Source organism: Neoarius graeffei, chromosome 3 (assembly GCF_027579695.1).
Source record: "Neoarius graeffei isolate fNeoGra1 chromosome 3, fNeoGra1.pri, whole genome shotgun sequence".
In the NCBI taxonomy this organism is placed as follows: domain Eukaryota; kingdom Metazoa; phylum Chordata; class Actinopteri; order Siluriformes; family Ariidae; genus Neoarius; species Neoarius graeffei.
This window is the reverse complement of record NC_083571.1, coordinates 25530970-25603058: the sequence shown is the minus strand read 5'-3', so window position 1 is coordinate 25603058 and position 72089 is coordinate 25530970. Positions and strand designations below refer to the sequence as shown.

Genomic DNA, 72089 nt, shown 5'->3' with positions numbered 1-72089 from the left:
ATTAGCTCATGTTTTAAGTCGTTCAAATTCTGTAAAGCTACTTTGCGACAATGATTATTGTTAAAAGCGCTATACAAATAAACTTGACTTGACATGTTATAGGAAAATAATAAATTCGGGTGATAACAGTAACTGTAAGATACTAACCAAATGCTCCTCTTTCATCAGACTCCAGCTCTGATTGGAAGCTTGTGTCAGAATGACAGCAGAAGACTCCGCCTCTGCCGTCACCATGAGTAACTCTAGTCCCTCCTCCAAATCTAACCCTGCCAACAACCACCCGATCCTCCATGGATCCATTCCAGATGGTGTTGCTGGAGCCCCTAACGAAGCAGCCCTCTTGGCTCTGATGGAGCGCACAGGTTACAAGATGGTTCAAGAGAATGGACAACGCAAATATGGTCCACCCCCTGGCTGGCAAGGCCCCTCCCCTCCACGTGGCTGTGAGATCTTTGTGGGCAAGATCCCACGTGATGTTTATGAAGATGAGTTGGTGCCAGTGTTTGAGTCAGTGGGCAGGATTTATGAGATGCGCCTGATGATGGACTTTGATGGCAAAAACCGTGGCTATGCCTTTGTCATGTACACGCAGAAGCACGAGGCCAAACGTGCCGTGAGAGAGCTAAACAACTATGAAGTGCGCCCTGGACGATTGCTGGGGGTCTGCTCAAGTGTAGACAACTGCCGCCTGTTTATTGGTGGAATTCCCAAGACCAAGAAGCGAGAGGAGATTCTGGAGGAAGTCTCCAAAGTGACAGAAGGGGTGCTGGATGTGATTGTTTATGCGAGTGCTGCGGACAAAATGAAGAATCGTGGCTTTGCCTTTGTCGAGTATGAGTCCCATCGTGCAGCTGCCATGGCCAGGAGGAAACTCATGCCTGGGCGTATCCAGGTAAGACACCATGTGTGCAAACCTGCTCTTGAAGACTTCTGATAATATACGTGTCTCCAGTCAGTTAGTGACTCCAGTTTTTTACAATAGACTCTAGTGATTAAGGTTTTAAATGATGCCAGTCAAATGGGTCTGGTGTCTCTGGGGTCTGAGGGTGGTATACACTGAAAGACAGATCATTACCCAAAGGATGTCTCTTTAAAAGTACCAGAGTGCTTTTTATGACTTTAACCTTTTTTGTATGACTATTTTGTATGTGCAGCTTTGGGGTCACCAAATTGCTGTCGACTGGGCGGAACCAGAAATTGATGTCGACGAGGACATCATGGAAACGGTGAAGATCCTGTACGTGCGCAACTTGATGATTGAGACCAGTGAAGAGAGCCTCCGCAAGATCTTCAGCCAGTTCAACCCGGGCTGTGTTGAACGAGTGAAGAAGATCCGTGACTACGCCTTTGTGCACTTTACCAGCCGGGACGATGCGGTGGTGGCTATGGACAACCTGAACGGTACAGAAATCGAGGGGTCATGCATTGAGGTGACGTTGGCCAAGCCTGTAGACAAGGAGCAGTACACTCGCTACCAGAAAGCATCCAAGGGAACCATGACCAGTAGTGACAGTACTCAGCAAAATTATGTGTATCAATGTGATCCCTACACCCTTGCCTACTATGGCTATCCTTACAACACTCTCATTGGACCCAACCGCGACTACTTCATTAAAGGTTAGAGGCATTTCATTGTTCTCTTAATTCTTTCTTAAAGTGTAGAGAACTGATTCATCAGGATCATCATGAACATTTTTTTTTTTACTCGCACCTATTGTGGCACTAATGCCGTACCATTTTACAACGATCACTCAGTAACTTTAGTCACTTTGCCTATTGCTCAATGACTCAAGTATCATAAGGTTTCAAAGGTTTATGCTGTTACTGAGCTTCCTGTGTCTGGCAGTTTGACCCCACCAGTACTCAACCAGCCTATATTTGCAGAAAATGTCATGAGTAATTATAGCACGTTACCAAATGACCTTTCCTTGTACAGGTTCCTTGTCAGGTTTTGAACTAATTTGTGAAGTGCATGACTGCACTTTAGTAATAAATCTCGTTACAGTGTCTTGCAAAAGTATTCATCTCCCTTTGTGTTTGTCCTGTTTTGTCACATTACAAGCTGGAATTAAAATGGATTTTTGGGGGGTTAGCACCATTTGATTTACACAACATGCCAACAACTTTAACAGAGAAAATTGTTATTTTATTGTGACACAAACAATAATTAAGATGAAAAAAATCCCAGAAATCTGGAGTGTGCATAGGCATCCCCCCAAAATAAATAAATAAATAAATAAAATAAAAAATTTCAATACATTGTAGAGCCACCTTTTGCTGCAATTCCAGCTGCAAGTCTCTTAGGGTATGTCTCTATTAGCTTAGCACATCTAGCCACTGGGATTTTTGCCCATTCCTCAAGGCAAAGCTGCTCCAACTCCTTCAAGTTAGATGGGTTGTGTTGGTGTACAGCAGTCTTCAGTTATGCTACAGATTCTCAACTATATTGAGATCTGGACTTTGACTAGACCATTCCAAGATATTTAAATGTTTCCCTTTAAACTACTCCATTGTAGCTTTAGCAGTATGTTTAGGGTCATTGTCCTGCTGGAACGTGAACCTTCATCCCAGTCTCAAACCTTTCGCCAACTCAAACAGGTTTTCCTCCAGAATTGCCCTGTATTTAGTGCCATCCATCTTTCCTTCAGTCCTGACCAGCTTTCCTGTCCCTGCAGATGAAAAACATCCCCACAGCATGATGCTGCCACCACCATGCTTCACTGTAGGAATGGTGTTCTCAGGTTTGTGCCACATTTCCCATGATTGCCAAAAAGATCAATTTTAGTCTCATTTGACCAGAGAATCTTCTTCCATGTGTTCGGGGAGTCTGCCACATGCTGTTGGGCAAACTCCAAACGTGTTTTCTTAAGCAATGACTTTTTTCTGGCCACTCTTCCATAAAGCCCCACTCTGTGGAGTGTACAGCTTAAAGTGGTCCTATGGACAGATATTCCCATCTCCGCTGTGGATCTTTGCAGCTCCTTCAGTGTTCTCTTTGTTGTCTTTGTTGCATCTCTGATTAATGCCCTCCTTGTCCGGTCTGTGAGTTTTGGTGGGCGGCCTTCTCTTGTCAGGTTTGTAGTGGTGCCATATTCTTTCCATTTTGCTATAATGGATTTAATGGTGCTCTGTGGGATATTTAAAGTTTGGGATATTTTTTACAACCCAACCCTGATCTATACTTCTCCACAACTTTGTCTCTGACCTGTTTGGAGGCTCCTTGGTTTTCATGTTGCTTGCTTAGTAGTGTTGCAGAGTCAGGGTCCTTCCAGAACAGGTTGATTTATACAGACATCATGTGACAGATCATGTGACACTTTGATTGCACACAGGTGGATCTTAATCAACTAATTATGTGACTTATGAAGTAAATTGGTTGGACCCGCTCTTATTTAGGGGTTTCATACGAAAGGGGGTGAATATTTACGCACACTCCAGATTTCTGTTTTTTCATCTTCATTATTGTTTCACAATAAAACAGCAATTTGCGCCTTTAAAGGTGGTCGGCATGTTGTGTAAATCAAATGGTGCTAACCCTCCAAAAATCCATTTTAATTCCAGCTTGTACTGCAACAAAAGAGGACAAACACCAAGGGGGATGAATACTTTTGCGAGACACTGTATGTGACTATTCACCATTATTCAAAGTGGCGTAACATGTTAGCATGTTTCAGGGGCATGTTCCTTTAAGAAAATCTCAAGTCTGGTTGAGTATAATTGGTTTTAGACATCCTTTGTTACACAGAGCTAATGAACAGCCATGAGCCTGAGACAGTATGATCATGAATCTGGTTCTCGGGGGGAAATCTGTACTATTAAAGCATTTCCGGATACTAATCACAAATTATTGACTCCCATGTTATTGTTGTTTTTTGTTTTTGTTTTGTAAGATCTTTTATCTGTTGGGCTGAGCAAATACCTTGATTTCACACCAAAGTGCATTTCCTCAATCTTTGATGCCATTCTCCATGTGAATGAAAATCAAATCTCACTCATATCATGTAACAATTTAACACATATTCAGCTACACCTCCTATTCACCTTTTATCATTCCTCTTCAGTGAGTGCTTTATTCTGGTCTGGAACACGGTACCCTCCCACTTACTCTGACACAGGATTGTACCAAAAATAAAATAAAAAATACAGCGAGGTACAGCTTATAAAATCAAACAGAGTTTTGTAGAATTAATTAAAATACAAAGATTGACAAAAGTAGAATGTATCACATTAAACGAAAACATAACGGGGCCCAAGACGAGTTATAAGAATAGAATTTAAATGCACCTTATAGGGCCCGTGATGTCGCTGTCTTTTGTTTTGTGTCAGAAACAAACAGCGCCCTCTATGTGTAAGTGTCTGAAGTACGTCCCCTGTCATTTGTATTTCAAGCAGGTACTGTACGAGGCCGTGGGCGTGCTGGAGCCACTAACAGAGGCCCAGGGCCCCGTGGCTCGTACCTCGGTGGCTATTCCGCCGGCCGAGGCATTTACAGCCGCTACCATGAAGGAAAGACCAAGGTGCCGGAAAAACCATATGAGCTCATGCCCAGTTTGGAGCTGGCAGCCGTTAATCCCGTGGGCATTAAGCCTGGCACAAGTCAGTGTGACACTTTAAAGCATGAACACACATATTCAGTTTATCCCGCTCCTCTTCTCTGCTCTCTCAATTCCAAAGTGCAGGGGCGGACATTAAACACGGTGGATTCATAACGTCAGGCAAATTTTATATGCTTTTGGAAATTGATGATCTGGAAAACAAAGCAAAACAAAAGACAAAATACAATCTTGAGATATATCAAGGAGAGAACCTGTCTGGCTCTGCTGCCCCCTAGTGGAATGGAGTGGAGTAGAGAAACACTAATATTGCTGCTTACACATTTCACATTTTCCTGATCTTTCAAATAATTTTCCATTTTGCTCAAGCTATTCTCAGTAGAAATATATTTGATGCTAATCACCTTTTTTTCACTCTTATGAAATCACCCATCTTTTTGAGAATTTTGATCCCTCAGAGCTTTTCTAACACCTTCTGTGACGTCGGTTAAACCTGCTGATCCTAAATCAAAATTAACCCCAGGAATGAAAAGACTTTTTGTTTGTTGAAACAATGGGGAACCGTGTGTGTGTGTGTGTGTGTGTGTGTTAATCTTAAGCCAAGTCACTTGCTATAACTAAGAACAGGTTATGTAGGTCTGAACCATTTTCCTTTCATTATCCTGCTCGCTCTCTCTCTCTCTCTCTCTCTATTTCACTCCACTGCTTTTGTGCTTCTTTGTATTTTAGTGCTTTGTACATAGTTGCTTTTGTATTATCGTCAACCTGCAACAATGGTGCGCTGCATTCCATTCCGTACCGCATACCCCTGTAAACCTCATCATCATGTTTGCGCAAGGAACATTTCTTCATTATGGTGTGACAATAAACAGGGGTGGACTAATCATAATTATGATACGGATCATTTCAGTTCGAAAATCTGATTGGCTGAATCACGTTGTAAAATCCTTGATATATGTAACCATGAAATCACAGCACAATAATTGTCATAACGTGCCAAGTTTTTGAACGAATACAGTTGTTACACTTTGTACCTTTCGGAAATCTTTGTTCGTTATACTGCGTACAAACTAAGGCTTGTTGTTAACAGACTATATTACAAGGCAAAGTCTCACAGTCTACTGTGAAAATTGCTAACAATAAATCAAATAATTCATCGAACAATGGATATTATCATTCTCTTTTTGTTTTTGTATAGTTTGTATGTTACAGTGGTTTCTATAACAGTTTTAGTGGGTTTATGTCATGCATAAAAGCTCCAACGTCCAATTACGCTAAAGCACGGTTCGCTAACATAATATAACATGTCACATGCTAGTTAGCTAGTTAAGTGCATTAACTAGCTAGACTTAAGTGTAATCACCCAGTTCATGATCATTATCCTTGTTCAAAGAAAGTGCATCATGTTGCAGCCTGGACAAAACTGTTTCAGCGATGAGATTTGATGTTACTATTTGAGTTTGGCTAGCGTTTTTATTTTCTCTCCATACGTTTGATGTTGTAGTGACTGTGTACAGTAAGCATGCACGTTTTGTCCTGTGTTTTATTTTGCTCGGCTTCATCGGTGTTTCCACATACCTGATTCTGAAAAGTTCATCTGCGATCACACACTAATTAATCTGCCTCACAAAAGCATTTCTACTGTCAGTACGATAACGACAGCGCCCCCTAATGGTCATGGTGGGGATTTGTTTGTTTGTTTAGACCTACTTTTGCTTTCCCTCACAATATTTTTGTGTTAACTCTAACACTTATTGCGATGCGAGGTATTGTGATGGAATGCAAAAGTAGCTCCAAAAAATTATCCCCACCGTAACCCTTAGGGGGCACCATAGGTTGTGGTAAGTTGTGAATTTAAAAAAACAAAAAACAAAAACACAATTTGATTGTTTTGGGCTACTGATTTGTCCACCCCTGATATCTTATTTAGAGAGCTTATTGAAGAGTTTTATATAAAGTTCTATATATAAAACCATGTCTTGTGTGTGTGTGTGTGTGTGTGTGGGTGTAGTGGCTCTGCCAGCTCTCAGTGCGCAGTACCCCACTGTGTTCTCTGCTGCACCCGCTGCTACTAAACTGGTAGAGGAAGGAAAAATACACCAAGTGGAGCATTTGATCAATCCCCTCACCATCCAACATGAGCATTCTGCTGCTCCTTCAACTGCTGCCGTCATTCCTGCTGTCTCAACACCTCCACCCTTTCAGGTACAACATGAAAACACAGGGCATACAGGGATAATGCTCAACAGCTTTAATGAACATTAAAATACTGGTTTTAGGTTTTGTCTATGAATGACAGAGATGGCATGGTGGCTATTTTTAGTAAGGTCTGGCCACCAGTGCCGTATTAAGCCAATGCGGTGCCCCTGGGCACTATACCTCAAGTGCCCCCCCACCCCACCACCACCCTGCGCGCACGCGTTCAGTAACCTCCTGCACACACTCACAAACCTTGCCCTTTGCTGTCAAAAATAGTAGCATATACATAAACAATAGTACACATAAACAAGGTCATTCTTCCTCATTGAAAATGTATTAAGTAGGCTACATCAGCCCATCAAATTCACTGAAAACAACCAACGATATGCATGGAGGCATATTGAAATGTCATTCAAAAATGAGCAGCATATATTTGTATGTCTCAATAAAAACCTTCAAAGCATCCATACTCTATTCTATCCATATTAAAATGTCTCAATTCAAAATGTGTATCAATTCAAACAGCATCAGCAATTTAAACAGCATCCATCTATATACAATACAGCATATTCAAATGTGCCAATTCAAAATGTGTATCATTTAAAATAGCATCGATCTAGGCAACATAATCAAATGTCTCAATTCGAAATATAAATTCAAATAACATCCAGTACGGGTCTCCCTCGCTCCCATCTTCCTCAAGGGGATCCTCGTCGTCGCCGACCCCTCGGCTAACACTGGCTGTGGTTGTAGCATCTCCCCAGCTAGTGCTAGCAGGGCCATCTCCCTCACTAGCATCGCTGATTTCACTAGCTTCGGCTTCAGCGCTGGTAGTGACAGCAGTTGTCAATGTTTTTATAAAAAAACGATCTAACACTGGAACATTTTTAATTGCAGCTACACGCCTGGAGTCTTTCTCTTTTTTTAATTTTCTCTTCGCACAACCACTCAATTTATGTCTGTCCATTTTTCATTTCTACCGCGGTTTTTAAAAAATTGATACATTTCACCGTAGGTGGACTGGCTCAACTGACAGTTTGAGGAAAGGGGGGTTAATGGTCACATAGGCCACTCTTGCTCAGAATTATGATTATTGTTGTTGTTCTTATGAAATTAGTGTTCGTAATGAATTATATATGACTATTTAACAATGTCAAGTGTATAACCATTTTAAGTGTACAAACATTCACAAAAAATATTTTTAAAGTTTCTGTCATGTGGTGCCCCCCCACTGGCTGTGAGTGGTTAGTGCCCCTGGGCACTGTGCCGCAGGCCCATATTGCTGGCCACCAATAATTATTAACTAGAGGCCGGGGAGTGTAAGAATGAAGCTCTGTACTGAACATATTAAATCATGGGCTCAAGTTACAGAGTTAATGGCCACAACTTTGGTGTCTTGTAATCAGTGGTCACGAAATACTCAAACACCTCAACAGGTCCATACCTGTCACATCATGTCTTTAACTTGAAGAGACACCAATCATAGGGTGGATTTCTTGGCAAGTGAAAATATTTCCTTGACTTCCAGACATACTCTTGATATCGCTAACAATCAAGATAAAACTAACATTTTGGTTGTTTTCCTCGGTCAAACCAAATCAGTCTTGATCAGCAGGATACCCACTTCTGAACATGATATTGGGCAATAATTATATCGCTTTTATTGGCCTGTTTTTGCATTATCAAGATAAAGGCTTATTTAAGCATCAACATGGACTCTGTTGACCTGTGTAATTAAGATCCTGTGGAAAAATTTTCCATGCTGATATGTTCCTAGGTTAATATGTGCTCAAATTACATTACAGGCATTTAGCAGATGCTCTTATCCAGAGCAACGTACAACATACCCAGAGCAGCCTGATTACCTTGCTCAAGGGCACTTCAGCCATTCCTGCTGGTCCGAGAAATCGAACCAGCAACCTTTTGGTGCCAAAGCTGCTTCTCTAATCATTAGGCCATGGCTTCCTTCACCTGCTGGGGTCTGAGGGTATTTTCTGGCACTCTAATGATTTTGGCATGCTCTGATTTTGTTGTCAATTTCAACAAATCTAAGCAGTATCTTCAAAGTCATGTGACTTTTTTGTATTCAACACAAGTTCAGCTACAATAATATCTATGTAGTATGTATGTCATGATTGTACTAAAAAAATAACAGATAAATGAAGATGTTGTAAAAAGCAGTTTTAGAACTGTGTTAGAATGTGTGAAAAAAGCATGACCTTACCCATTCTGTCGAACCGTTTTGATCACTTGAGGTGATTCTGTTCAGGCTTAGGAATGGATCAAGCACAAAAACTTAAATCTGCTCCATTGATTTGGACAATTAACTGGCCATCAAAAAAGTTATGTCCTATTGTTTTGGGATAAAGGGTTGGCAGTGGGAGGGCTATTCAGTGAGAAGGGTAAAAATTTCCATTCCATTCAATAAGAAGAGTGAAAACCCCTCCCACTGCCAACTCTTAATCTCATCAGGTCAAGTCACAATGGGTAAGGTCATGTTTTTTCACACATTCCAACACAGTTCTAAAACTGCTTTTTACAGCAGCTTCATTTATCTGGCATTTGACTTTATTTTGGTATTTGACTCTATTCAGTATATACTATTCTTGTACTATTTTACTTGTACAACTTTGTTACTCTGTTACACAGTTACTCTGTAATTTTGCTCCCACTCCAACTCCAAATTTTACTCTCTAAACTCAAAATAGAGCAAAATTAACTATTTTTGAGGAAAATACTTTTAACTCTGGAAAAACTGCTCAGTCATTTTTCCTGTGTATACACTACAGCGCACGCATATCAACCGATCCGCTAATAATAATCAGATGGGATATTTATACTTACTTGAGTTGATCTTTGTCTGTATCGAGTCGAAGGGAAAAAAAAGGAAAAAAAACACCACTCATCATCAGTGTTGCAGTTCTCAAGATTGAATTGAATTGCTGTCCTGAATCATGAATTGAATCATGAATTGAATCGCTGTCCTGAATCATCCGAAGCGCATAAAACCACGTGCCATCTCGCAACAAGTTTTACCTCCAAATAACCTAAATTATGTCTGACAGATTTTATCCTGTTTACGGTGGGCATTCCCACGGCAAAAAAGACACCAATTGAAACCGAAAGAGTGAAAGTGATTATCATGCCGTTACCATGTGAACAGTCTTTTTATGAATGTGTAAAATGAGCTCTCAGTGCTCCAACTCTGGCGTGACTGAGGAAGGTGACAAGTTTTATGTTTCATCTAATTTAGGTAATTTAAAAACTATAATATTATTTGGCAGTGGGCACATAGGAAAGTGTAAAGTATAAAGTTCCTGTCAATATGTTTGTCATTCTTTTATGATTAAAAAAAAATACTTGCGAAGATATTTATCTAAATACATGGCCTACTCATTCTAAACCCGTTAAGCTTTGCTGGTGAAGCTCTTGACCCCAAAGGGTTAATGAAATAACTTAAAAATGAAATAACCTTTGCGTAGAAGTGTTCACTGGTGAACAGCATTGATTGGAAGATATTTTTGTGCTCAAATCAAAATTAATTCACACACTTGTGGGTTTTTTTCTTTTCTTACTCTTTCTGTCAGGGTCGTCCCATCACTCCTGTATACGCTGTGGCTCATAATGTCCCGCGGATCCCTGCTGCTGCGGCTGCTGGTCTGTACGGTGCGAGCTACGTGCCCATCGCTGCTCACGCCAACACAGCCGCCCTGGCAGCACTGCAGAAGAACGCAGCCGCTGCAGCTGCTGCATACGGAGGGTATGCTGGCTACGTGCCCCAAACCTTCCCCGCTGCCACCTTCCAAGTGCCTATCCATGACGTGTACCAGACCTACTGAGATGCCCTTTGACCCAAAACACAGCATGAAGGCCGTTGACTGATCTGAGAATAAAGGACTTAGATTAAATCTACTGACCAAAAAAAAAAAAACCCAAAAAAATGTTAAGCGCATACAGTACAGTACATAACAAAAGACCAAACTCAAACTCTAACCTACACTCCAGTGTAAAACTCGTGCAGAACTCGTTTCACACCTAACCTGAATGTGTGTACCACTTTCTATTTCTGTTCATTCCTAAATCATGACGCATCATAAAGCTTTAATTATGTTCGACGCATTTTTTTTGACAACCCTCACAATGCTGTGTGCTCTACTGCACAAACAAATTAACTAATAAATGCCCAGCACATTATCCTAAAATGGCTGTATTATAGAACCATTATAGAAACATTACTAACGTGTAAAATGTCATGACGGAGTGTTTCAAGTAAAGCGAATACACCTCATTATTCCTAATTAGAAAAAAGACGTAAGACGTGATGATGATGTTTGGAATGGAACTGAAAATTAATTCATTCTAGATTAGTCTGTAAAAAAAATGTAAAGACACAGTACCAATGTTTGAAAACACTGGAAGCTTGGATTATTTTACTAGTTGAGGCCGATTCTGGTTTAGGCCGTGCGCAGCAAAGCACCAAACCTCTGGGTTGTCCGGGTTCCTTCTCCCATCTTAGAAAAACATTGCGGTAGGTGGATTGGCGAAAATAAATTGCTCCTAGGTATGAATGGGTGGTGTGTGTGTGTGTGTGTGTGTGTGTGTGTGCAGGGTGCATTCCTACCTTGCATGGATAGACTCCGGATCTGCCGCAGCCCTGACGAGGATAAAGCGGTTACTGAAGATGAATGAATGAACATTATTAGAGTGTTATGATGCATTGTTATAATTTTTGTTAATGAACTTTGTAGAAGTTTTACCAAAAACAGCTACCCAGGACAATGGTGTATAGTGTCTTTAAAGAAGAACTGAAGGCATTTTTTTATTAGCAAAATTCTATTTATCTCATTTTATTAAATATAGGAATGCGTTTCTGACAGCTATTTTGTCGCTGCTATAGCAAGTTATGAGTGTTTGAAATACGCTCTATAATATATCAGTCCAGATGTCAAAGCAATGGCCATAAACAAGATTTGCTGAGACCTGTGCGAGACATCGTAGGACGGAAGTAAAACGTACAGCGGAAATCAAACCCTGTGTCCGAAATCGCTCACTTGTTCACTACTCCCTACTCCCTACATAGGGAATTACTACATATATAGAGGACTATACAGTGAGCTCATTGGTAAAATGAAAAAATGCTTTCGGACACTAGTCCGTCGCGCTGGTATTTACGTCATTACTGTCGCACAATTAAAACGTGCCAGAGATCAGCCGGCTGGTGGGTTTCAAAATAATAAACACATGCATGTGTTTTTGTGATAAATCCATATTATACTGAGCACATTTCCCACATTAATCAATACAAACTAGCTGCATCTTTCACTTCTTTTAAATCAAGGCTGAATGCTTTCTTCTTTGCCGCTGCCTTTTATTAAATCACTTTTGAGACTTTTAATTTGATTTCTTTCAGCGTGACCGCAATGCATGATGGGATATACTGCTTTGGTTAGTGACCATCGTTGTCCACTACTTTTCATGATGCATTGTGGGATACTTTGAGTGCACTATATAGGGTGTAAATAATCCTCACTAAGGTTTCGGACAGCACTACAAAATGGCGTCCTCACTATATAGTGAGTAGGGAGGGATTTCGGACACAGGGAAAGTGACCAACATCTGCCAACGTTGTCAAAAGACGCGCGCGCCCTCTTTCGAATGCTGACGTAATCAAATTGGAAGTTTTGTTTTATTTTGATAGCAATCAGGAAAGTTTGAAAAAAGTAGGCAATAATCGTCATATAAACTCGTTTTTGTGCAAGATTTTGTTTGGAAAACAGTTTTCAAAATGGCGGCACCGACACCTGGCTGACACTTCACGTTTCGAAGTCTCGCACAAGTCTCGTGAAGATCGCGCGGATAAGCGACGCCTGCCGTGGACCAAACGAACTAAATTCAACATGGCTACAAACCAAATAGGCCGATAAGTATAATATTTAATTGCAGTTAGTTGCCAATACGAGTCACGATATAAGGTTACTAAAACCGCAAACGTAATTGAATAACACGTTAATTAAGAAATAAAGCAAGTTTAAAAATGACTTCAGTTCCCTTTTAAAGGCTAGCTGCATGCTTGAGATCTGCCAGACCTGCTGTAACCACTAGACATAGATTATGAAACGCACTGACCTTGACTCACTTAACACTGACCTTGTCTAGAACTACTGATCACATTCTGTACACATTCAGTCAAGCACAAGATCCGACTTCAGCGCAACCCGATGCATGATTGAGTCTTCGTGGACTGATAACGATAACGAACTGACAAGGACTGGAAACACCACCATTTGTGGCCTGCTGAGATGTGCGCGCACGTGTGTGTGTGTGTGTGTGTGTGTGTGTGTGTGTGTGTGTGTGCGCGCACGCGTGCAAGTTCTTGTCATCTCTCTGAAGAGGAAACCTTGTTCTTTAGCATATCTACTGATGCAGTCTCATCTCAAGCTCCATGTCAAGAGTTGCCTTTGAGTCAAAGATGCAAGATGACCTTTTTTGGTTCAAAAAATATCCGAAGCCCATCTTTTTTTTTTTTATTTTCTTTTTTTTTTGACTGAGTACCTTATGTGCTGATGCATCACTTACTCCAAGGTTTGGTTGCTATGTCGAAATAGGTTTTTTTTTTTTTTGCACTAATTAATCTCGACTGATTCTACGTGCCTTAAGCACAAAGTGCCAGGATGTAGCTTGTTCTACCTTCCAAACTGCACGATAAAAGGAAACCTTGTACACGAACGTACAAGACAGGCATTCATATTTGCTATTTCTGTAAGATTCCTTCCTGCAAACAAGTCAAAGATCTCAAAATGAAAAAATAAAATGGCACTAAAGTCAGCAGAACTCAACCTTGAATTAAACCTATTGTCTTTATTTATATCCAGTACCTAAATACTACTTTTAGCGCTTTACACTCCAGACATCCAGAACTTTCTGAAACCTTCATCCTGTCTGTGTTGCTGTGAAGAATACTGAAGGAGCATGCTTCCTGTTTGAGCTTTTTCTACCAACCTGAAATACGGCATATTTACTCGAAAGCCTTTAATATGCCTGTTTCCTGGAAAGCAATTTTTTTTAAATATGAAAGGAAGAAAATGTGCAAAACTGCTGAGCAGAGACCTAAGTGACCACTGAAGGATAATTTTATGGACATGTTTGGATGTTTTAACACACAAACTGGATTCCAAGTGTTGTGTTTTTTTTTTTTTGAAGATGTTTCATATCCTAACCACTAGGTTGCCTGAGTAATAATACCTGACTAATGCTTTTAGAGCTTTCCATTTTATATTATGTTGTATTTTAGTATAAATACACAGGTGGTTATAGGAAATCGTGCGTGCTGATTGGTCGAGAGATTCGGGTTATTTCTTGATAATCACCTCGAGCGACTCGGCAAAATGGAGGCCGATCGCGACGTCACCGTAAGCGAGGAAGAATTACAAATGATGAAAGAAAACGCTGCTCCTAAACGCATTAAAGATGCTACGAAGTTTGGTCTAAAACTATTCAAAGATAAAGCGGAATTGGGATTTATTTTATTGATTTCAAAACAAAGTATTTTACGTGACTCCGCGTAGATAAGTGACACAAGTCTGCGCCGCGCCTTTATTACATTTACATACCGCTTTTGAAGTTTGAAATAAATTTCTTTTAGTACGAATTTTTTAAATAATCACCTGTGTATTTATACTAAAACAATTATCTGCCTCACGCAAATAATTGTTAAATATATTATATTATATTATATTATATTATATTATATTATATTATATTATATTATATTATATTATATTATATTATATTATATTATATTAATTTTCCTTTCTCATCATTTTATTGTTTGTGGTGGCACATGTGATGCCCATTTAGTTCACTGTTGTTTGTTTAAAGGTTTTTCAATGCTTTAATGCACGCACTTGACATTTTAATGTGTGTATTTTGAGTATCTTGAGGAAAAAAAAAACCCTGGAAATTGGAGACAAAGCCAAAACAGTAATAATTATTTAAAAAATGTAACACGGGAACGAAGACAATGGCTAGCCACCGTGTTTAAGCACACACACACATACTCCGTAGCCTGTGTATATCACGTTTATACTGTAACAAACTGCAATACCTCCTTAAACTAAAGTATTTTTCAAATGTGTGTTGGTCATTGTGAAAATCTGAAACAGCATTTATTTGTCGGACCAACCCACCATTTTGGATTTGCAGGCTGTTTTTTTCTTTTTGGCATTTCTGAATGTTAAATTGAGACTGAAGAACGTTTTCATGATGTGCCTTTTGTACTATATAAAACTTTAATCAGATTAAGAGTTCCAGGATTCACACTTTCACTTGACAGAGCTTGAAGATTTAGATTAACAAATATATTAAAAATGTATTACAATTTGTAAAATAATAATAATGATAATACTATTAACGATTACTGATTACTACAAGACTGCTGGTGGTTTTTGAAAAAAAAATTTTATAAGCTGTGGCCATGAAGTAAGCTTCGACATTTAACTCATGGGGGCTCAGAACCGATATTAGACCACTGGGGCAACAGGAAAGTGAGCATGGAGGTGACTGGAGTCACTGGGGTCATGGCACGTACTGTAAACACCTTAAGTGACTTTTGACGGATTGTTGTTTTTTTTCAGTACTTAACCAGATGCCACGTATTAAACATGACGTTCCACAGCATATTAACTCGTGCGCTCAGCTTAACCCATAGCCTTAATATATTACTGTATCTCATGGCCTTGTCTTATTTTTATTTTTTATTTTTTTTTAAAAAGCAATAGTCACTCAACAGGTTTGTGGCGTGATTGTAGATTTCCCCTTTATCTGGCACATTCACTCAAATCAGTGCTCAGTTTAATAGAATGATTTGTATTCGCTGTTTATGTATTCAAATGAGCTTTCTAGGACATTTTGTACGTAAAAGTGAACAAACATGTACAAGGGCTATTTTTCTTTTTGTACATTTTTGTATTCGTCTATATTATAGTACAATGCCTTTTCATACGGTTTCATTCAAAATCCTCTACACTGGAATGAACGTGAAAAAAAAAAGGTTCTACACATATCAGTATCATTCCGTCTATAAAGATCTGTCCCAAATACTAGACGTCCATCCATCCATCCATCCGTCGAAATCCTTTGTACTGTATATAGTGATAGTGCTTTACTTTTACTCTTCGTGATGAAGGAACGGACCAGTTTCTTCCAAAGGGAATAGATCCTCTTCCAGATTGCAGGATACAAGCGGAAAAGTCTGACAGTACCAAGGGTTGTTCACTATGAGCTTATTGTGAGTTCTGGGATGAGCCTAAGCAGCCTTGATGATTACAGCAGCAGCAGCAGTGTTGAATAGTCTTTGTGTTCTTACAGTGCAGTTTTATTGGGGTTTAGTGTCGAACCCATAATGCAGTTCGTTTTCTGAGCAGCATTCTGAAATGATTCTGAAAACGCTAGCATTTTCGATACCCTAAGATGGTCATGTTGAGAATTTATCCAGCAGTCAGCAGAAAATGAAGGTGTGAGTGTATGTGGAGTGTATGTGTATGGTTCTATCAGGGTTTTTTGTTTCTCCCAATAGTGCCTTTTGGACAAAAAAAAAAAAAAAAAAACCAAAAAAAAAACCTATCTGTGCTTGATGACTGGATGGTGAGGTCTCAGTGCCTTGATGTAGTAGGAGATCATTTTTAAGCCTTAAAGTGTGTGTAGACATCAAGCGGCCACTTTGTCTATTTATAACAACCATGTTTTGTCATTAACACACATCATGTAGTCAACAGTGGTTTCATCTCCTTTTTCGTTCTCTCTCTCTCTCTCTTTTCCGTACTAAAGGTGAAGGATTTCCATGTTTTTGGGGTTTTTTTTATGTCAAGTTTTAGCTTTAGCTTATTATTTTGACAGATTGTGTTTTATTGAGTATAACCTGTGTGTTAAGACTGAGTCACACTGGCGACGCAAAAAAAAAAAACTCATGTACACACACACACTAACCCTAGCCTCTGAACTTGATGAAGTTGCCCGTGTGTGTGTGTGTGTGTGTGTGTGTGTGTGTGTGTGGCACGAGCACCCTTTTGTATGTTTGCATGTTCCCCTTCCCACATGCTTCTTTTTGCCTTTATTTGAATCTTTTATGATGACCGAAACCATCAGGATATATTTAATATATACAATGCATTGTTTTGTGTATGAAGTAAGAAGAATTCCTATAATATATTTGAACTCAATGTTTTTCTCTTCCTTTATATACGCCTTTTGTTTTTTGTTTTTTCTGTTAACTGTTTTGCCAAAGTGTTCTATAGCATGAAAGCTAGTCTGAAAAAAAAAGAAAAAAAGATGGTTTATGTTTGTTTTTTTTCCTTGCTAATATAATAGATACAAGCCGGCCAGTTTTAATGAGTGTGGACGCAAAGGTGTCGTGCGTTCAAGTTGCTTTTGTTATCGCGATCATTTCATTAACACTAAGTAGTTTTTTAAGAAACTTGTTTTATGGTTTTTTTGTTGCTAAACAAAACGAACAAGATAGCAAAAGGTTGAAGAGTTGTGTTCAAGATCCCTTTATGGAGCTGTTTTCTATCATGCTATATTTGTAATAGGCTTGGCATTATTGTAGGCTATTTATAGTGGTTCAGTAGTTGAATAAAGCATTTTCAAAAAGAGAACCGAGTTCTGTTATATTATTATTTGTCCATGTATTGTCTCTTGCTTTTCCCTTTGGCTGGTCTTCTTGGGTATGTCTCTATCTTTGCACATCTGGATCCTGATACAGTATTTTTGTCCATTCAGTTCAGTCAGATAGGCTGGAGAATGTTCGTGAGCTCTTTGGAAGTATACAGTGTCTTGCAAAAGTATTCATCCCCCTTGGTGTTTGTCCTGTTTTGTTGCATTCCAAGCTGGAATTAAAATGGATTTTTGGAGGGTTAGCACCATTTGATTTACACAACATGCCGACCACTTTAAAGGTGCACATTGTTTTATTGCAGCACAAACAATAATTAAGATGAAGAAACAAATTTGGAGTGTGCATAGGTATTCACCCCCTTTCATATAAAACCCCTAAATAAGAGCTGGCCCAACCAATTCACTTCATAAGTCACATAATTAGTTGATTAAGATCCACCTGTGTGCAATCAAAGTGTCACATGATCTGTCACATGATGTCTGTATAAATCAGCCTGTTCTGGAAGGACCCTGACTCTGCTACACTACTAAGCAAGCAACATGAAAACCAAGGAGCCTCCAAACAGGTCAGAGACAAAGTTATGGAGAAGTATAGATCAGGGTTGGGTTATAAACAATATCCCAAACTTTGAATATCCCACGGAGCACCATTAAATCCATTATAGCAAAATATGGCACCACTACAAACCTGACAAGAGAAGGCTGCCCACCAAAACTCATAAGGAGGGCATTAATCAGAGATGCAACAAAGACACCAAAGAGAAAAAGATCCAGAGCGGAGATGGGAGTATCTGTCCATAGGACCACTTTAAGCTGTACTCTCCACAGAGTGGGGCTTTATGGAAGAGTGGCCAGAAAAAAAACGAATTGCTTAAGAAAACACATTTGGAGTTTGCCCAACAGCATGTGGCAGACTCCCCAAACACATGGAAGAAGATTCTCTGGTCAAATGAGACTAAAATTGATCTTTTTGGCCATCATGGGAAATGCCATGTGTGACGCAAACCCAACACCCTGAGAACACCATTCCTACAGTGAAGCATGGTGGTGGCAGCATCATGCTGTGGGGATGTTTTTCATCTGCAGGGACAGGAAAGCTGGTCAGGACTGAAGGAAAGATGGATGGCACTAAATACAGGGCAATTCTGGAGGAAAACCTGTTTGAGTCAGCCAGAGGTTTGAGACTGGGACGAAGGTTCAAGTTCCAGCAGGACAATGACCCTAAACATACTGCTAAAGCTACACTGGAGTGGTTTAAAGGGAAACATTTAAATGCCTTGGAATGACCTAATCAAAGCCCAGACCTCAATCCAATTTGAGAATCTGTGGCATAACTTGAAGATTGCTGTACACCAATGCAACCCATCTAACTTGAAGGAGTTGGAGCAGTTTTGCCTTGAGGAATGGGCAAAAATCCCAGTGGCTAGATGTGCTAAGCTAATAGAGACATACCCCAAGAGTCTCGCAGCTGGAATTGCAGCAAAAGGTGGCTCTACAATGTATTGACTTTTTGGGGGGGGGGGGTTAATACCTATGCACATTCCAGATCTCTGTTTTCTTCATCTTAATTATTGTTTGTGTCACAATAAAAAACAATTTTCACCTTTAAAGTGTTGTGTAAATCAAATGGTGCTAACCCCCCAAAAATCCATTTTAATTCCAGCTTGTAATGTGACAAAACAGGACAAACACCAAGGGGGAGGAATACTTGTGCAAGACACTGTATTTAGGGTTTTTGATGCTTATGGAACCTCTGCTGCACTTTCAGGTTTTCTTCTAATATTATCCTGTATTTGGTTCCATCCCTCTCACCTTCAACGCTGACCATTTTGCCATTACCTGCTGATGAAAAGCATCCTCGTAATACAATGTTACCACCACCATGCTTCACTGATGGTATGATCAATTTCAGGTTTTTGGGAGACATACAATCCAAAAGACAAACAAGTAGAATTTTGGTGTCATCAGAGCTGAGAACCTTGTTCCACATCTTAGCTGAGTCTCCAACACACTTCTTAGCAAAAAGGATTTAATATGGTTCATGACTTGCAGCCTCCATAAAGCCCAGGTTTGGAGAGTGTCCGGCCTTTACTGTATTTGTGCCCTGAACATCTCCCATCTGAGCTATGGATATCTCCAGACTCTTGATTGCTTCTATGACTAATCCTCTCCTTATCCATGTACTGATTTTGGTGGACAGTCTGCTCTAGGCATATGTGCCATATGGTGCTCTGGAGGAAGTATAAATTTTGGGCCATTGGGAATAATTTGCATCTCAAATGTTTGACACAAGCAATGGAACAGCTATTAAGATGCCTGTAAAATGGCTAGAGGAATTTGATGAGGTAATAAACACAAGTGTATTCATGTCCCTGCTGAAAAATCCAGTTTGAACGGCCATGCTACCTCCCAGTTGACAAAACACAGGCAGAACTGGTCAAACTGGTATGATATCTTTGCCAGATGCTAAATCCAAGTTACTGAAAACAGTTATTGAACTAGCACTACTAAAGGTACATTGTATTCAAACATTTACTGATCAGTTTACTTCAGTAATAAGGAAGCTGGAAACTAAGTTACCAGGGGGTGGGGGTGGGGTAAAGATAAACTACCAGTTTGACCAACTCAGTGTGTGTTCAGGAAGCTGCTCAGGCGAAGCAAGATTTTAAATAACTGGCTGTATTTTTTCAGAATATACACCAATCAGCTATAACATTATGGTTCAATCCCACACCTTTCTGTTTTAGCCAGCATTAACTTTTTCAGCAGTTCGCACTACAGTAGCTCTTCTGTGGGATTGGACCATATGGGCTAGCCTTCGTGCCCCATGCGAGTCAATGAGGTTTCGACACCCATGACCCTGTCACTGGTTCATCGGTTGTCCTTCCTTGGACCACTTTTGGTACGTACTAACCACTGCATACCAGGAACACCCCACAAGACATGCCATTTTGGAGATGCTCAGACCCAGTATTGCTGGGTTTCATGTGACATCACATTGCCTCATTAGTTATTCAGAACTTTAGCTGGTGGTCTACCAAAGCTCAGTTGACAAAACGTTTGTACGGAGAAGGTGCATTGCTCGCATGAAAAATGCCTTACGCTTGCATTGTTTAGGTTGTTCAAATCGATCAAATGGTGAAACTGATAAAAGTTCCTTCAGGGTTCCCCATGAACTAATAAAAAGGGGTGAACGGACACAGGATTTCACAAAAAGACGTTGAGAAAGGTGGCTTTTGAACTTCTCACTGAAATCAAAGGGAGCCGAGTCGAAGCATGCTCGAGTTTGCAGTGATCACTTGGTGAAAGGTTTGTATCGCCCTCTCAGCTATGTCCTTAGTGTTTTCCAAGTACTTTTCTTGCTATGTGTCATTATTTTACGGAACTTTTTTTTAGTCACGAAGCGCTAAAGTCCCCAGCTGTTTCTTTGTTTGCTCCTCACAGAGTCCATATTCATGAAGGTCGCGACAAAATTCTTCCCCAGCCATACAGTTACAGTACAATGCGCCGTGATCACTTCTCCGTCTTGTTTAACTAAGATCCAGGTCTTTAAAAGGGTTTCTGATGATCTTTGTGAATGATTTAGCTGAGAGACAAGAGCCAACACAAGTGAGAATCAAGTGAACTGTTGTTTGTTTACACTTCAACTTGCAGCGCTTCGTTGTAAAGACATGACTGAAAAGCTTTAAAAAAAAAAACATACTTACACGGGCAAACACAATACAGGATTCATTCGGCAGCAACTTGATCCCGAGGTCCTTTACCCAGCCACATATAAAAAAGTTATAAGCCTCCATACTCTTCCACGCTTTCATCTGTTTTGCAGTGTAGAAGGACGTCTGCAACACCAGATAGTTCGAGATGTCGGGGAACTCGACTGAAGGGTAGTTTTTGAGATCATATGACAAATCCTTCTTTCCCAGACTGTAGGGGTCGATTCCATTGCACATAGCAATCTTCTGAATATATCTAAAGCCAGCAGTGGCTTCTAGATTACGAGTATACTCTGCTAAGTTATCACTAGTTGTTTGAACTATGGTGGCCGTTTAGACCACCAGCTATTTCACTTCCGCTAAAACGGCTAAGAAAAGTCACACGACTGAAACCCAGCAATTCTAGCCATCACAATTTGGCCCTTGTCAAAGTCATTCAGATCCTTACGCTTTCCCATTTTTCCTGCTTCCAACACATCAACTTCAAGAACTGACTGTTCTCTTGCTGCCTAATATATCCCACCCCTTGACCTTGACAGGTGCCATTGTAATGAGATAATCAATGTTATTCACTTCACCTGTCAGTGGTTTTAATGTTATGGCTGATCGGTGTATATATTACAGTACCAGTCAAAAGTTTGTACATCCCTACTCATTCATGTACAGGGTTTTTTTTCTGTATTTTGACTGTTTTCTACATCGTAGAATAATATTGAAGACATCAAAACTATGAAATAATATATGGAATGAATATGTAATAATGCAGTAAAGAAAAAAACAGCAAATTATGTTTCATATTTTAGATTCTTCTACTGTAAGTATCCACCTTGATGATGCTTTGCACGCTATTAGCATTATCTTAACCAGCTTCATGAGGTAGTCACCTGGAATGCTTTTCAGTTAACAGGTGTGCCTCGTCAAAAGGTAATTAATGAACGAGCTTCTTGCCTTCTTAAAGCTTTTGAGATCAAACAGTAAATAATAAAAATACAGTAAATAGTAAATAGCCCTATTCAATACCACAACTGTAGTAATCCATTTTACGTCAAGAACTGAACAACTAAGTAAAGAGAAACGACATCCATCGTTACTTTACAACATAAAGTGACTTTTGATTCATAAAAATTAAGAAAAACTATTGAATTAGGAGGCGTGTCCAAACTTTTGATTGGTCTTGTATATATTTTTAAGCACTTGTAACATTTAAATCATGTGTGGAATGTGGAATGACGCGATAGATGCAGGGTGTAGATGGAATGTTTTGTTTTTTGGTTTTTTTTATTGACGCTACTTCCCCTGAGACATGAAATGCCAGCCAATCACATTTTATTTGCTGCTTTTTTCCCCCAAGCTGTTGCCCATGCTCACGTAACACCCTTGTTGGAAATCCGCCAATGCAAACAATTTGCTATTGCCACTGTGATTGGCAAGGGGAGAAAAAGGATGCCCCTCCCACACAGACAGTATGGCCAATTTTGTTCTCTTGGCTGTGGCATCTTCTTGATTTGAACTAACAAACACAAAGGCAGACACTGAATTATGGGTAATTATATGTAACTTACTAAAAGTCATTGTACATAATAATAATAATACTACTACTAATAATAATAATCCCTGTCTTCACTATAATTTGTGTTAATTGCTATTCCTTTATTTACAATTGCTAAGCTCCCTGATGTTATTTATCTGTGTAGCCACCAGATTCTTTTTTCATTTCTTTGATACCACTGAAAAAAGTTGTTCATGGATCTCATATAGTTGTGAGGCAAGTGGATAAACTTTGATAGAACTAACTTCTCATTTCAGAAAATAAAAGAAAGGCACATTTACTCTCAACTTTTCTTAACGTGATCATTTAAAAAGAGAATAACAATAGATTCAAATAAATGTGTATCTGTATTCAAATTTTAAACTCAAAGTGGGCGTGGCCTAAAGTAGATTTTATATACAGGGTGTTTAAAAAATTTTTGATATTATCTGAGATGTAAATACCCCAGAAACTACACAGTCTAGGCAAATGAAACCGAATAGGCTTAATGTCGAGCAATATAAGATTTATTCCTCAAAATTTCATCTCATCTCATCATCTGTAGCCGCTTTATCCTGTTCTACAGGATCGCAGGCAAGCTGGAGCCTATCCCAGCTGACTACGGGCGAAAGGCGGGGTACACCCTGGACAAGTCGCCAGGTCATCACAGGGCTGATACATAGACACAGACAACCATTCACATTCACACCTACGGTCAATTTAGAGTCACCAGTTAACCTAACCTGCATGTCTTTGGACTGTGGGGGAAACCGGAGCACCCGGAGGAAACCCACGCGGACACGGGGAGAACATGCAAACTCCGCACAGAAAGGCCCTCGCCGGCCACAGGGCTCGAACCCGGACCTTCTTGCTGTGAGGCGACAGCACGAACCACTACACCACCGTGCCGCCCCTCCTCAAAATTTGAATGTGAAATTCAAAGGTACAGTGGATATAAAAAATGTACACACCCTGTTAAAATGATAGGTTTTTCCTGATGTAAAAAAATGAGACCACGATAAATAATTTCAAAACTTTTCCCACCTTTAATGTGACCTATAATCTGCACAATTCAATTGAAAAACAAACAAATCTGTTAGGGGGAAAACAAAAAATAAAAACCGTACAATAAGCTGGTTGCATAAATGTGCACACCCTTAAACTAATACTTTGTTGAAGCACCTTTTGATTTAATTACAGCATTCATTTTTTTTTTAGGTTCACACCTGCCATCAGTTAAAATGGCTCTGATTCACCCCAAATGAAGTTCAGACATTTACTCAGTCGCATCCTCCAGCAAAAGCCAGGGTTCACAGAGAGCTTACAAAGCATCAGAGGGCTCTCATTGTTGAAAGGTATCAGTCAGGAGAAGGGGACAAAAACATTTCCACGGCATTAGATATACCATGGAGCACAGTGAAGACTGTCATCAAGAAGTGGAGAAAATATGGGACAAAAGGGATATTACTGAGAACTGGACGTCCCTCCAACATTGATGAAAAGACAAGACGAAAGGCCGACAGCAACACTGAAGGAGCTGCAGGAATTTCTGACAAGTACTGGTTGTGTACTGCATGTGATAACGATCTCCCGTATTCTCCATATGTCTGGACTATGATGTAGGGTCAAAGAAAAACATCCAGGCCTGGTTAAATTTTGCAAAAAAAAAAAAATCAACTATCCCAAAAGTATGTGGGAAAATGTGTTATGGTCTGATGAAACCAAGGTTGAACTTTTTGGCCACAATTCCAAAAGGTATGTTTGGTGCAAAAACAACACTGCGCATCACCAAAAGAACCCCATACCCACGGTGAAGCACGGTGGTGGCAGGATCATGTTTTGAGGTTGTTTTTCTTCAGCTGGAACAGGGGCTTTAGTCAAGGTGGAGGGAATTATGAACAGTTCTAAATACCAGTCAATTTTGGCCCAAAACCTTCAGGTGTCTGCTAGAAAGCTGAAGATGAAGAGGAATTTCATCTTTCAGCATGACAATGACCCCAAAAAAGTTTTGGAATAGCCCAGCCAGAGCCCAGACCTAAATCCAGTTGAAAATCTGTGGGGTGACCTGAAAAGGGCTGTGCACAAGAGACGCCCTCGCAATCTGACAGATTTGGAGCACTTTTGCAAGGAAGAGTGAGCAAATATTGCCAAGTCTAGATGTGGCAGGCTGAGAGACTCCGACCCAAAAAGACTGAATGCTGTAATTAAATCAAAAGGTGCTTCAACAAAGTATTAGTTTAAGGGTGTGCACACTTTTGCAACCAGCTTATTGTATTTTTTTTATTTTTTATGTTTCCCCCCTAATAGATTTGTTTGTTTTTCAATTGAATTGTACAGGTTATAGGTCACATTAAAGGCGGGAAAAGTTTTGAAATTATTTATCGTGGTCTCATTTTTTTTTTACATCAGAAAAACCTATCATTTTAACGGGGTATGTACACTTTTTATATCCATTGTATGTGGATTCCATGAACGATTTCATAAATTTTCAATATGCGCGCCACCTGAGACACGGCACTCTAACCCACAAAACGCCTTTTCTTTTTCAGTGAATGACACTTCTATACCTCAAAAGATAAAAACAAAAAACATTAAACATAAAGTTTTGACCTGTTTCCACACATGCTGTTAAAATTTGAGGTCAATTGAACGAGACTTGGCAAAGTTATCAGATTGCGAAATGATATCAATTTTTTTTTAAAACACCCTGTATATGTATATATAATCATTTCATTGGATTGTGCACAAAAATCTGCTAAAATACAAAATCTAAAGCCATTTGCTTAAAGAGATTTAGGCTCATTTTAGTAACAGGAATAATAATAGTTATTTTATCCGCATTCACTGGATATGAGCAATCGCGCGTATTGGCTTCTCTACTACGAGGCTATCAGCTCATATACTATGTGTAGAGAAAAACAAAATGGCGGAGCGTGTTGCTGAACCAACTGAGGATGAAATAAAAACACTACTCGAAACCCCCCCCCCCAAAAAAGCAACAAAATATGGAATAAAAGTATCTAATGGTAAGAATGTATCTGGCTTTTTTTATTTTTCAAGAATTATTGTAGCATTTTTCACAAATTACTGCTGTCATTTTGCCAGTTTGCTGCTGTCATTTTGCCAGTTTGCCAGTTTCTAAATGGAAATTATTTTGTCGGACGTTTTGTATAAAGTTTTTATTTATCAAATTTGCAAAAAATAAAAATGGTCTGTTTCTCAAAATCCAGTGAATGTGGATAGAATAAAACAGTTATTCCACTCAATCTCGTCATACATGGCTTATTGAGGTTTTTCACCTGACGTCACAGGGTCACGTGACGCCCCGGTGTCCGCCATTTTGAAGGTCAAGCTAGCTAATGTTAACAACATCATAGCTGGTATGTTACTGTAGCAATGTTTACGTTCAGTCATTTGGATGACTGTTAAAACCTTTCAGTCTCAAGTTTTTCCTTTACTGTATTTACTAGTTTACTGTAATTATGATCCGGCAACTACAGTATTTACACCGGATCCAGTGTAAATAGCTGCCGGAGCGTGCTCCAGCTTGCTCCCCCTCAAATTAAGCAGCGCGCTCCGGCTTGCTCCCGGAGTGCTCCGGCCGAGGTTCCGGAGCGCGCTCCGGCTTGCTCCCGGAGTGCTCCGGCCGAGGTTCCGGAGCGCGCTCCGGCTTGCTCCCGGAGTGCTCCGGCCAAGGTTCCGGAGCGCGCTCCGGCAGCTATTTACACTGGATCCGGTGTAAATAGCTGCCGGATCATAATTACAGTAAACTAGTAAATACAGTAAAGGAAAAACTTGAGACTGAAAGGTTTTAACAGTCATCCAAATGACTGAACGTAAACATTGCTACAGTAACATACCAGCTATGATGTTGTTGACATTAGCTAGTGCTAACAGCTAGCTGCTAGTACACTGCTACAACACAGACACCGACCCTAATAATACAGTTCTTGGTCATTGCCTGGTAACAGCAAATTTATAACGGGCCATGTCTCAACAGACTAAGAAGTTATTTCAATGACATTTCATAACATTTTGTTTATCCTGAGGACCGAAAGTAAATGAAAATGTGAACAAACCTTAGCTGTAATAAGATGGCGACCACCGGCTCCAGGGACGACCCGCTGATGTAGGCATGTTACCCAGCCTGACACAAAATATTTGTACGCATCCAAACTCTTATACGCTTTCAGATCAATACCTGTGTATGGCGATGGGTTTTTAACGACATAGGTATACAGATCATGTGTGCCGAAGTCAGGTAAAGACGAGGGCTTCGTGTACTTCCGTACGTCAGTGAACAATCCTGGTGGAAGCAGGTAAACGTCGTTCTCTAAGCCTGCTAACCTCAATTTTTGCAAATACCTCTCCCTCTGCTCGCCCTGTAAATGCCCTACGCCGCTGGATAGTGAAGGTGTTTTCTGCATCTCGCTCCTTTTTCTTTTATGTTTTTCGTTTGTCGCCTTCCTCGCATTCAAACTGATTCGAGCCGTGATGTCCAAAATGGCAGCCTCACATGACTTGGTCGGTCCTATGTGCCTCATCAGGTCTCAGCTCATGTACGACTTGATTTCATGGAATAACTTAAGTATAATCTGTATTTAGTGTCAAATAATAAAAAAAACCCAACAACATTTATTCATTATTTTCTCTGACATTTTATTTAGGAAGTAACAGCATTTCAGTGCATTTCAGAATTTTAAAAGAAAACCACTGATAAAAGCTACTATGAAAATAATAACTTGATATAATAAACACACAGTCTGTCTTTTCAAAGTGCAGTAGATAATTTTATTCAACAAAATTCAAACCTAGGCCTGTGTATCTCATCTCATCTCATTATCTCTAGCCGCTTTATCCTGTTCTACAGGGTCGCAGGCAAGCCGGAGCCTATCCCAGCTGACTACAGGCGAGAGGCGGGGTACACCCTGGACAAGTCGCCAGGTCATCACAGGGCTGACACATAGACACAGACAACCATTCACACTCACATTCACACCTACGGCCAATTTAGAGTCACCAGTTAACCTAACCTGCATGTCTTTGGACTGTGGGGGAAACCGGAGCACCCGGAGGAAACCCACGCGGACACGGGGAGAACATGCAAACTCCGCACAGATAGGCCCTCGCCGGCCATGGGGCTTGAACCCGGACCTTCTTGCTGTGAGGCGACAGTGCTAACCACTACACCACCGTGCCGCCCGGCCTGTGTATTATAAGGAATAAAACACAATAGACCAAATGAGTTATTCTACCCCCAAACTGTACACTAGGGGTCGCCACCACCACCTCCCAAAAAAAACCTCATCAGCTTGTTTTCTTCTCTTCAAGCACTAATTTTTTTTAATTAATTTTTATTCATAATGGATTTTGTCAACTTAAATGAACAACACACTTTCATGTGTCATGATTAAAAGTAAGAAGGTACTTTTAAGCCCATTATTCACACATCACACACACATCACATTATCTCTAGCCGCTTTATCCTTCTACAGGGTCGCAGGCAAGCTGGAGCCTATCCCAGCTGACTACGGGTGAAAGGCGGGGTACACCCTGGACAAGTCGCCAGGTCATCACAGGGCTGACACATAGACACAGACAACCATTCACACTCACATTCACACCTACGGTCAATTTAGAGTCACCAGTTAACCTAACCTGCATGTCTTTGGACTGTGGGGGAAACCGGAGCACCCGGAGGAAACCCACGCAGACACGGGGAGAACATGCAAACTCCGCACAGATAGGCCCTCGCCGGCCATGGGGCTTGAACCCGGACCTTCTTGCTGTGAGGCGACAGTGCTAACCACTACACCACCGTGCCGCCCGGCCTGTGTATTATAAGGAATAAAACACAATAGACCAAATGAGTTATTCTACCCCCAAACTGTACACTAGGGGTCGCCACCACCACCTCCCAAAAAAAACCTCATCAGCTTGTTTTCTTCTCTTCAAGCACTAATTTTTTTTAATTAATTTTTATTCATAATGGATTTTGTCAACTTAAATGAACAACACACTTTCATGTGTCATGATTAAAAGTAATAAGGTACTTTTAAGCCCATTATTAAACTTGTCATTTTGAGCCACTGTATCAGAGATGTGGTTTCCGTAATCCTCTGAAGAATGATGTCCAAAATTGAACAAAAAAAAAAATCCATCTTCAGGCTGCATATCGAAACCTGCAATCGTCTTCTGAGTAGCAACGGAAATGTTCCCCAAGCAGTGGCTCCAGCCCTTCACGTGAACCAAGCACTCTGATAAAACACGCAGTGACTCCACTTACCCCCATCACCACCAGCACCACGACCACTATAACAATGGTAATGATCTCCGAGATGTTATACGGCCGAGCTGGTGGGGAAAAAAAGAAAAGCAACGTAAATTCTTATCTCTAACACAAAGCAAAATCTGAGCAACAGATTAATATATGTGCTAGCTTTGTTGCACTTCATGACATCATTAGCGCTAATGGTAAAATTCCTCCACAAATATTTGTATCTCATCTCATTATCTGTAGCCGCTTTATCCTGTTCTACAGGGTCGCAGGCAAGCTGGAGCCTATCCCAGCTGACTACGGGCGAAAGGCGGGGTACACCCTGGACAAGTCGCCAGGTCATCACAGGGCTGACACATAGACACACAACCATTCACACTCACATTCACACCTACGGTCAATTTAGAGTCACCAGTTAACCTAACCTGCATGTCTTTGGACTGTGGGGGAAACCGGAGCACCCGGAGGAAACCCATGCGGATACGGGGAGAACATGCAAACTCCGCACAGAAAGGCCCTCGCCAGCCATGGGGCTCGAACCCAGACCTTCTTGCTGTGAGGCGACAGCGCTAACCACTACACCACCGTGCCACCCCAAATATTTGTATCTGTTATTTGAATTTTAAACTCAAAGTGGGTGTGGCCTAAACCAGACATGTTTTTGCTTTCATAAAAAAAAAAGTTACACATGTACATGTTCATGCAGGTACTATTTTTTCTTTTCAAACTATAAGCAAACTTGTAGCCGAATATAAATCATGTGATCCTGACCAGGCAGTTACTAAGGATGAAGGAATGAACCTTGTAAATGTATCACATAACAATTCTCATTCACATTAATGAATGTGGTCTTTCTTTGTACTGCAAGCTTCATATCTAACTGCTCGCCCTCAGGAAAGTGAAAACTTGCTTGATGTTCTTAAATGTTAGCTGGTTATTTTGAGTCAAGCAAAACATGAAGAACAAAGAATCTCAAGCATATGAAATGAAAGCAGATTACGGAGATAATGGAGTGTCACTCACTTGGCCATTGGACCTCATAGGTGTATCCGAGACTGTCGGGTGCCGAGACGAACATTTCCCCATTTGTGATCGGTGGCCAGAAAGGAACCATGTTGAAATGCCAATTGTGACCAATGGGAGCATTTTCTTCAGGGTAAAACACTGTGACTGAAACACACCCAGGATGCATAATGTGTGTATGGGGGTTCAGAACTTCAGTTTAGCTCATATGCACTCAAGCAGCCCACCATACAGAATGTGTGTGAGTGTATATACCAGGGTGGTGCCTACGTAGCCACTCATCAAAGATGGCATCAGTAAAAGTGTGCAGCAGGACAAAGATGGGGTCGTTGGGTGACACATGTGTCTGACCGCCTGTACCATTGAGGAATAGATGAGCCAGATTGTGTAGACTGCGCACCTCTGGGTCATAGTTCCCCTGGGGGGTGCTGTAACCTAAAAAAACACACATACTCAGAGAAAATTCTATGTTGGTTTACTGGGTTCCAAATAGCAAGCTGAAGACTGAGGGTGCGCAAGTGTGTGTGTGTGTGTGTGTGTGTGTGTGTGTGTGTGTGTGTGTGTGTGTGTGCGCGCACATTATGACTGATATTATTACACAGTTGTATATAGAATCTTATGAAGCTGTGTGTTTTACCTTCAATAGTATTCCTAAAGCTCCAAGAGGAGGTGGAGTAGTACGGAGATCTATCAAAAGTGTTGAGCTCCAGACACTCGATTATATCTTGATTTTCCGGTAGTTTCTGGACCATTGGCCGAGCCACATTCCCACCAGGATTCCGTCTGATTGGACCGCCTTCTGTACCTACACACACAATCCAAAGAAACCTAATTTGTAAAGCAGAAGACAAAGGTCTCATATTTTGCCATTTTATTTTGCCTTACAGTATTTTTCATATACAACAGTTTGTTTTTGGAGCCCTCTACTGGCTACAAGGTGAATTGCAATTGCAAAGGCAACTTTTTAAGAAGAAGAAACCTTTATTCATCACATGCACACTTCAAGCACAGTGAAATTCATCCATCCCATCTGAAGCACTGAACACACACACACACACACAGAGCAGTGGGCAGCCACACCAGAGTGCCCAGGGAGCAGTCAGGGGTCAGGTACCTTGCTCAAGGGCACCTCAGCCCAAGGCCGCCCCACATTAACCTAACTGCATGTCTTTAGATTGTGGGGGAAACCGGAGCACCCAGAAGAAAACCCATGCAGACACGGGGAGAACATGCAAACTCCACACAGAAAGGCCCTCACCGGCCGCTGGGTTCGGACCCGGAACCTTCTTGCTGTGAGGCGACCATGCTAACGACTACTCCAACGTGCTAACCACTACTCCACCGTGCCGGCACATGAATGGAACCAAGAAGTGCAAAGGATGAAGTCCACCATCTGTAATGTCGAGTAGCTTATAAAATCCATTGCTAAAGTCTAGTTTTGCTTCTAAATTCATCACACAGCATTTTAGAAAAAATTTGAATTGATTTTTGGTTCTGTGTAGCACTTTCTTGCCTGTCAGCCATCTTTAAAATGACCATTGGGATACCATGGTGCTTGATAGTTTGTGAACCCTTTAGAATTTTCTATATTTCTGCATAAATATGACGTAAAACAACATCAGATTTTCACACAAGTCCTAAAAGTAGATCAAGAGAACCCAGTTAAACATCCATCCATTATCTGTAGCCACTTATCCTGTTCTACAGGGTCGCAGGCAAGCTGGAGCCTATCCCAGCTGACTATGGGTGAGAGGCGGGGTACATCCTGGACAAGTCGCCAGGTCATTGCAGGACTGACACACAGAGACAACCAACCATTCACACCTACGGTCAATTTAGAGCCACCAATTAGCCTAACCTGCATGCCTTTGGACCCGGAGGAAACCCACACAGACACAGGGAGAACATGCAAACTCCATACAGAAAGGCCCTCGCAGGCCGCTGGGCTCGAACCCAGGAACTTCTTGCTGTGAGGCGACAGTGCTAACCACTACACAACGGTGCCAACCCCCAGTTAAACAAATGAGACAAAAATATTATTAATTGTACACAATCTGTCTGACTGTGGATTGGTGGAGTCCAAACTCTTTAGAGATGGTTTTGTTACCTTTTCCAGCCTGATGAGCATCAACAACGCTTTTTCTGAGGTCCTCAGAAATCTCCTTTGTTCGTGCCATGATACACTTCCACAAACATGTGTTGTGAAGATCAGACTTTGATAGATCCCTGTTCTTTAAATACAACACCAATTCCAAAAAAGTTGGGACAAAGTACAAATTGTAAATAAAAACGGAATGCAATAATTTATAAATCTCAAAAACTGATATTCACAATAGAACATAGACAACATATCAAATGTCGAAAGTGAGACATTTTGAAATTTCATGCCAAATATTGGCTCATTTGAAATTTCATGACAGCAACACATCTCAAAAAAGTTGGGACAGGGGCAATAAGAGGCTGGAAAAGTTAAAGGTACAAAAGAGGAACATCTGGAGGACCAAATTGCAACTCATTAGGTCAATTGGCAATAGGTCATTAACATGACTGGGTATACAAAGAGCATCTTGGAGTGGCAGCAGCTCTCAGAAGTAAAGATGGGAAGAGGATCACCAATCCCCCTAATTCTGCGCCGACAAATAGTGGAGCAATATCAGAAAGGAGTTCGACATTGTAAAATTGCAAAGAGTTTGAACATACAGTATCATCATCTACAGTACATAATATCATCAAAAGATTCAGAGAATCTGGAAGAATCTCTGTGCGTAAGGGTCAAGGCCGGAAAACCATACTGGGTGCCCGTGATCTTCGAGCCCTTAGACGGCACTGCATCACATACAGGCATGCTTCTGTATTGGAAATCACAAAATGGGCTCAGGAATATTTCCAGAGAACATTATCTGTGAACACAATTCACCGTACCATCCGCCATTGCCAGCTAAAACTCTATAGTTCAAAGAAGAAGCCATATCTAAACACGATCCAGAAGCGCAGACGTCTTCTCTGGGCCAAGGCTCATTTAAAATGGACTGTGGTAAAGTGGAAAACTGTTCTGTGGTCAGACGAATCAAAATTTGAAGTTCTTTATGGAAATCAGGGACGCCGTGTCATTCGGACTAAAGAGGAGAAGGACGACCCGAGTTGTTATCGGCGCTCAGTTCAGAAGCCTGCATCTCTGATGGTATGGGGTTGCATTAGTGCGTGTGGCATGGGCAGCTTACACATCTGGAAAGACACCATCAATGCTGAAAGGTATATCCAGATTCTAGAGCAACATATGCTCCCATCCAGACGATGTCCCTTTCAGGGAAGACCTTGCATTTTCCAACATGACAATGCCAAACCACATACTGCATCAATTACAGCATCATGGCTGCGTAGAAGAAGGGTCCGGGTACTGAACTGGCCAGCCTGCAGTCCAGATCTTTCAACCATAGAAAACATTTGGCGCATCATAAAATGGAAGATACAACAAAAAAGACTGAAGACAGTTGAGCAACTAGAATCCTACATTAGACAAGAATAGGTTAACATTCCTATCCCTAAACTTGAGCAACTTGTCTCCTCAGTCCCCAGACGTTTACAGACTGTTGTAAAGAGAAAAGGGGATGTCTCACAGTGCTAAACATGGCCTTGTCCCAACTTTTTTGAGATGTGTTGTTGTCATGAAATTTAAAATCACCTAATTTTTCTCTTTAAATGATACATTTTCTCAGTTTAAACATTTGATACGTCATCTATGTTCTCTTCTGAATAAAATATGGAATTTTGAAAATTCCACATCATTGCATTCCGTTTTTATTTACAATTTGTACTTTGTCCCAACTTTTTTGGAATCGGGGTTGTAAAACAGGGTGCCCACTCACACCTGATTGTCGTCCCATTGATTGAAAACACCTGAATTTAAATTTCACCTTCAAATTAATTGCTAATCCTAGAGGTTCACATACTTTTGCCACTCAGAGATATGTAATATTGGATCATTTTCCTCAATAAATAAATGACCAAGTATAATATTTTTGTCTCATTTGTTTAACTGGGTTCTCTTTATCTACTTTTAGGACTTGTGTGAAAATCTGATGATGTTTTAGGTCATATTTATGCAGAAATATAGACAATTCTAAAGGGTTCACAAACTTTCAAGCACTACTGTAACTTTAATACCTGGTGCTTTGTCTTTTACAAAAAAGGGGGCAGATACACTACGTGTCAGAGCTAATTTTATGGAAAGAATAATGTCCTGAAACAAAGAAACTGCAACATTCAGTGGATTACAACATTGTACTGTACTTCCTTTCTTTCCAGACTGTTTCCTTCAACTAATGGAGTATTTCCATTTTCACGTTTCTTAGCTGAGTACAAGTAGGGTGTATATGTGTATACTATATCTGCATTAAATGTCACAAACATTTGACGTGTGTGTTGTGAGAGTTTCTCACTGTTACAGATGGTCCCTTGTGTCTCATACTCTTCCACATCCTCGCATATCACTCTCCACTGAGAGAACACGGAGTTAGAGCTAATGCTGTTCATGTCAAAGCTGCTCCTGGCTCCGAGCAGGTCGTCTGTGCAGATATCACACTCGTTTCCTCCAATCGCAAAGTTCCAGTATGGCAGGGCAAATGCTGGGTTCCTGAGCATGTCCTATACACAAATATGTATGTAGAGGTGAAAGAGTTGACCGTTTGATAACCCGACAACACAATTTCACGTTTTTCACTGAAGGCAATGTTGGAAGAGAATATTTATACAGTATAATGGATAATAGGAGCACTTTTACGTTTTAATAGTTTTATTGCAAGGAGCTACAACTACAAATTTCACGCAAATTATCCAATCAACCAATCATGTGGAAGCAGCACACTGGGTAAAATCATGCAGGTTCATACAGGTCAAGAGTTTCAGTTTATGTTGTAATCAGAATCAAGAAAATCATTGACTTTGAATGTGGCATGCATTAAAAAAAAATTGTGCCAATCAGGCTGATTTGAAACTTTTCATGAAAAACAGTCTGCATAGTTTAATCTGAGTGGTGTTAGAAAAAAAGAAAAAAAAACATCCAGTTCTGTGAATGGGAATGCCTTGTTTATGAGAGAGGACAGAGGAGAATGGCCTGACAACATATTTGAACAGTTGTAACTCAAATAACTACTCTTTACAAACATGGTGAGCAGAAAAGCATCTCAAAATGCACATCAGAACATGAAGTGCCCACCAGCAGAATGCCACATCAGCTTCCACTCTTGTCAGTCAAGAACAGGAATCTGAGTCCTATACAGTACCATTCAAAAGTTTGTACACCCCTACTCAAACTCATTCAAAGGATTTTCTGTATTTTGACTGTTTTCTACATTGAAGAACAATACTGAAGACATCAAAACTATGAAATAACATACGGAACATATCTGGAATTATGTTGTAAATAAAAAACACACAGTGGCGGCACAGTGGTGTAGTGGTTAGCGCTGTTGCCTCACAGCAAGAAGGTCCGGGTTCGAGCCCCGTGGCTGACGAGGGCCTTTCTGTGCGGAGTTTGCATGTTCTCCCCGAGTCCGCGTGGGTTTCCTCTGGGTGCTCCAGTTTCCCCCACAGTCCAAAGACATGCAGGTTAGGTTAACTGGTGGCTCTAAATTGACTGTAGGTGTGAATGTGAGTGTGAATGGTTATTTGTGTCTATGTGTCAGCCCTGTGATGACCTAGCGATTTGTCCAGGGTGTACCCTGCCTTTCGCCCGTAGTCAGCTGGGATAGGCTCCAGCTTGCCTGCGACCCTGTAGAACGGGATAAAGTGGCTAGAGAGAATGAGATGAATGAGATAAAAAAAGTGTTAAAAAAGCAACAAAATATTTCATATTTATTTTAGATTCTTCAGAGTAGCCACTGTGTACCTGTGTAACGCTTTGCACACTACTGGCGTTATCTTAACCAGCTTCATGAAGTAGTCACCTGGAATGCTTTTCAATTAACAGGTGTGCCTCGTCAAAAGGTAATTAGTGGACGAGTTTCTTGCCTTCTTAATATGTTTGAGATCAAATAGTACAACCCTGATTCCAAAAAAGTTGGGACAAAGTACAAATTGTAAATAAAAACGGAATACAATAATTTACCAATCTCAAAAACTGATATTGTATTCACAATAGAACATAGACAACATATCAAATGTCGAAAGTGAGACATTTTGAAATTTCATGCCAAATATTGGCTCATTTGAAATTTCATGACAGCAACACATCTCAAAAAAGTTGGGACAGGGGCAATAAGAGGCTGGAAAAGTTAAAGGTACAAAAAAGGAACAGCTGGAGGACCAAATTGCAACTCATTAGATCAATTGGCAATAGGTCATTAACATGACCGGGTATAAAAAGAGCATCTTGGAGTGGCAGCGGCTCTTAGAAGTAAAGATGGGAAGAGGATCACCAATCCCCCTAATTCTGTGCCGACAAGTAGTGGAGCAATATCAGAAAGGAGTTCGACAGTGTAAAATTGCAAAGAGTTTGAACATATCATCATCTACAGTGCATAATATCATCAAAAGATTCAGAGAATCTGGAAGAATCTCTGTGCGTAAGGGTCAAGGCCGGAAAACAATACCGGGTGCCCGTGATCTTCGGGCCCTTAGACGGCACTGCATCATATACAGGCATGCTTCTGTATTGGAAATCACAAAATGGGCTCAGGAATATTTCCAGAGAACATTATCTGTGAACACAATTCACCGTGCCATCCGCTGTTGCCAGCTAAAACTCTATAGTTCAAAGAAGAAGCCGTATCTAAACATGATCCAGAAGCGCAGACGTCTTCTCTGGGCCAAGGCTCATTTAAAATGGACTGTGGCAAAGTGGAAAACTGTTCTGTGGTCAGACGAATCAAAATTTGAAGTTCTTTATGGAAATCAGGGACGCCGTGTCATTCGGACTAAAGAGGAGAAGGACGACCCAAGTTGTTATCAGCGCTCAGTTCATTGGCCTGCATCTCTGATGGTATGGGGTTGCATTAGTGCGTGTGGCATGGGCAGCTTACACATCTGGAAAGACACTATCAATGCTGAAAGGTATATCCAGGTTCTAGAGCAACATATGCTCCCATCCAGACGACGTCTCTTTCAGGGAAGACCTTGCATTTTCCAACATGACAATGCCAAACCACATACTGCATCAAATACAGCATCATGGCTGCGTAGAAGAAGGGTCCAGGTACTGAACTGGCCAGTCTGCAGTCCAGATCTTTCACCCATAGAAAACATTTGGCGCATCATAAAACGGAAGATACGACAAAAAAGACTGAAGACATTTGAGCAACTAGAATCCTACATTAGACAAGAATGGGTTAACATTCCTATCCCTAAACTTGAGCAACTTGTCTCCTCCGTCCCCAGACGTTTACAGACTGTTGTAAAGAGAAAAGGGGATGTCTCACAGTGGTAAACATGGCCTTGTCCCAACTTTTTTGAGATGTGTTGTTGTCATGAAATTTAAAATCACCTAATTTTTCTCTTTAAATGATACATTTTCTCAGTTTAAACATTTGATATGTCATCTATATTCTATTCTGAATAAAATATGGAATTTTGAAACTTCCACATCATTGTATTCCGTTTTTATTTACAATTTGTACTTTATCCCAACTTTTTTGGAATCGGGGTTGTAAATAATAAACACAGTAAATAGCCCTATTCAACACCGCAACTACAGTAATCCATATTATGTCAAGAACTGAACTAAGTAAAGAGAAACATCATCCATCATTACTTTAAGACACAAAGTCTTTTAAAAGTAGACGACCTTTTGATTTCATAAAATTGGTGAAATTTAGTTCCCTCTGAAATTTGATCGTGATACATGTCTATGTCTGGAATATCTAAAAAAAACAACCCAAAAGCAGATGGAGGAAGTCCGTGTGCGCATGCACAGGTTTACTGTAGCAGTTCCTGATGTGGGTGGAGCATAGAAGCACGGCAGGCAAGAGTTGATGTTCACACACAAACACTTTATTTGACTTTTTCAGCTTTTCAACTTTTACTCACTCATTCAGGAGCACACATGCGTTGTGGTCAGGAGGGAGACCCTTTTCTCTGCTCTCTCCCTCCTTTTATGCTCCATCCCTGTAACAAACACACACACACACATTAATTGACAGCAGGTGGAATGACTTAGCCACTTACCTTCCCCGACCCCGCCCTCCATTCATAGACTGCTGCTTGGCCACGCCCCTGCTGCCACATAACCCCACCGCCTGATTCAGGCCGGGGAGCCGTCCGGCCTGAAGCTGACTCCCCCTCCTGACAGGACAGGAAGTCCGCCACCACCATCTGTGCCCCCGGCCTGTGGATCACCTCAAACTTAAATGGCTGTAGGGTGAGATACCAAAGCGTGATCCGCACATTGGCATCCTTCATGCGGTGGAGCCACTGGAGGGGCGCATGGCCCGAACAGAGAGTGAAAGGGTTCCCCAGCAGGTAGTATCGGAGGGCGAGGACTGCCCACTTGATGGCAAGACACTCCTTCTCAATTGTGCTGTACTTACTTTCACGCATCAACAGTTTCCGGCTGATGTACAGCACGGGGCACTCCTCGCCCTCCACCTCCTGGGACAAAACTGCCCCCAGCCCTCTGTCCAATGCATCAGTCTGCAAAATAATGGGGAGAAAGAAGTCAAGGGAGTGTAAAAGTGGCTCCCCACACAGTGCAGCTTTTACCTCAGAGAAGGCCTGTTGGCACTGTTCCATCCACTGGACCAGATATGGAGCCCCCTTTTTAGTGAGATCGGTTAAAGGGCTGGTGACATCCGAATAATTAGGTAGAAACCTACAATAATAGCCAGCCAGCCCCAAGAACCGTCTCATCTCCTTTTTGGTCTTGGGCCTCAGGCAGGCCGCAATCGCTGCAGTCTTGTTAATTTGGGGATGCACCTGCCCATGACCCAAGTGGAACCCTAAATACCGTACTTCCACCCGCCCAATTGCATACTTTTTCGGGTTAGCTGTGAGGCCCCCTCGCCTCAGTGACTTTAGAACGTCCCTCAGGTGTTCCAAGTGCCGTGGCCAATCATGGCTGTAGATTATTATGTCGTCCAGTTAAGCGGCTGCGTAGGCAGCATGAGGGCGGAGGACCCTCTCCATAAGCCGTTGGAACATAGCGGGCGCCCCAAACAACCCAAAAGGGAGCGTGACAAATTGGTGTAAACCAAACAGTGTGGAAAAGGCCGTTTTCTCTCGGGATAGAGGAGTCAAGGGGATCTGCTAATATCCCTTTGTTAGATCCAGTGTCAAATAAATGCAAGCAGCACCTAACTGCTCTAGCAACTCATCAATGCAAGGCATTGGGTATGCGTCAGATTTAGACACCGCGTTGACATAGACGGCTCTGTGACAGCTTCTCCAGTCAATGCCACACCGGGATCTTCCCGTGACCTACTGGTGCAGGACCCACTACATGTTAAATATTCCATCAGCTTTTTAAACCCTGGCCAATCAGTACCCAAAATCAATGAGTGGGTGAGATGAGGACTAACCGCTGCCTTTACTATATGCATTTGGCCCTGGAATAGAATATGGACAGACACTAAGGGATAATTGTGAACATCCCCGTGCACACACAACACTTTCACCGCTTGTGCTCTCCCCAATGCCTCACCTTGCACCAGGCGTTGGTGAATTGAGGTTTGATTACAACCGGAATCCACCAAAGCGTGATATGTATCCCCTTGAATACTTACCGGTATGCGATGCATTCCAGCCCGATCGGGGTGGTTTCTGGCTCATTGGGGATCTGGATTACAGCTCCCACCTCCCTTGCGGAGCTCCAACTCTGGAGATGCCCTGATTCCCCGGGCTTTCCCTCTGCACTGGTGTTATGGGTGTCACTCACCTGAGGAGGAGACAACACAGACACAGAAGAGGGAGATGGGAAGACACCATGGGTGCAACGGGCCGGCTGGGGAGGAGCTGGCCGCCGCCTCTGTGGCAGGGGGACGGGGTGGGGAGGGGGATGAGAGACAGGGGGGAAAGAGAGAGAAGAGAAGCAAGGGGAGGTGCCTCATCTGCCTGCCTTCGGATCCGCCTCCAGATGGTCCTCCGCCAGCTCAATGGCTCGTTCCAGCGACCCCAGGTGATGACACTGGACCCATTCTGCCGTTCCTTCCGGAAGTCGAGAGATAAACTGTTCAAGTGCCACCAGATCGATGATCTCGTCGGCATCGTGGTCTTCTGCCCTCAGCCACCGCCGGCAGGTGTCCCGGAGTTGCTGGCCCAATGCAAACAGCCAGCCGACCTACTCCAATGCCAGGGTCTGGAAGCACTGGCGATGTTGTTCCGGGGAGCGGCTGACCTGCTGCAGGATGGCTTTCCTCAGGTCAGCATACACCAGTTGGCCATCAGCAGGGAACTGCTGCGCTGTGAGCTGCACCTCGCCAGTCAGGAGCGGGAGGAGGCGTGCCGTGCGCTGCTCCAGTGGCCACCCCCACGCCTCAGCTGCTTGCTCGAAGAGGGCGAGGAACGCTTCTGGATTGTCCTGTAGGCCCATCTTCGTGAGGGTGCCAGCTGTGGTGGTCGATGCCCCTGCTGACGCAAGCAGGTGCCGGAACGCCTGGCGATCTTCCTGCTGGGCCAGCATCAAGGCTTTGAAGCATTGCTCTTGTTCCTTTCGGAGGGTGATCAGTGCTTGATGCTGGTTCTGCTAGATGGTAGTGAGGGCAAGGACGAGCTCTTCGAATGGGGAGGACTCCATGGGGTGGTTCCCTTCTGTGCTCCCGGGTTTCGGCACCACTGTAGTCGTTCCTGATGTGGGTGGAGCACAGAAGTACGGCAGGCTTGTTCACACACAAACACTTTTTTTATTTGACTTTTTCAGCTTTTCAGCTTTCACTCACTCACTCACTCACTCACTCACTCACTCACTCACTCACTCACGAGCACACATGTGTTGTGGTCAGGAAGGAGCCCCTTTTCTCTGCTCTCTCCCTCCTTTTATGCTCCATCCCTGTAACAAATACACACACCCACCCACACACACACAGACACACACACATTAATTGATTCACAGACTGCTGCTTGACCACACCCCTGCTGCCACATTTACCTTTCGGTGTCTTCTTCTTCTTCTTCTTCTTTTGAGTTTTATGTCAGCTGGCATCCAGTGTTGTATTACTGCCATCTACAGGTTTACCTTTGACCATGCACTGACAGTTACATCATTCTGTCGCTAAACGAACAGATGATCACACCAAGGTGCTCGCTGACCACCAATATTTATTAGTTTGGTCCTGTGTTTCCTTTCCTTCGCAATATAATGCCTTTTCTTCTCGCTTTCCGTTACTGTAGTCAGTCTTCCACGTTTCATTAGCGTCCTCCATTTTTCTCTCCTGTTTCAAATCTGTATCCCACAATGCCTTGCACAAACGGGGAAAGCCCACCACATGATGCATGACATAGTATCTTGTCTTGGGTCATGGTGAAGCAGGAAAAAATAGCAAAGAATTTAGGGTCATGTGGCCCTAAATTCATTAATTATTCTATTTTAAAAAAGCTAATAAATTTGGAAGTCTGTGATTCGAATTCAGTAGCTTTCGGTCCACTAAACAAAACTACAGTAGTGCTTGAAAGTTTGTGAACCCTTTAGAATTTTCTATATTTCTGCATAAATAGGATCTAAAACATCATCAGATTTTCACACAAGTCCTAAAAGTAGATAAAGAGAACCCAGTTAAACAAATGAGACAAAAAATATTATACGTGGTCATTTATTTATTGAGGAAAATGATTCAATATTACAGATCTGTGAGTGGCAAAAGTATGTGAACCTTTGCTTTTAGTATCTGGTGTGACCCCCTTTTGCAGCAATACTGCAACTAAACATTTCCGGTAACTGCTGATCAGTCTTGCACACCAGCTTGGAGGAATTTTAGCCCATTCCTCCATACAGAACAGCTTCAACTCTGGGATATTGGTGGGTTTCTGAACATGAACTGCTTGCTTCAGGTCCTTCCACAACATTTCAATTGGATTAAGACCAGGACTTTGACTTGGCCATTCCAAAACATTAACTTTATTCTTCTTTAACCATTCTTTGGTAGAACGACTTGTGTGCTTAGGGTCATTGTCTTGCTACATGACCCACCTTCTCTTGAGATTCAGTTCATGGACAGATGTCCTGATATTTTCCTTTAGAATTCACTAGTATAATTCAGAATTCATTGTTCCATCAATGATGGCAAGCCATCCTGGCCCAGATGCAGCAAAACATGCCCAAACCATGATACTACCACCACCATGTTTCACAGATGGGATAAGGTTCTTATGCTGGAATGCAGTGTTTTCCTTTCTCCAAACAACGCTTCTCATTTAAACCAAAACGTTCTATTTTGGTCTCATCCAGCCACAAAATATTTTTCCAATAGTCTTCTGGCTTGTCCACATGATCTATAGCAAACTGCAGACAAGCAGCAATGTTCTTTTGGAGAGCAGTGGCTTTCTCCTTGCAACCCTCCCAAGCACACCATTGTTGTTCAGTGTTCTCCTGATGGTGGACTCATGAACATTAACATTAGCCAATGTGAGAGAGGCCTTCAGTTGCTTAGGAGTTACCCTGGGGTCCTTCATGACCTCTCCGACCATTACATGCCTTGCTCTTGGAGTGATCTTTGTTGGTCGACCACTCCTGGGGAGGGTAATAATGGTCTTGAATTTCCTTCATTTGTACACAATCTGTCTGACTGTGGATTGGTGGAGTCCAAACTCTTTAGAGATGGTTTTGTAACCTTTTCCAGCCTGATGAGCATCAACAACGCTTTTTCTGAGGTCCTCAGAAATCTCCTTTGTTTGTGCCACGATACACTTCCACAAACATGTGTTGTGAAGATCAGACTTTGATAGATCCCTGTTCTTTAAATAAAACAGGGTGCCCACTCACACCTGATTGTCACCCCATTGATTGAAAACACCTGACTCAAATTTCACCTTCAAATTAACTGCTAATCCTAGAGGTTCACATACTTTTGCCACTCACAGATATGTAATATTGGATCATTTTCCTCAATAAATAAATGACCAAGTATAATATTTTTGTCTCATTTGTTTAACTGGGTTCTCTTTATCTACTTTTAGGACTTGTGTGAAAATCTGATGATGTTTTCGGTCATATTTATGCAGAAATATAGAAAATTCTAAAGGGTTCACAAACTTTCAAGCACCACTGTAATTGGGTGTCAGGGAAAATTCTTTTTATGACCTAAACCTGAAAAATCTGAAAGGCAATCTAGCTTTAATTAATAACAGTAAAGAATACACATTGAATTAGAAGGTGTGTCCAAACTTTTAACTGGTACTGTATGTTCCAAAAAGTTTTTGGCTTTAAAATAATCAACATTCAAAAAAAAAATCACGTCCTTCTCCTTTGCTTATTGTTCATCTTTGATGAACATTCTTCAATGAGCTGGATGTATAACAACTTCTGGGTAGTTGGTAGAAGATTAAAGAGCGTAGTTTAAAGCTATGATAGTGCCTGAAGATATCACTAGATGATTTGTACATGATTTGTGTGTGTGTGTTTGTGTGTGTGTGTGTGTGTGTATGCGTGCGTGCACCTGCTACCTCACCTGTATATCACTCTCTAGTTGCAGCAGGTGGAACCGGTGCCATGTAAGGAATCCTGGACCTTCATGAGAGAAGTCCACGCCTCCAAAGCTCTGCTGTCCCGGCCCCATGTACGTCTTCGCAACAGAATAATAATGAGTCCAGACGAAAAAGTTGTAGATGGTGATGTTTTCACATTGGACGATGTTTCCATCTGGGCCAAAGAGCTCCTGATAGCGTCGTGTGCAGATAACCAGATCAGGATGGACCGTTCTCTTCGCTTGAGCCAGAGCGTTCACGAAAGCCTGTTTCTCCTTTGGCGACATCTGCATGATGTTACGACGCACTGGATTTACAACAACATGCAGCAGGTGTTAACGATAAACATGGGTGTAAATATATACGGAAGCAGAATCAGGTTTTAGTGGCCAAGTAAAGGATACAGTATATCGAATTAATTCCAAATTCATTACTTTGAATATTATGTATTTCATAGCAATGCTGAATTATTGATTTTTTTTTCTTAAAAAAAGATACATTGCAGTAGTTTAAGAGGATTAAAACAGTTCCAGGCTTGCTGTTGATTATTTTTAGCACCTATGCTGTGTGTGTGTGTGTGTGTGGTGTATGATCCTCACCCACACTGATTCTCTGATCACAGTTAACTCCAGTAAGCCCATATCTGCACCGTCCACAGTTGTACCCACTAAATTTCGTGTTACACTGGCAGGTCCTGTTAAAGAAGCGCAGCGGCCATCGCTCCCGATCGTCCCGTCCGTCATGAGGGTACTGAGGGCCATGTGAGCGCCAGTCAGCAACAACAGGCACACACCGGCCACGCCCGGTCCTCAGTCCACATTCATCATTGGCCAGGCCAGTGGGTGATGGACAGCAGGTGCCACTACGCAGGACCTCGGGTGTCACGCAATCACGTGGGAACTGCGCCCAAGTGACCACGATGTACACGCAGAGTGAAAACACACTCTCCCACATCCTGGTTACATTCAAACTGTTCAAACACAGCATTATATTAATACACTCAACTGAATGCATGATTTCTTCTGCAGGACTTTCACAGGGACTTCATTTCAGATAAAAGGATTAAAACTGTGTGTAATTGCTGATATTGGTGACATTTCAGCAATGTCTAAGGAACTGTTCAGCATTTTCTGGAAGGAGTCTTCAGTGGCATTGCTTTGTAACAGGTTGAAGTAAAGCTGTAACTTTAAGACTTTTGATAATGGGGAAGGATTTCCTGGTAATATAGCAAACTGCATTTTTATTAACGTCAAGAAACAGGTCAGTTAGGGCAGAGCTGCCCGTAACATAAGTGATACCAGGAACTAACTTGTCTCGCAGATATTCCAGAAAAGTATTTATAACTAGAGCGGTAGCTATAATTGTCGACAGTCCATAATTATCGAGACCTTTTCAGATTTTTCAATAAAAAACAATTTTACAAAGGTGAGTTTCAGTTACAACAGTTATTATCGGTTAATTAATCAACCAGAAGACCCCCCCCTTGCCCTTTGATCTTGTCGTCTGATGACGCAGCTCGTTACCTGAGACGGAATTTTTTTTATCACGATCAGCAATGTGAGGAAAACCCAGAAGTTATCATCGCAGGTACTGTAAGCATGGTGGAAAGATCATGGACATGTTTTTACTTCTCAAATTCACCGATATTTCATGATCTCCTTGTCGAAACCTACAGTATTTTGTTTCTTATGCTTTCATTTGACAGTCACCATTTTGTATCTGAACGCGTGTTTGAGAAGTCACGCGGGGTGTCGATAATAGTGATCACCTTCACCGGTGTCCACCATTATCGACACCCTGTGGAATTAAGTGACATTTACAACTGTTATGGATTGAGCTTTGTGTAACATTGTTGAAGTAGATGAAGCACTTTAAAAAAATTAAAGTGCTGTAAGTTATAATAATTTTTTTCTGATCTGTAACGGAACGGAATGTTTATAGAGTATTTGGAATCCGATTGCAATAAATAGAATTAGACCAGAATTAAATTCCTAGCATATAAAAAATGACATGCTTGAAATGTTCAGCCTTTTCTATTCCATTCAGAAAATATTTTTTGCAGTTTGTTGTAAATATCTACAGTGGTGCTTGAAAGTTTGTGAACCCTTTAGAATTTTCTATATTTCTGCATAAATATAACCTAAAACATCATCAGATTTTCACACAAGTCCTAAAAGTAGATAAAGAGAACCCAGTTAAACAAATTAGACAAAAAATATTATACTTGGTAATTTATTTATTGAGGAAAATGATCCAATATTACAGATCTGTGAGTGGCAAAAGTATGTGAACCTTTGCTTTCAGTATTTGGTGTGACCCCCTTGTGCAGCAATAACTGCAACTAAACGTTTCTGGTAACTGTTGATCAGTCCTGCACACCGGCTTGGAGGAATCTGAGCCCATTACTCCCTACAGAACAGTTTCAAGTCTGGGATGTTGGTGGGTTTCCTCACATGAACTGCTCGCTTCAGGTCCTTCCACATCATTTCGATTGGATTAAGGTCAGGACTTTGACTTGGCCATTCTAAAACATTAACTTTATTCTTCTTTAACCATTCTTTGGTAGAACGACTTGTGTGCTTAGGGTCGTTGTCTTGCTGCATGACCCACCTTCTCTTGAGATTCAGTTCATGGACAGATGTCCTGACAATTTCCTTTAGAATTCGCCAGAATAATTCAGAATTCATTGTTCCATCAATGATGGCAAGCCATCCTGGCCCAGATGCAGCAAAACAGGCCTAAACCATGATACCACCACCACCATGTTTCACAAATGGGATAAGGTTCTTATGCTGGAATGCAGTGATTTTCTTTCTCCAAACATAACGCTTCTCATTTAAACCAAAAAGTTCTATTTTGGTCTCATCCACCCACAAATATTTTTCCAGTAGCCTTCTGGCTTGCCCAAGTGATCTTTAGCAAACTGCAGATGAGCAGCAATGTTCTTTTTGGAGAGCAGTGGCTTTCTCCTTGCAACCCTGCCATGCACACCATTGTTGTTCAGTGTTCTCCTGATGGTGGACTCATGAACATTAACATTAGCCAATGTGAGAGAGGCCTTCAGTTGCTTAGAAGTTACCCTGGGGTCCTTCGTGACCTCATCGACTATTACACGCCTTGCTCTTGGAGTGATCTTTGTTGGTCGACCACTCCCAGGGAGGGTAACAATGGTCTTGAATTTCCTCCATTTGTACACAATCTGTCTGACTGTGGATTGATGGAGTCCAAACTCTTTAGAGATGGTTTTGTAACCTTTTCCAGCCTGATGAGCATCAACAACGCATTTTCTGAGGTCCTCAGAAATCTCCTTTGTTTGTGCCATGATACACTTCCACAAACATGTGTTGTGAAGATCAGACTTTGATAGATCCCTGTTCTTTAAATAAAACAGGGTGCCCACTCCTACCTGATTGTCATCCCATTGATTGGAAACACCTGACTCTAATTTCACCTTCAAATTAACTGCTAATCGGAGAGGTTCACATACTTTTGCCACTCACAGAAATGCAATATTGGATCATTTTCCTCAATAAATACATGACCAAGTATAATATTTTTGTCTCATTTGTTTAACTGGGTTCTCTTTATTTACTTTTAGGACTTGTGTGAAAATCTGATGATGTTTTAGGTCATATTTATGCAGAAATATAGAAAATTCTAAAGGGTTCACAAACTTTCAAGCACCACTGTATGTGAACCTTTGCTTTCAGTATCTGGTGTGACCCCCTTGTGCAGCAATAACTGCAACTAAACATTTCAGGTAACTGTTGATCAGTCCTGCACACCGGCTTGGAGGAATTTTAGCCCATTCCTCCGTACAGAACAGCTTCAACTCTGGGATGTTGGTGGGTTTCTGAACATGAACTGCTCGCTTCAGGTCCTTCCACAACATTTTGATTGGATTAAGGTCAGGACTTTGACTTGGCCATTCCAAAACATTAACTTTATTCTTCTTTAACCATTCTTTGGTAGAACGACTTGTGTGCTTAGGGTTGTTGTCTTGCTGCATGACCCACCTTCTCTTGAGATTCAGTTCATGGACAGATGTCCTGACATTTTCCCTTAGAATTTGCTGGTATAATTCAGAATTCATTGTTCCATCAATGATGGCAAGCTGTCCTGGCCCAGATGCAGCAAAACAGGCCCAAACCAAGATACTACCACTACCATGTTTCACAGATGGGATAAGGTTCTTATGCCAGAATGCAGTGTTTCCCTTTCTCCAAACATAACGCTTCTCATTTAAACCAAAAATTATATTTTGGTCTCATCCGTCCACAAAACATTTTTCCAATAGCCTTCTGACTTGTCCACATGATCTTCAGCAAACTGCAGACAACCAGCAATGTTCTTTTTGTAGAGCAGTGGCTTTCTCCTTGCAACTCTGCCATGTACACCATTGTTGTTCAGTGTTCTCCTGATGGTGGACTCATGAACATTAACATTAGCCAATGTGAGAGGGGCCTTCAGTTGCTTAGAAGTTACCCTGAGGTCATTTGTGACCTCGCTGACTATTACACGCCTTGCTCTTGGAGTGATCTTTGTTGGTTGACCACTGCTGGGGAGGGTAACAATGGTCTTGAATTTCCTCCATTTGTACACAATCTGTCTGACTGTGGATTGGTGGAGTCCAAATTCTTTAGAGATGGTTTTGTAACCTTTTCCAGCCTGATGAGCATCAACAATGCTTTTTCTGAGGTCCTCAGAAATCTTCTTTGTTCGTGCCATGATACACTTCCACAGACATGTGCTGTGAAGATCAGACTTTGATAGATCCCTGTTCTTTAAATAAAACAGGGTGCCCACTCACACATGATTGTCATCCCATTGATTGAAAACACCTGACTCTAATTTCACCTTCAAATTAATTGCTAATCCTAGAGGTTCACATACTTTTGCCACTCACAGATATGTAATGTTGGATAATTATCCTCAATAAATAAATGACCAAGTATAATATCTTTGTCTTGTTGGTACAGCCCATCTCTTTTAGAACTACATATCCCATCAACCAACTTCCACGATGACCTACGTCACGCCTGGGTGGGATTACCTACGTCACATCCTCCCTGAAGCCATAAGTGACTGAGTCAACTTCCGTTCTGTCTCTCTCGTCCTGGCCTCCATGCCGTCCAGACATAAAGAGGTACCCATTCATCAGAACATCTAAACTCAAGACATCTTTCTTGCAAGCAAAAGAGATTTAGCGCGCTTTCATGTTTTCTGCTGGCTAGGGTAAAATTACTACTTAAGTGCGTTGTTTCACTCATTTTGAGTTACAGCTGGTTTTTATTTGTATTATAAGTAACATTACGACTGCAGCCCAAAGCAGTTAATTAAAAGTTAGAAGCGACCGGATTCCTTCTGACTTAATCGCTGTGCACATTATTGAGTAGAGACTCTTCCTCACTAACGACGAAGCGTCGGACCAAGAATTCTCTGCTTTCTACAGAAGCCTCCACGAGCTCTGTGAACTCCAGAAATTTTGGGACATCCCTGCATAATCTTGTATAGAAGCAAGATACTGGAAGTAAGACTGGCATTTTGGGCAAATTAGGCTTAGGAATTAGCTTTTTGAAGTAGTGTGAAGTTAAACACAGGAACGGTTTAATTGTGCACACTGTAGATACTCAGACTGTTAAGTTGATCATTGTTCTATGTGTCTTTTCAGTTGTTTTTAATAGATAGTTGCTGCATGCTCTTTCTCTATCCTTCCTAACACCTTTAATTTCATTATTACACATATTTTGACCTCATCAAGATTTCAGTGGATTTAGTAATGTTATAAGCTAGTGGAAGTAGCTACCACGGCTAATTCCTTTGTCTCATTAACAACCAGGGCTAATTCTTTTGTCTCGACCACGAGGTGGAATCCCTTCCCCCAACACCACGTGCAATAACATTCCAAGTCTGAGTTAGTTACCGCTCACATTCAAACTCTCTTTGTCTCCTCCTTCTCATACTGCGCAGTCGCGCATGGGACACACCCTAAGAGCTCAGTGGCTCGCGTAGTAGTAAGGAGAAAATCTCTGCCTCACACCCCCCTTGCTCTCCCTCACAGATACACACACACACACACACTCATCAAGTATATAACCATATTGTATATAATGTATTCAACTGCTATTATTCATTTTGTATCTTTGTTATAATAAATTCAATTATTCTGAAACTGTGATTGTTTTTGCTGATATATCCTTGAAGTCACACAATCTCAAAGACCTCCAAATTGCCTTTATCCAATATGTATATGAGTGCTATTGGCTGTCTATGTAGTACGGTAAGTAATACATTATTGCTGCATTGGTAGTGATCATAATAATTTGGAATACACCATAATTTAGCTGTTTGGTAATTTATTATTAAGCACCAAAATTAATGGTATTATTAATGAGACTGATCTAATGAGACTGACTTGAGACTGATTTAATGAGATTGATCACTTAAGACCAATTGCACCCACAGTCTCATTTGTTTAACTGGGTTTTCTTTATCTACTTTTAGGACTTTTGTGAAAATCTGATGATGTTTTAGGTCATATTTATGCAGAAATATAGAAAATTCTAAAGGGTTCACAAACTTTCAAGCACCACTGTATATGTCACTCTCTAGTCAGTAGAACATTGGCAAATTGCTGTGGTATAAGAGTTAAATGTTACAAGTTAAGATTTCCTAAATATATGGTCATTGCAAACTTACAGTAATTAACTGGATTTTTATAGATGGAAAAAGTTACGTACACACACACACACACACACACACACACACACACACACACACACACAGTCTGATTACTTATGATTTGCCTCCATTCTTACTTACAATGCCATACAATATATGATTTAAAAATAAATTCATGTACCTGGTATGAGTTTTCTCTCGTTCTCTGTTTGTCTCACTGCTCACACATCAACAAATCCACGAAAATTCTTTATAACCCTTCCCTCATGACTGCACTCATCTCACTGATCCCTTCATCTTGTGATCAGCAGCCGCCAGAGACAGAGAGAGAGAGAGAGGGAGGGAGGGAGGGAGGACCAATAACTGTTTATATCTTGCACAATTCTTACACCTGCTTACACCATTCTGAAAAATCATATACAATTCTATCATTTCATAAAGCTGTGTCTACTTACTGCTAACAAATCATTAGCCATAATAGCATACTGTAAATTCATAACAATCCAGTCCATATTAGGTGTGATTGAGAATATTAAAGTGACAAGTATTAAAACTGGGGTGTCAGTTAACCCTTAATAATGTTTAAAAAGTAAACAAATCTTATAACAGTAATGTTAAGCAATAATATCTTAATTTCTACAAGGTTTCTTTGCTGAACAGCTGAACATGGCTGCATTTTGCTTTTAAGGGTTGAGGTTTTTATCATAGAATTAGCAAATAGACACAATTCAAAGGGCACTTGGTAGAGTGCATACCTCCACCGAGCTACATATTATCAACATCAAAATTAAATCACTTGATTCTAGGATCATACTAAAGCTGTGCACCAAATTTCATCCAAATCTGTTCACTATTTTTTGAGTTACATTGGGAACAGACAAAAATATCCTGGATCCGCATACATATCTGGATCGTGGATCCATATACATATCTGGATTTAGATCAAAATCTAATCAATTGTTCCTTGTCCCATGGCCTTCCATTCCACCAAATTTCATCCAAATCCGTTCACTACTTTTTGAGTTGCATTGGGAAAAGACAAAGAAACTAACAAGTGGAGGTGAAAATATAACCTCCTCCAACACAGTTGGCAGAGGTAACTAGTGTTTGCGCTCATGCCATGTGCACGCTAATGATTTACTTCAAATATTTGATTCTGATTAAACTTTTTTTTCAATCTATAATTTGTATAACAGAGCTGTACTTTCAAAGGGATGTCCTGAAAATAGAAAAAATACAAAGAGAGAGAGAGCTTAGTTTTCTTCTCCCCATGAGCTTCAGGAAATTGTTTCAATGCAACTTCCTGCTGAACATGTGACTCGTGGAATATTCCAAATATTTAATTGAGCTAAATGTGTTCAGGTAACAGAGTTGAATGCAAGACTTAAATATAAATTTTTCCATAAGCTGTAATAGATGACTTATGGAAGAGGATGTTTCAGGTTTCAAAGGAGGTATGAGGTGTTAAACAGTTTCACACATCAATGCGAGAGAAAAAAAAAGAATCCCAGTGATTATATTTCAATGGAAGTGTTATAGTGGTCTAGGACAGGCAAAGTGCTGTTTAAGTGCTGTAGAGGGTTTATGAATGTTAAGTACACAGTAAAGACACTAGCTGTTTGAATGTCTTTTGTCTTTACATGCATGTTTGTAAATGTAATATTGTATGCAACTTCGCATCCCAATCATGGGAAACAGAATGTTCGAGTATATTTATTAACTGATGGACTAATTGATTAAAAGTGTTAACAAACAATATTAAACAGTTCTAAAATTGTTTACCTTGTTATGTTTTTTTAAGGGCTTCATAAATTACCAGGTATGTCAAAATGAGTGTCTTCTCTTAACCTGCTAAACTCCAAGGAATCGTGTGTGGTATTCTTCATTCCTACTCGTTCCATCTATGACATGATGGAAAAGTGTAATCATTTTGCATTTTGGATCCTGGATTCTAAAACCTGGTAACCTTACTTTATTTTGATCATATCAATGTTGCACAGGTTTAATTTGGACAGACCTTGTCTGGGCTGTTTCACAATCAGGGGAAACATTTCGGGTCCACAAAAGTCCAAAAATCAAACCTCATACAGTGGTGCTTGAAAGTTTGTGAACCCTTTAGAATTTTCTATATTTCTGCATAAATATGACCTAAAACATCATCAGATTTTCACACAAGTCCTAAAAGTAGATAAAGAGAACCCAGTTAAACAAATGAGACAAAAATATTATACTTTATTATAACTTTCTGAGGACCTCAGAAAAAGCGTTGTTGATGCTCATCAGGCTGGAAAAGGTCACAAAACCATCTCTAAAGAGTTTGGACTCCACCAATCCACAGTCAGACAGATTGTGTACAAATAGAGGAAATTCAAGACCATTGTTACCCTTCCCAGGACTGGTCGACCAACAAAGATCACTCCAAGAGCAAGGCGTGTAAAAGTCGGCGAGGTCACAAAGGACCCCAGGGTAACTTCTAAGCAACTGAAGGCCTCACTCACATTGGCTAATGTTAATGTTCATGAGTCCACCCTCGGGAGAACACTGAACAACAATGGTGTGCATAGCAGGGTTGCAAGGAGAAAGCCACTGCTCTCCAAAAAGAACATTGCTACTCGTCTGCAGTTTGCTAAAGATCACTTGGGCAAGCCAGAAGGCTACTGGAAAAATGTTTTGTGGACAGATGAGACCAAAATAGAACTCATCTCATTATCTCTAGCCGCTTTATCCTTCTACAGGGTCGCAGGCAAGCTGGAGCCTATCCTAGCTGACTACGGGCAAAAGGCGGGGTACACCCTGGACAAGTCACCAGGTCATCACAGGGCTGACACATAGACACAGACAACCATTCACATTCACACCTACGGTCAATTTAGAGTCACCAGTTAACCTAACGTACATGTCTTTGGACTGTGGGGGAAACTGGAGCACCCGGAGGAAACCCACGTGGACTCGGGGAGAACATGCAAACTCCGCACAGAAAAGTCCTCATCGGCCACGGGGATCGAACCCGGATCTTCTTGCTGTGAGGCGACAGCGCTAACCACTACACCACCGTGCCGCCCCAAAAATAGAACTTTTTGGTTTAAATGAGAAGCATTATGTTTGGGGAAAGGAAAACACTGCATTCCAGCATTATTCCATCTGTGAAACATGGTGGTGGTAGTATTATGGTTTGGGCCTGTTTTGCTGCATCTGAGCCAGGATGGCTTGCCATCACTGATGGAACAATGAATTCTGAATTATACCAGCAAATTCTAAAGGAAAATGATAGGACATCTGTCCATGAACTGAATCTCAAGAGAAGGTGGGTCATGCAGCAAGGCAACGACCCTAAGCACACAAGTCGTTCTACCAAAGAATGGTTAAAGAAGAATAAATTAATGTTTTGGAATGGCCAAGTCAAAGTCCGGACCTTAATCCAGTGGAAATGTTGTGGAAGGACCTGAAGTGAGCAGTTCATGTGAGGAAACCCACCAACATTCCAGAGTTGAAGCTGTTCTGTACAGAAGAATGGACTAAAATTCCTCCAAGCCGGTGTGCAGGACTGATCAACAGTTACCGCAAATGTTTAGTTGCAGTTATTGCTGCACAAGGGGGTCACACCAGATACTGAAAGCAAAGGTTCACATACTTTTGCCACTCACAGATATGTAACATTGGATCATTTTCCTCAATAAATAAATGACCAAGTATAATATTTTTGTTTCATTTGTTTAACTGGGTTCTCTTTATCTACTTTTAGGACTTGTGTGAAAATCTGATGATGTTTTAGGTCATATTTATGCAGAAATATAGACAATTCTAAAGGGTTCACAAACTTTCAAGCACCACTGTATTTTTGTGTTTCTCTGCTGCCAAAAATGACCTTCTGAGATGGAAATTAACTGCAGAATTGCAGAGCTATAGGTCATATACTGGGAGTGTTACTTGTGGTGAGAAGACAGCATATAGTGTATTTCTAAAACTGACCACCGTTCTTATAGTCCACAAGAGTAGAGGATACAAAGTGGAAAAACTGCTGAAATGTATATGATGTATTTAAGTATAAATTTTCAAGTACTGTGCAGCAATGTTTGTACACTATGATAACAACTGAAGTGGTAACGATCCTTGTGGGTTTCCGAAGGGGACACTTTTTGACAGACTCATATTTCAACCATATGTGAAGCTCTGCTGCAAATGTGTCTCACATCTGTTTCAAGTCCTGTTTTTTACTGTGCAACAACAGAGTATTCTGTTGCAAAAGAGACACATATTTTCTTAAAAAATCATTTACAACCTCATCATATGGCGAGAGTTTTCCGGAGAAGACATTTTTGACGGATAAAGGATCCTGTCAGAGGCACTTAGTTTACAAAATAATTGTAACTTCCACTTAAATATGTTAATGAAAGTATGTGTCCCAAAGTAATAATTGAAGTATAATTAAATGAAATGACCACACGGTCAAAACTGAGCCTGCATTTGAATCTTACAGACATATTTATAAGAACTTATAAGAGACATTAGTGTTTGGAGGTAGAGCTGGGGTGTCCCTGTAAAATAAGGTATAAGAAACTCCAGCATATATATACTGCATACTGGACCTAATTGCACATGTTAACTGGTGTTATTCAAAAAGGCAAGCATGATTGTGAAACAGCCCACACACACACACAAACACACACACGACTAATCACAAGTCAAGACACACACTCTCAAATAAGGTTTTGATTCATTTTTACTATTTTCTATTCATTTTGAATAACAGTGAAGACATTATGCAGCGTAACCAATCCATTACTATTTAACATTTTAACATTTTACTTTTTTTTTGTTCATATGCTTTTGAAATCTTCTCAACCAGGTTTATGAGGACCTTCGGTCAGGAGGCTTTTATTTTTCTGAATATTTATATTAAAATGTAATTTCCATGAAAACTACTTATAAAAGTAAAAAGAAAATCGCACATACTTATTGGAAAAAAATACATGAACAAAGTTTATACACATTCATAACTTCTACTATTTACAGGTGTGACAATGAAATATGTGAAGCAGCCTGGGAAAACCTTTCACATCCATCCATCCATTATCCGTAACCGCTTATCCTGTGCAGGGTCGCGAGCAAGCGGGAGCCTATCCCAGCTGACTATGGGCGAGAGGCGGGGTACACCCTGGACAAGTCGCCAGGTCGTCACAGGGCTCACACATAGAGACAAACAACCATTCACACTCACATTCACACCTACGGTCAATTTAGAGCCACCAATTAGCCTAACCTGCATGTCTTTGGACTGCGGGAGAAACCCACGCAGACACGGGGAGAACATGCAAACTCCATACAGAAAGGACCCCGTCAGCCATTGGGCTCGAACCCAGAACCTTCTTGTTGTAAGGCGACAGTGCTAACCAGTATGCCACCATGCTGCCACCCTTCACCTGGTGGAATTTTTTTTTTACTATATAGAGTTCTTTCTTTCGAACTAAAATTGCTGCAAAATAAAGAAAAAGTCCCAAGTAACATTCTAGCATTTAAAAGCAAATAAATGTGAAAAAGGAGACAAATGCATTTCATGATTTCACTCAAATTCCACTGAAAGATACTTCACCTACTTCTACATTTATAATCTCATCTACTTGGGGGGGAGGGGACAAATAAAAAAAATTATAAGTTGATAATAGAAAATGTGGATAATTACGGATTCGTTCAGTTAGTTCTGTTCTACTGACCAAATTCCTTTCTTCTTAAAATCGAGATATCAAAGTAAGCTAGTGGCAAAAAACCCCTCTATTTTCATAATTTGTGTCTATTTTCCAGAATCCAGTCACACCAACATCCGACAGGTTTTCCCAGACCGTGATGCAACTATCTAGAGTGTCACAGTCACAGAGATACAAACACACATACAATATATTTGAGGCAGCAGTGTTGAAGTAGTAGCTCTAAAGAACAGAAGTTCAGTGATTGAATGGCTTCTCCACCATAGGGTCTGTGTGAATTGGAGTCATAGCAAATGTCTCTTGCTGGATTTGAAAGCACTCTGGGAGATCAGCCACCGTGTTCCTATAAACAACAAACACTCTCTGTAATGATCAAATAGTCTAAGAGTGTGTCTGTACATAAGCCTCTTTTCATGCAACTGTATTTTTGTATGTACAATGGATTGAAATTGTCTACATACCCTCAGCCCACCTACAGTTTGCCAAAACATTAGAGAAATTGTGTTATGGTTTGATGAGACCAAGGTAGAACTTTTTGGGCAAAATTCTAAAAGTTATTTCTGGCACAAAAACAAGACAGTTCATCACCCAAAGTCCACCATACCCACAGTGAAGCATGGTGGTGGCAGCATCATACTATGGAGCTGCTAATATTCAGCTTAGACTGCTGCTGTAGTTGAAATAAAGGGAATCACTGACAGCTCCACATGCCAATCTATTTTGGCACAAAACCTGAAGGCCTCTGTGAGACAGCTGAAGACAGTGTTGTAGTCGAGTCACTAAACCTCAAGTCCCCAGTGTTCAAGTCCGAGTCAAGTCCAAGTCATTCAAAAAATTTCGAATCAAGCCTGAGTCAAGTCCACTATTGATCCGAGTCGAGTCTGAATTGAGTCCACTATTGATCTGAGTCACGTCAAGACTCCAACCGCACCATTTGACGGTGGCTGTTTTAGCGCCATTAACACTAGTTTATTCCCGAACATGACATATGAACAGGTGAATGTGCGTTCTTTTTGTCAGGGAGTGTGAAGTATTCTGTCAGAGATGGTTGGGAGACGGACGTAAGTGCAGAAGTTGTGTTTATTAATACAAGTGAAGACAGGTAAACAATCCAGAATGGCAGGCAAAATCATAAAACAGTGAAACAGGCAATAGGTCAAGTAAGGCATAAACAGGCTATCATAGACTCAGAAGAATCAAAGATGAGAAACAGGAAATCAGGGATCAGGAAACCAAACAAGGAAATAAGGCTCGGTAATGTGTCAGCAACGCAACTCAATACTTTGCAAAGTAAGTGTTTTTGCACAATTTTTATATCGGTGCACTGATTACACATTAATCCTGTGCAGGTGCAAGTTGTTTACGGCATGCGAGAGAGTCCTCTTGGCGCATGCGCTGTCCAGAGCGCACCCGAGAGTCTATCTGATGCACGTGCCAAGGCATGCAGGTGTAACACTCTTGCACAAAATTAGTACAATAATTAATGTAGATATAAATACCTTATGCCAAATTATTATGGCATGTTACAAAAAATAAAGAAAAAAATCAGAGTCCTCATCTCCAATTTATGAGTCCAAATGCAGTTGACTCATGAGTCCGAGTCCAAGTCTGACTCATCAGTGCTCAAGTCCAAGTTGAGTCACAACTCCTTAAAATTATGGCATGAGTCAGAGTCAAGTCCGAGTCCTGGACTCAAGTACTACAGGCCTGGCTGAAGATGAAGAAAAATTTCACCTTCCAGCATGATAATGACCCAGAGTACAACTTCAAGTCAACAAAGGAACAGAGCAGAGCAAAAGTTTGAAAAAGAGCAAAGTTTTCGAATGGCCCAGTCAAAGCCCAGATCTAAATATTATTGAAAACCTGTTGTATGACTGTTTTTTGACTGTACATTGGAGATCATCTCACAGTTTGATAGATATGGAATATTTTTGCTAGGAACAGTGAAATTAAGGACGTATTGAAGTATTAGTTAGGCAGTCGACATATGTATGGAACATATGGAGCTCTGTTTGTTTATTTATTTGCTTTTCAAATGTTTCAGGCAAACTCGAACCCGCTGTTGAACTCAACAGCACTTTAGTCTGTAGCTATATCTGAGGTCTGAATAGCATTGTGGGTAATTTTGTTATTAAATCCTTACTACAGTATGTGTGTATGTGTGCTCACTCATCAGTGTCTGCGTTTGCTGGATCATGTTCAACAGCTCTGATTCCATCTTCACACACTCTCTCTGGGACTGTGCAACTGCGAACACACACCACCACACATTGGATACACAAAAATGTTTGCGATTGCGCAATAGGGGAATGAAAAAATGTTATAAATATGTTCCTCTTTCCGCACCCAAACAAACCTGTTTCTTTTTCTCTTGCATTTCAGAATGTAGGTAACAGTGACGAGAGTATGCAGAATGAGGAAGAATGCTACCGCTATCACGGCAATCTTCCAGGCTTCCTGCTTTGGAGTGGTGGACTCCTGAGAGAGATAAAATGAGAATGAGAGAATGAGACTGAAAGACAGGAACAACAAATAAGAACAGCGGGACATTTTGTCCACATGTTTTCCACTAGACACAACAAGAAGTACAAGTACAAATAGAGCGTTTTGGTTTGGTGTGTATGTGTGTGTGTTTGTGCTCTCATGTACGTGTTTTGTCTGCAGGTTCCTCCACCAGTTCATCACTTTTTGGGAAAGGACAGAGTGCACGCTTACTAATGCCCATTGTTGAGACATCCCAGTTGACCACTGGGTCTCTGGACGTCACAATGTCATTCAGGTCATTAGTCTCTTGCATGACATCTGTGGCTACAAATAATACAAAAGGTATGGTTTAGAAATTATATTCCATGTAGTCCAAACATCTAAGTCCATTATCAAGAATGATTTTATTTCAACATATAAAATTAAACTTCACTTCATTCTCTCTGTGCACACCACTATGAATGATTCTTTCATTAAAGCACAGCACTGCTGAATTTTCGATTCTGATTGGTCAGAAGGTGTTGATTAATATTCTATAACTGCAGCTCTGACAGTACTGTCATTCCAGCAAATCGCAGGTTTAGTATATTAATGTGCTTGTTCTAATGCATTGCTTCTTTTGTAAGCACCAGGCACCTGGTGAAAGTCATAACCTACCAGTCTCATAGACATTACACATCATTAAACATAACCATAAATGTATAAATGTATGACACTGCATTTTGTTATAAAGAAAAAAATTTCTTTGTTAGAGAAATTAAGTTATTAGCAGACTCAGATTTTAGACCTACTGCATTGGCAAATAGAAGGGCACTTGGTAGAGTGCATACCTTGAACAGGCCACATATTATCAACATCAAAATCAAATAAGTTGAACCTAGGATAATACTCAAGCTGTCCACCAAATTTCATCCAAATCCGTTCACTATTTTTGTAGTTATTTTGGGAACAGACAAAAACATCCTGGATCCACATACATATCTGGATCGTGGATTCACATACATATCCGGATTTGGATCAAAATCCAAGCAAGTGTTCCTTGTCCCATGGCCCAGATTTCCACCAAATTTCATCCAAATCCATTCCCTACTTTTTGAGTTACATTGGGAAAAGACAAAGAAACAAACAAATGGAGGTGAAAACATAACTTCCTCCAACACAGTTGGTGGAGGTAATAAATCCAGTATATAATTTTTATGAATAGAACAGTAAGAAACACTAAGAGCACAGAAAGAAGTTTATGAAATATAAAGATATGCAAAATCTAATAATCTGGCAAGCTAAATTATAATCACTCAAGCAAAGTAGTGACTTTGGAACAAAAAGAAAACCAATTACAGTATAGCATGCACACCATTCAACATATTGGACACCATCAAAGTCTCAACTGGCGTCAGTGCATTCAGATTGACCTCTACTGTGACCCAGGAGAGACATTCAGCATAAAGATGAAAATTACAGCAGGGAGGTGAGACGAGCACTGAAGGCCTTGCACAGAATCCTAAATGGCACTTGCATGTGCTCAGTCAATTGTGAGCGATCCAACAAATTTCAATAAGCTTGTAGGTTTGAGTCCAATACATAGTCCAGCTTGTTGTCAAATATCCTATATATATATATATATATATATATATATATATATATATATATATATAAAATTAACATATAAACAAGGAATGTTTAGTGAGAGAGAGGGGGGATATAATCTAAGGGGAGACCTAAATTTTAAAAAACCAAAGGTTCGAACAAATATGAAAAGCATGTGCGTATCGAGATGTGGGGTGACTTTATGGAACAGACTGGAGACAGAAATAAAACAAAGTGCAAATATAAATCTGTTTAAAAAAAGCTACAAAAAATATTTTTAAACAAGTATATAGAAGAGGAAGTATGTTAATGGAGAATGATGAGGGATAAATAGAATAGGGTTGATTGTTATATTAGAACTAACTTAGTATATGGTATATATGGTATATATTTATTTATGGGGATAGTTTATATCTTCATATTTACAGGGATAGGTATGTAGTAGATATTTATTTTTGTAATTATATATTTATATAGATATTTATGAAGTGCATATATGGTATATAGTATATATATATATTTTTTTGTAATTATATATTTATATTGATATTTATGAAGTGTATATGTGGGATAGATAGATAGATAGATAGATAGATAGATAGATAGATAGATAGATAGATAGATAGATAGATAGATAGATAGATAGAGATATTTATATAGATATTTATGAAGTGTATATGTGGTATATAATATATATTTTTTGTAATTATATATTTATATAGATATTTATGAAGTGTATATATGGTATATAGTATATATATGTTTTTTTGTAATTATATATTTATATAGATATTTATGAAGTGTATATATGGTATATAGTATATATATTTTTTGTAATTATATATTTATATGGATATTTATGAAGTGTATATGTGGTATATATATATATATATATATATATATATATATATATATATATATATATATATATAGAGAGAGAGAGAGAGAGAGAGAGAGAGAGAGAGAGAGAGAGATTTATGAAGTGTATATGTGGTATATAATTTTTTTTTGTAATTATATATTTATATAGATATTTATGAAGTGTATATATGGTATATAGTATATATATATTTTTTGTAATTATATATTTATATAGATATTCATGAAGTGTATATATGATATATATTTTTATAGGTGTATTAATGTAGTTTGGATTTCGGGGTAGTTAAAAAGGGGTGGGAAATTAAAAAAGTATTGTACTTCTTCCCACTCCTTTTTTGAACAATGTGCGGTGTATTGTAATGTCTTAGCTCTTTATGTTATTTTATTTAGTTATTTTTGTCACTTTCTCATTGTCTTTCTTTTGTATGTACAAATAGTTACATACATTTTTTATACATGTTCGAAATTTTATATATATATATATATATATATATATATATATATATATATATATATATATATATATATATAAACACACAGGATGTCTCAAAAAAAATGTACTCACACTTTAACTGTCCCTAACATGCTGCCTTTTTTGTGTTGCAGGTGTAATTAATTAATCACAGCATGGACTTCTTTTTGTGGGGATATCTCAAAGACAAAGTTTATCGCACCAAACCAAGAACAACTGATGCATTGAAATTGGAAATTGAAAGACAATGTCACGATATTCCTCATGACCTGTTTCGTGACGTTTGCGAATCCCTTGGTGCGCGTTATCAGCATTGTCTGGACAATAATGGTCATCAATTTGAACATTTGCGAACATGATTCTTCAATTACATTTGTCTTCTGTATTCGAAGCTATTCCATTTCACTCTATGTTCATAAATAAAGGTTTTTTCATCATTCAAAGTGTGAGTACATTTTTTGAGACACCCTGTATATATATATATATATATATATATATATATATATATATATATATATATATATATATATATATATATATATTCTATCCACATTCACAAGCAATTGGGCATTCTGATTGGCTACTCTACTACTAGGATATCAGCTCATATACCGTGAATAGAGAAAAACAAAATGGCGGAGCACGTCAAGTCAGATATATCACTTTATCAAGTATTTAAAAGAAACAGAAATAGCTAAAAAATATATTCCCCTCCCAATATCTCCTGTTCCACACTCCAGCCCAGTCAGTGGCAAAAATACCGCCAAAAACCCTAAAGAAGAAGAAGAAGGAAATGGCGGAGCGTGTTACTGAACCAACCGAGGATGAACTAAAAACTCTACTCAAAAACAAAACCCCCAAAAATACAAAAAAAGCAACAAAATATGGAATAAAAGTATTTGATTGTAAGAATGTATTTTTTATTTTTAAAGAATTATTATTAGAGTATTTTTCACAAATTGCTACTTTGTATAAAGTGTTTATTTATCGAATTTGCAAAGAATAAAAATAAAAATGCTCTGTTTCTCAAAATCCAGTGAATGTAGACAGAATAAAACAGTTATTCTACTCAATCTCGTCAGACATGGCTTATAGCCGACTCGGCACTACGCGCCTTGTCAGCTATCAGCTCATGTACCATATATATATATATATATATATATATATATTTATATATACACACACACACACACACACACACACCATACAATAAGGTATATATTATATATATAATAAGGTATATATACCTTATATGCCTTACACACACACACACACACACACACACACACACACACACACACACACACACACACACACATATATATATATATATATATATATATATGATGGGTCTCGGGGGCGGCACGGTGGTGTAGTGGTTAGCACTGTCGCCTCACAGCAAGAAGGTCCTGGGTTCGAGCCCCGGGGCCGGCGAGGGCCCTTCTGTGCGGAGTTTGCATGTTCTCCCCGTGTCCGCGTGGGTGTGCTCCGGTTTCCCCCACAGTCCAAAGACATGCAGGTTAGGTTAACTGGTGACTCTAAAATTGACCGTAGGTGTGAATGTGAGTGTGAATGGTTGTCTGTGTCTATGTGTCAGCCCTGTGATGACCTGGCGACTTGTCCAGGGTGTACCCCGCCTTTCGCCCGTAGTCAGCTGGGATAGGCTCCAGCTTGCCTGCGACCCTGTAGAAGGATAAAGCGGCTAGAGATAATGTGATGTGATGTGATGGGTCTCACACATTAATTTACCTTATTATATGGTATATATATTAATAAGGTATATTAATGTGTGAGACGTGAGACCCATCACTGTGTTTCTCCATGTAGATCAGGAGAATATGAGAACATGTAGAAAAGAACCAGACCATGTAGGCCAATAGTTCATTACATAAAACATACTCCTGCAAGGTTCCAGAGGTTCCAGACACAAAACGCAGTTTAAAAGTGCAAGAGATTAATATTCATATTGAATATACTATATTTTGTGCTCTGTGGAGTTTGGGGATTTTAAGCGTCTGAATCTCATTTGCATGTTTTTTATCTTTAATTTCATGTATTTGCATAATATTATGTTATTGGTGCTGGTTGGGATTTGTTCAAAAATTAGGAAGCCTTTTGATGCTTACATTTATTTTGTCCAGGTTACTTTATATTATTATATTGTCCTGACTTTAATCAGTCGATTCTGCTGCATTCAGTTCTCCAGAATGAACAATTCACTTCAGGTGTCCTAATTCTCCAGAGCATTTCTTTGTAAAGAAAAAAATGCTGGAATAAACCGAAGGATAAAGCTTTTGTGGTCAAACCTTACATTTTCACTGTGTACAATCTCTCAGGAGATTCTCAACCAAATGGAATGAGGCCACCCTCCATGCCATAATGGATATCAGACATAAGGGCAAGGGGCATACAGTCTAATGGGAAACTAAAATGTCTACTCAGCTTCAAAATGCTGTCTGTGAACATTAAGTTATTGTATGATGCTTGCCTGGTTTCAGTTCCAGGGTATTGGGATTTGGATAGCGCAGGGCACAACAACAACAACGGCAAAATGTTTTTCTTTTATGCAGGAGGTCAGATATGAAGCTCATTGGCCAACAAAAGCCTCATTCATTGTCATGGGAAAGTAACTGGTACACAACTTTTGCCACATTCATTCATTCATTCATTTATTCACTCATCCTTAGTAACTGCTTTATTTTAGTTATATATTTTAGATATTTATTAATATATATTTTATATATTTCATATGTTTTAACTTAGATTTTGAGAATCAGAACCAGCTCATTAGATAATATTATAAACTAGAAAAGCACTCGGAGAGCGCAGACCTCCGCCAAGAATCCTTTTAAAAAATGCGGGATCCAGAAGGTGATCCGGATCACCACCAAAATTTAATGGATTGCTACTTGTGCCCAGTCACACCTCTGGAAAAAATTTCAGAGCAATCTGTTCATAACTTTTTCCGTAATGTTGCTAACAGACAAACCAACAAACAAACAAGCCAATGCTACTGAAAACATAACCTCCTTGGTGGAGGTAACAAGTGCAAACAATTACGGTACATGTTAGCTATATACATACCTATGATAAAGTTTAATTTATCTCGAGGAACATTAATGAGAAGTTGTATACTTAAGCAATATCACACGAAAGGGAATGCTTTCATACTTGAATATTCACTACAAGAGCACATCCTCGAGTCTGATATTGCTTTTATACAACAGTTCTCTAAACAAGAAATCAATATTGAGTTGACATAATATGGCCAATTATTATACCTACAGGGCACTTTTTCCATGGAATAAAAATGTGTATTCTAGTGGGTTTATTGATAGCATGCAATATTGTTAGCATTTCGCTTGTCCTCCATGTATTACGCCACTCTACCCAATGGAGAATGAGCATGCAATATTGTTACAATATGCATGTTGTCAAGACAATACAACGTCACACATCAGAGACGTAAAACTTCCGCGCTAGCAAGTGACAATTTGTAAACAAACATGGCCACCAGGTTTGCTTCATTAAAAATGGAAGATTTTACCCTTACAGAAAAACCACATGAACTTCACATGTGATTTCTCACATGTGAAATATGTGGAAAATGTGTTTTGCACATGGGAAACATGTTATTTGCACATGGGAAACATGTGGTTTTGGCCCAATTTTATGTGAATCACATGTGGGAATGTTTTACACATGTGGTAACGTTTTCCACATGTGCTCTACATGGTAACACGTGGTAACATGTGATCACATGGGAAATACATGGGAAATTCATGTGTTTTTTCTGAGAATTTTGGCTGCCAGGTAGCTCCGTTGTGAGTAGCTGTCGATGTTTATTTTTAAAATAACTAAATAAACACAGGGAAAATAATAATAATAATGATAAAAATAAATGGCTTGACTGCAGGGCGGCATGGTGGTGTAGTGGTTAGCGCTGTCGCCTCACAGCAAGAAGGTCTGGGTTCGAGCCCCGTGGCCGGCGAGGGCCTTTCTGTGTGGAGTTTGCATGTTCTCCCCGTGTCCGCGTGGGTTTCCTCCGGGTGCTCCGGTTTCCCCCACAGTCCAAAGACATGCAGGTTAGGTTAACTGGTGACTCTAAATTGACTGTAGGTGTGAATGTGAGTGTGAATGGTTGTCTGTGTCTATGTGTCAGCCCTGTGATGACCTGGCGACTTGTCCAGGGTGTACCCCGCCTTTCGCCCGTACTCAGCTGGGATAGGCTCCAGCTTGCCTGCGACCCTGTAGAACAGGATAAAGCAGCTAGAGATAATGAGATGAGATGAGGCTTGACTGCACTAGCATTGGCCTTTACTAAGACTACACCAGCTGGAAGGTAACTGGACTGCGACGCTAACAACACCGAGTCATGAGTAAGCTAGTGTTGGCCTTCGCTAACACTAGTGATGAATGCTACACCGGCTGGAAGGTAACTGGTAAGCTGGCACTGGCGTTCAAGAATGCTGATATGAAGAGAGTGTGTATGTATAATAATAATATTGGCTGTCTTTGAGTGGTCTGTCAGATATATTCCATTCAGCTAGCATGATATTGAACTCATCTTCGACTCGTCCAATATCTTGCTAGCTGAATGGAACATATCTGATAGACCACTCAAAGCCAGCCAATATTATTTAAATGTTCCTGTAGAACCAGAGCAGGTGGGTGGAGCACAGAAGCACGGCAGGCCAGAACTGAGTTCTCAGAAACTTTTATTTTCGGTTATATAGGTGGCTTTTCAGCTCATTCACTCTCTCACACACGCACACACATGCATTCGGGTCGGGAGAGAGCTCCCTTTCTCTGCTTTCTCTCTCCTTTTATAGGGCACGGTCACTGGGGAAGACACACAAACACAGGTTAACTCACATCAGGTGCAGTGATTCTGCCACTTACCTTCCCTGACTCCACCCTCCATTCACAGACCGATGCTTGGCCATGCCCCTGCTGCCACAGTTCCATTTACTTCTGCTCCATGAGTGGACACAGATCCCAGAGAAGCCACTCATATACAGTATTAACTGGCTAGCTAGCTCACATTGACTTGTACATTCCTGTTAAATTTGCTTCTGATAAAATTGGTGTCCCTTCTTCCTTTTCATCTTCATCTGATGAGATTTCATATTTGAAGTTAAAAGTTATATTCCTGAAAAGTATCAGTTGCCACGTCCATTGATGATATCGCTAACACTACCATAGTAACTGTTTCAAAGTAGGAAGTGGAATTTGACATGGACGCACGGAGTGATATACACACACAGTGTAATATCAGCACTACTGGAACCCCGCTTGACTAATCAAATTAGTAGACCGGAACTATCTGTTGTCTAAAATAGGATAAGTTGATGTTAAAACATAGTTATTACATTTTTGCAAGTACAACCCCGATTCCAAAAAAGTTGGGACAAAGTACAAATTGTAAATAAAAACGGAATGCAATGATGTGGAATTTCAAAATTCCATATTTTATTCAGAATAGAACATAGATGACATATCAAATGTTTAAACTGAGAAAATGTATCATTTAAAGAGAAAAATTAGGTGATTTTAAATTTCATGACAACAACACATCTCAAAAAAGTTGGGACAAGGCCATGTTTACCACTGTGAGACATCCCCTTTTCTCTTTACAACAGTCTGTAAACGTCTGGGGACTGAGGAGACAAGTTGCTCAAGTTTAGGGATAGGAATGTTAACCCATTCTTGTCTAATGTAGGATTCTAGTTGCTCAACTGTCTTGGGTCTTTTTTGTCGTATCTTCCGTTTTATGATGCGCCAAATGTTTTCTGTGGGTGAAAGATCCGGACTGCAGGCTGGCCAGTTCAGTACCTGGACCCTTCTTCTACGCAGCCATGATGCTGTAATTGATGCAGTATGTGGTTTGGCATTGTCATGTTGGAAAATGCAAGGTCTTCCGTGAAAGAGATGTCGTCTGGATGGGAGCATATGTTGCTCTAGAACCTGGATATACCTTTTAGCATTGATGGTGTCTTTCCAGATGTGCAAGCTGCCCATGCCACACGCACTAATGCAACCCCATACCATCAGAGATGCAGGCTTCTGAACTGAGCGCTGATAACAACTTGGGTCATCCTTCTCCTCTTTAGTCCGAATGGCACGGCGTCCCTGATTTCCATAAAGAACTTCAAATTTTGATTCGTCTGACCACAGAACAGTTTTCCACTTTGCCACAGTCCATTTTAAATGAGCCTTGGCCCAGAGAAGACGTCTGCGCTTCTAGATCATGTTTAGATACGGCTTCTTCTTTGAACTATAGAGTTTTAGCTGGCAACGGTGGATGGCACGGTGAATTGTGTTCACAGATAATGTTCTCTGGAAATATTCCTGAGCCCATTTTGTGATTTCCAATACAGAAGCATGCCTGTATATGATGCAGTGCCGTCTAAGGGCCCAAAGATCACGGGCACCCAGTATGGTTTTCCAGCCTTGACCCTTATGCACAGAGATTCTTCCAGATTCTCTGAATCTTTTGATGATATTATGCACTGTAGATGATGATATGTTCAAACTCTTTGCAATTTTACACTGTCGAACTCCTTTCTGATATTGCTCCACTATTTGTCGGCGCAGAATTAGGGGGATTGGTGATCCTCTTCCCATCTTTACTTCTGAGAGCCGCTGCCACTCCAAGATGCTCTTTTTATACCCAGTCATGTTAACGACCTATTGCCAATTGACCTAATGAGTTGCAATTTGGTCCTCCAGCTGTTCCTTTTTTGTACCTTTAACTTTTCCAGCTTCTCATTGCCCCTGTCCCAACTTTTTTGAGATGTGTTGCTGTCATGAAATTTCAAATGAGCCAATATTTGGCATGAAATTTCAAAATGTCTCACTTTCGACATTTGATATGTTGTCTATGTTCTGTTGTGAATACAATATCAGTTTTTGAGATTTGTAAATTATTGCATTCCATTTTTATTTACAATTTGTACTTTGTCCCAACTTTTTTGGAATCAGGGTTGTAGTAAATTGCATTTAGGAGTTAATCCTGTGAGTGGGGAACTAAGGAAAAGTCTGACCACACACACCACAAGACTGGCCTGAGGAATAATTCAGGCCAGTTGTTTGCATTTGTCACTTTCAGGTGTCATACCTAATTTGCATAGAATTAATTTTCTAACATCGCTTGTTGCACTGTCACTTTGTTTCATGCCATTGTCACTGAAAACTTGGTGTCATGCACATACATAGAAAATGAATGGTTGCTTGTCTCTTTGTTGCTTCCTGGTATGAATGTAGGGTGACTGAGAATCAGTTACCTCGTGCTTGAGAAATCTTCTCTGAAACTTTTGATACTGGGATCAGACCCTCCACCTCTACTTCTCCTCCAACAGATTTTTCATCAATGTGAGCTGTTGCTTCTCCCTTCATGTCTTCCTTTTCAGTCTTGGCATCAACCACATGTCCTCCAACATCTACTAGTCTCTGTTTATCTTCATTCTGTCTCTCCTCAACTACTATTCTCAGTTTTAAGTTATCATCTGTTACTAGATCATACTCTTGGTCTTGATCAGGTTGTGGTTCTGTTTGTTTAGCTAGCTCAAGCAGTCCCCCTTTCTGGATCTTCAACTCCACATTTTTTTTCTACCTATTTTCTTTTCCCATTTCTCCAATTCCATCAGTGTCTTGGGTCTGCTCTTGAGCTTTTACCTCTGACTCAACCTGCTCCTGTTTTCCTTCATCTACTCCTGCTCGCTCTTCTTGCTTGCCATCTGGTGCTGACCAAATCTGGAATTCATCCAGTTCAGCATCCTTTTGATCACTGGGGCTCTTGTCTTCTGATTCCAACTCAAATGATTCTTTTGGTTCTTGAGTTGACTCCACTAGATCTTGAGCTATGTTTGAAATTGGATGCTTTACCTCCTGCAGTGATTTTTCAGCTGATAGATTCTGTCGGTGAGGTTTCTCACCTGGCTCCTGGCCCAACCCTGCACCCTGTCTAACTTTCTCTTTGTCTGGAAGCACCAATATTTGTTCAGATAAGTTTAATTTAAGGTCTGCTTGCTCCTGCTTTGCATTCTCTTCACTGACGCTTGTTGTTTCTTTATCTGTATGTTCATGCACCACTGCAGGTAATCCATCTTCTATGTTGTCAGTTGTTGCTGGAGGCTTATTTGCTTTGTTCTTTTTAGGCACTAGTTGTTCCACAACCTGTTTATAAACTGCTCGTACTGCATCATCCTTTGAGATCTTCACAGCCTCCATAAATGTGGCTTTCACTGCATCTATGACATCACCCAGACTTGGTAGAGCAGATTCAGGGTTGGGTGATAAGAGAGCAGGGTCTGAAGGATCCAAGAAAATATAAGACATTAGTGTTATGTCAGTTACTGTGTAGGTGCACTGGTTTGTAAGAATCAATTCAATAAAGATAAATATAGAATCATTTATAAGGGAAGCCTTATATAAGATGTTTATTTCACATTTATGGAAAGAGTCTCCAGTGTCAGCGCTTTATAACAACCAGTAAGTTTTCCTCCATGGGAATGTCTTCAGGACAGAGGACTTTCCAGTTTCTAGTCTTGGTAATATGCTTGTTTTTGTCTTATTAACTTCAAGAGAGAAACAAAAAGCTGTTATAACATAAATGATAACAGAAACTAACATGATTCACAGCTTGAAACTATAAATGGACAGAAAAATAATGTGTTGTTAATGAATGCGTTGTAATTCTTCGCAAATTGCTGTGGTATAAGTGGAATAAAACACTTCACAACATGCTGTTGTAGGAAAATTATCAATGTTCGCATGAAAATGATCAACTTCGTGTTGGGCCATATCACCCCACCCCTACATTAATTATTTTCTTTAACAGTATACCCCAAAGTGTGTTATTCCTTAACTACTACAGTATATTGGGCACATTAGGCATGTAGGAATAGCCACTACTGATTCACAGGTTAAATAATATCACACCTAATTTCACTCTAGCAAACAAGAAAGAACAATTATGATGTTATTTCACTTCAAGTGTCACTTTGCACAAATAACAAAGTGTAAAAGCTTAATGTAATTTTTTGTTCTCTAAGAACTGTTGTATGATGCCTTTAAAATGATTGTTTTTTGTTTCTTCAGATTGATTCTAACATTGATTCTAATATCAAAACCAAGATGTGTGTTTGAACACCAGCAATCATTCTGGCTAAATCAATTGTACATTTACGATTGAATATATTTAGAAAAAAAATCTCAGCCAGTTACAGGCAGTGGAACTACTGAAATCAATAATAAAAACACCTTTGCAGAAAGCACAATAAATACTCATTTGGGATGTAATAACATGTTCTACTGCAATTATTATCCTGAACTGAAGAGTATCCTGGAATGTTCAAGAGCTATGTTATTGAAAATGAATGTATATTTTCATTTATATTGAACGCACCTTGACCCTGGCATAAATGTAGCACCAAGACCCCTAACAAGCCTTTATAAAGACTGAGTTCCATGGTGATAGACGACAGACATCTGGCCTTCAGTGCCTTCTTTGCCAGATGAGTGTTTTTTCTTGAGAAGCAAAAAAGAGAGAAGTAAAGCTGTCTCCTGTTGTTGGTCACTCAAGTAAAGATCTTTTGTGCTTGTGTGTGTGGTTTGTAATGGCGATAAGGCAGTGTTACTCGTTGGTCATTTGCAGTTAGCATGAAGCTTTGTTCCAGTCTCAAAAAGTCACACACTTCTGCAGAATGCCACACAGATCCTAGGCCTGGCCACAGTGACATGTCACACTCCTGCTGCAAGACTTATTATAGCAATTATAAGCAAGCTGTGAGGTTGTCAGGGCAATATACTTGGCTCAGTTGCTAGGAAAGAGAAAACACAACTGCAACATGGCTTCCCAGGTCACTGAGAATCAATTTAATCATTGTATCATCTGGTCCAACCTGTCTCCTCACTGTTCACAGCCGACACTCGACCATGCCCCCATTGCCACATACCCCCACCACCTGACTCAGGCCTGGGAGTTGTCTGGCCTGCAGTTGACTCCCCCCCTGGTGGGAGAGGTAATCTGCCACCACCATCTGTGCCCCCGGCCTGTGGACCACCTCGAATTTAAAGGGCTGAAAGGCCAGATACCAACTAGTGAGCCGTGTGTCGGCATCCTTCATGCAGTGGAGCCACTGGAGCGGGGCATGGTCGGAACAGAGGGTGAATGGGCATCCTAGCAGGTAGTAGCCAAGAGTGAGGACTGCCCACTTAATGGCCAGACACTCCTTCTCTATTGTGCTTTACTTTGACTCTTGCATGGAGAGCTTGTGGCTGATGTACAGCACTGGACGCTCCTCCCTCTCCACCAACTGGGACAAAACAGCCCCCAGCCCTCTGTCCAACACATTGGTCTGTAAAACAAAATGGAGAGAAAAGTCAGGAGAATGCAACAGCGGGCCCCCACACAAAACTGCCTTTACCTGAGCAAAAGCCTGTTCACACGGCTCCGTCCACTAGACTGGATCTGGCACCCCCTTTTTAATGAGGTCAGTCAGCGGGTTGGTGACATCCGAAAAGTTAGGTGCAAACGACCTATAATAGCCAACCAGCCTCAGGAACTGCCTCACTCCCTTTTTGGTCTTAGGTTGCGGGCAGGCTGCAATTTCTGCAGTCTTATCAATTTGGGGACGCACCTGCTCATGACCCAAGTGGATGCCCAGATACCATACTTCCACCTGTCCCATTGCACACTTCTTCAGGTT

General features: G+C 40.4%; 2 protein-coding genes across 6 annotated transcripts in view; one reads left to right on the top strand and one right to left on the bottom strand.

Annotated features, from left to right (window-relative positions):
* rbm47 (RNA binding motif protein 47) overlaps positions 1 to 17404 on the top strand; it is a 63458-nt gene extending 46054 nt beyond the window's left edge. For 3 of the 5 annotated variants that reach the window (XM_060916549.1, XM_060916550.1, XM_060916551.1), the window contains exons 2-6: positions 169 to 892; positions 1155 to 1617; positions 4390 to 4596; positions 6565 to 6758; positions 10340 to 17404. In XM_060916549.1, coding sequence (XP_060772532.1) covers positions 200 to 892; positions 1155 to 1617; positions 4390 to 4596; positions 6565 to 6758; positions 10340 to 10591 — 1809 coding nt within the window. In that variant the 5' untranslated portion in view covers positions 169 to 199 and the 3' untranslated portion in view covers positions 10592 to 17404. The remainder of the gene's footprint in view (positions 1 to 168; positions 893 to 1154; positions 1618 to 4389; positions 4597 to 6564; positions 6759 to 10339) is intronic. The other 2 variants (XM_060916552.1, XM_060916555.1) reach the window with 2 other exon arrangements.
* Positions 17405 to 28827: 11423 nt separating this feature from the next.
* Positions 28828 to 50460, bottom strand: tyrp1b (tyrosinase-related protein 1b). Its single transcript, XM_060915848.1, has 8 exons — positions 50432 to 50460; positions 44169 to 44539; positions 43554 to 43876; positions 34404 to 34608; positions 30602 to 30769; positions 30220 to 30399; positions 29965 to 30111; positions 28828 to 29018 (listed from the first exon to the last, which is right to left on the bottom strand). The coding sequence occupies exons 2-8, from the start codon at positions 44521 to 44523 to the stop codon at positions 28828 to 28830; spliced, it is 1569 nt and encodes a 522-aa protein (XP_060771831.1). The 5' UTR covers positions 44524 to 44539; positions 50432 to 50460.
* Between the last annotated feature and the right edge of the window lie 21629 nt (positions 50461 to 72089).

Excerpts from the sequence above, each read along its gene's own strand:
- tyrp1b (XM_060915848.1), bottom strand. The coding sequence starts at position 44,523 with ATGTGGGAGAGTGTGTTTTCACTCTGCGTGTACATCGTGGTCACTTGG. Across the intron at positions 30,770-34,403 it reads ACAAGGGACCATCTGTAACA|GTACAGAAGGCGGTCCAATC; the intron begins GTGAGAAACTCT and ends TTGTGTGTGTAG. Across the intron at positions 30,400-30,601 it reads CTTTAGGAATACTATTGAAG|GTTACAGCACCCCCCAGGGG; the intron begins GTAAAACACACA and ends GTGTTTTTTTAG.